Raw genomic sequence first — 64787 nt, forward strand, 5'->3', positions numbered from 1 at the left:
ATACCAACAAGAAGATGAAAGGTAGACCACACCCAAGAGGGAGTTGCAGGACAATTAGAGTGGAGTGAGGTGGTAGAGGCAAAGGCGATGGTGGGGAGCATGGCAGAAGAATCAATTGGGTGTCATGAAACATCAGATCAGATGGAAGGAGATGAACAAAAGCTTATGGGAACTGGCGAAAATCAGTTCAAATTTGATCTAATTTGTGATATCAATATCTACTATAGGTAGCCTGGAATCTTCGTAGAACAAGTAACCCATGCAATCTGGCAGAGAAACTCAAATGTTACATTGATCAAAATGTAATATTAGCTAATAGCAAAAGCAACAATTCTCTAACCAAGTTCTTAAGTTTCAAGGGTCAAAGAGAGAAAGCTAGGCAACTCACTGCATATATATATATATATATATAGAAATATATATATATATAGAAAGAGACAGAGAGGGCATCAGAAAGGAACAGAGCGACAGGGCGTTCAATCGTGGTATGAGAGATTGACGAGAGATACACCAGACTTAGGATATTGATACTTCTGGCTGCCACATGATTCAGCCCATTACATAGGCGGTGGAACCCCATTAGTTAGGCCCCATTTGATGCATAGAGATTTGACTGTGCATAGGAACTCCATCACCCTTTGATGCATTGGAAAAAAACTATGCATGAAGTTAAAGTTTACCATTTTGTACGGTTTCAACCGATATCATAAAACTTGGAAAAATTTTCCATGAAAAAATCGTGAGAGCAGGGTAAAGTTACCCTAGAAAAAAGTCGGACCCCAGAGGTCCGGGGTCCGAATTTTTTCGACATATTAAGAAAATAATCGACGCATCGTTCCTCTTCGACCGCTCGCTTTCCCAACGGTGCTCTCCACCACTGCTGCCGCTCAATCTCCAGCCGGTGCTCTCCACCACCATCATCGTATCCCGAAGGTAAATGCCTCTCTTTCCCTCTCTCTCGCCTGTTAGTCGGCCATTGCAAAGGAAGGAGGCTGTTCCAGGAGGGGATGGGTCGGGGGAACTGTGATCCTAGGCAGCGATTATTTGGTGAGTTTTTTTTAACCTTCCTGAACCATTCATCCATCCACAGTTAATTGCAGTTTGGCGACTGAGGGTTTTAATCAAGGAGTCCCGATTCTCTCAAGCGCATCATCTAAGGTAATAGCATCTCTCTATTCTCTTGTCTTAATCGAGAGTCCCGATTTTCGTCATGTATCTATTGCATGTGTCTGGTTTGTTTCAACATGAATTTATGCTGCCTTTTGGAGATATGTTGCATTGATTAAGGATCGATTCACTGTCTATCAGATCTCCACAAAGAACGAATTCCTGTTTTCTTTTATATCTTAGTGAAGAAACCGACAATACCTCCTATGCTTCCTTCTCTATTGCCGTATTATCATATGATCTTTCATACTTTATCCTTCTCCTCTGTTTCATTATTAGTCTACACCTTATCTTTCAAGATACTTTAAGATGCTTGTAGTTGCAATAAGGAATTAAAGTTCATGAACCTCCCAGTGGGGCATTTTTAAGATGCTTGTAGTTGCAATAATAAGAACTCTCAATTTTATATAGAAGCTTTCTTCTTTGTTACAATGGTCCTTTGTTTGGTGAATTCCGACTTCATCCTCTATTTATAAGATCTTACACTCCCTTTTTATTTTACTGTGGTAAATACACTCTTCAGATATTCCAGCAATGAAAAGGGGTTGACAATAACTATACGATTTTTAAGAAAAGACAGCACTGTACTCTTGTTTTAAGGCTATTTTATATGTAAAAGGAAAGGATGGATTTGTTTTTGAAGAATTACTGTAAAAACTACATGTCAGCTGAACAAAGTTTTTTCTTTTTTGTATTCGAGCCATTGAATTGCCAATCCTCATCTTACAGCCCGAGATAAATACACCTCAATCTTTTAACTAACAGTTCCAACTTGATTGCTGAGGTTAAGTATGCTGACAAGGTCACCTAAGTCCCCATAAGATGAGAAAGGAGAAGAAGGAACCTAATGGGATGAATTTGCCTTAAAATTCACAGATCAGTGACGGTTTGCGACAGAAGTTAGTTAGTTAGAGATGGGTTCTCCAATTGCTTATTATGGAAGACCAATTTGAGAAAATCCAAAACTGAGAAATAGAGAGGATCAAGCAGAACAAGGTGAGAACTCTATTACATCTTAGTGAAGCTTGGCGCTATTGGAAGGCAAACATTCCTTGGAAGGTCAGTGAGATTTACTTGGTATTTTGTGGCTGATGAGAGTGCCTTTTTTTCTCGATTTCCTCACCATTCACGTACCCCTACTTTTCAGGTCCCTGGACTTCCAGTACCCGTTGAGAGATTCTTTGGTTTGTGAAGTCGAAGGCTGATTGGTGGACAAATGTTGCTCACTATAACTGTGAACTTATCAGAAGAGGTGCAAAACAGTTTGCAGCACACAACGGTAAAATAAACAATCTCTGCATAGACTATCCAGCTTTACAAAAATATTAACAAGATGTACATTAAGTAGCTTCTGGATTATATGGTTGTTATCGTGAAACAAATCAGATTTGGATAAAGAATTATTTCCACTAACTAAACAAGAGTGTGGATTAGGCGCAACCACCAAAAGCAGAACGGATTTTGAAACCCCCTTTCTTAGGCGGTGTTTGATTCCATAGAAAAGAGAAATCCGATGGTGAAGTTTCCTTGGAGGTACGGACCCTAATCAAACACCGGTGAAATTCTCTTAAAAAAAAATCACCAATTCAGCTCTTAAAATTCCATAATTTTAAAGAAAATAATGATTTACTGCCTTATCATGTTTAGCCCTTCGTACACAAAAAGATGTTCTCTTTGACCTTTTGTGTTGGGTTTCAAATGTCAAACACTTCCTTATTAGACCCTTCAACCATATGCTTCCAAAAGATGCTGGTATGGTACTTTATATATATATATATATATATATATATATATATATATATATATATATATATATAGAGAGAGAGAGAGAGAGAGAGAGAGGCATTGTTCATATATGCGCGCGATCAACTTGTCTTTTAATGTTTTCGTTCAGGCATGAATGAAAACATTAAAAGACAGATTGTTCTCTTCACCATTCAGTATGCTACAAAATGATTATCCTGTGGCTCGAAGTGTTGCATTTCTCTTTCAAGTCCTTTTGATTCCTATGGCACATGAATATTTTTCTGCACATGACAAGTAATCAAGCTGATTCTGTTCAACTTTTGATTCCTTTGAGCCTGCAGTACCCGTTAAATATCAAGTTAGATTCAGAAAAAGTATTTGTAGCGCGATTCTTAATCTAACCCACTATTAAATGTGTTCATGTGAATTATATGGATTTAAGGGTAGCTGAAAGCCATGCCATGAAGAGTATGTATTGCCAAGGATGCAAAAATGGAAGCAATTCATTTTTACTCATTATAAAAACACTATTAAAGTCTAAAAAATGTTTAACTTAATATGTTTTCCATTAACCTGTTCTTAAAACCATATCGGTAAGGGTAGATGACAAAAAAAAAGAACATTTTAAACTTCAAAATTAATTCGTTTTTTTTTTGTCTTCGACGTAGTAGTCTAATTTCTATCAATTTCTCTCTCTCTCTCAAAGATGGTGCTTATATGTGGAGGTGGAGTAGATGAATTCAGGAACCCATGAAACACCCATGAAACCGGATCCATGCCCCACAATAATAAAAAAGCTCAGTACGACGGCAAATTATTTCTTCTATATTTTTTTCCAAAAGTTTTTTTCATGGTAAATTTACCATGCAAAAATCTACCGAGCCATCAAATCGGGCCTTAGGTCCGACGTTTGAGAGACAGAGAGGAACAAAGGAATACGATCAAGTCTTCAATTGATGGACTCTATGCGTGATAACACTTTATGATAAAAAGTCGACCTCAGGGGTATGACATTTGTACTAATGCAACAATCATAAGGAGAGTGTCCGGTCCAAGGAATGGTATTATAGAAAAGATGTACCTCGAAAGAAGAAGAATATTGTTATATATATATATATATATATATATATATATATATATATATATAGAAGAGGTTATGGAAGAGTTTAAAAGTCTAAAATAGACATCACTTCATTAAAAAATTCAAAAGTAACTCCAACCCATCTTTTTTCCCTGTATATAATAAATAAGCCTTTTAAAAGGGTGAAGAAGAGGTTACTAAAAAGCTAAAAAGTTTAAAATAAACATTACTTAGTTAAAAAAATTGAAAATACCAAAAATCCCATCTTTTTTAGTATGATACTGCATACTTGTGCGTCCATAAGGATGTGCATGCAACTTGAATCTCATATAGGGCTTTGACCAACTTGCAGGTTGACGTGGCTAAGAAGAGGAACGAAGAAAAGAGGGCGGTGGAGAGGAGAAATCACACTTGGGCCACCATCATTGCCATGGAATTGCCTGTTGATCCTCAATCGATGTTGTGGATGAGATGTCACTCTAAAAATCTGGAATTGGATCTCGAATTGATGAACTAGACATTTGCTTATCCATCTATAGGAACAAGTTTTCTCAGAGACCTTAAACTTAATCTCATGCTTACGGGGGGCATTTGAGATCCTTTTGATGAAAAAGGCAGAAAATCAGAAGACAAGGAAAGTCAACGACTTTGGGATCAAATGAAAATTTCATCTTGGCAAAAATGATCTTGCCTATGATAATAAGTGATTTCTTTCTTATAAAAGGGAGTTGACTCTATCATTGTAATCATCTTCTTATCAATAAAACAAAAGTCTGAGTGCCCTCCGATCGTGGACGTAGGCTTATCTAAGCCGAACCACGTTAATTATCACTTCTTCCTTTCCTTGACCTTTCGTTTTCTTTATGGTATCAGAGCTTCAGGTGGCTATAACGATCAATTCCTAGCGGCATCATTTACTGAAACGACCCAGTCATGGACTTTGGCCTTATTACTGGTCCTCAACTTTAAGGTCCTGCTCCTGCAAGACAACTTCTGAGAAATTGAAACATCAGCAAAATATTCTTGTAGTAGACAAATGTTCTCTTTCTAGAAACAATTTGACCTATTATTTTAGAGTAAAGAGTATCGATGAAAACAATAAGTGTTCTCCATCCCTGAAAACCCTCTAAACAGTAACCCCTGTTGCAGGAAGATAACTATTTAAAAGGGCTTGAAGGAGCCCAATGGTGTGTTCAGGATACTGCAAAATTTTTTAGTACATTGAGATGTTAAAACTATGGCTTCTTTTTAGAAATAATTGCCAAAACAAAACATATTAAAACTCCAAGATCCGTATGAACATTTGGATGGGTTTCCTGGTAGAGGAGTTGTAGCACAAAGTAAACAAACTTGTAGTGCAAGGTTAAGCAGGCAATGTTTCCAGCTAAACATATCAGCACCCTCTCGGTGATTAGGAAGAAAGGTTTTTCAACCTAAAGCCTATGATATTTCACAGATCAATTTCAGTTGTCCACAGATATATTTGGGATACATTTAACATAGCATTTTCAATTTGTTCCTAAAATCATGATATGTATTTGTACTTTTCATACTTCCACTTATCTTTCTCTAAATGTTCAGAATCCACAAACTTTAGCCTGTCACCTTGTCAAGTAGCATTGGGGAGAAATTTGTAGGTAGAGGCAGGTGAAAGAGTCATAAATATTAAGATGTTAATACAACTTAGACCACTCTTCTCTCCATAAACACTCACAAATTCAAGTCGGTTTTCTGAATAAGTAGCAGAAATTGCAAGGATACTCACAGTGAACCCACAACGCAGAGGATTTTTCTCTTTTGTATCTTTGCAAGACAAACCCTAGTCCCACTATTGCCATCAGAAGGTGGAAGTACATCAAAAACAACTATATCCAAGAGTTTATCCTCAAAAGGAACTTCCAGAAAAGCCAGAAAACATGGTTTTAGAACTGCCCAAACCTGTAAAAAGCAAGTCATCAATTAGCGCAAATGCAACACAAAAGGTTAGGTAGCTTCAGATGCACAAGTTTATATCACATTCAAAAACACGTATAAATATACATCCATGTGTGTAACAGAAGCAGCAAAACAAACCTAAACAAGTAAAGTAAATCATAAATTGGCATTATAATCTTGAATTGAACGTAGGAGATGAAATTCTGCATGAAAACTTTTCAATCCATCCACCAACTACAGAAAGGCTTCATATGCAGACCCTACAGGACAAGATTTACTAAAACCAATTGATTTCCGATGATTTATTCAGCAGGCAAACCAAGTGTACAAGACTGAGTCCATGACTCGCCTCAGTTCCAATATGAGCTTATTGACTGCCATCAGCAACTAGGTTGCTGACATCATCAAGCAACAGGTTATTTGAGGCTTGGCTAGATAGATAAATTTCCTAGGAGTGCCCAGCTATTGATGAATGATGATGCTGAAAGGATAAGATGACGACTAGGTCTCACACACTCACACACAGAGGCAAATGAATTTCCACAAAACAGCTTAGTTTGTACCTTGTAGATTAATTATGAAATGCCTAGCCTGCCAGAAACTAGCTTCTTAGATAAACATATCAACATCAAAAGGCTTGATAAACATATCAACATCAAAAGGCACACAACTATAGGAAAAGAGAAAATCCACTACTAAGAAAAATATCATAAAGTTCAGTTGAGTTTAAGAACTCTTCATCAACTTTTTCTTTTCATGTCCTTAAAATCTAAAAATGATTTCCATTAAACAGTTCCATGCCTGCGGAACAAATCCGTTGAATCTGCTCTACAAATGAGGAGAAAGTCATTTTTATGAGTTCTTCTAGACCTGCAGAAGTACTAAGAACACTTACCCACGTATGTTTAACTGAGTGGAGAAGTTTTGGAGCTCACAATGAGAACAATCATGCACTTAAGTTCATTGAACTATATAAGCTTGTAGTTCAGCTCAAGCTTATTTATTTCAGGCATAAGTGGAAAATTTTTAGCCTCAAGAATATTTCTCCGTTCTTACATCAACTTAATTCCCAAACTCCCAGGAACAGCATAACATGATAAAGATGATCAGTCGTACGGCTCATACATGTGCCATATGAACATATGGAACAGAAAAGAGCCATTTTTCTTCTAGAAGCAGTATATTACAAGAAGGCAACTTGTGAAGGATCAGAAACTTGGAGCTAGTTAAAGAGAGTTTATAAAAAGTGCTCTAATTAGATCAAAGATTTATAGCAAGGATGAAAGTACCATCAAATCACAATTATTAGCACCAGGAGGAAAAAGAAGAACCCCTAAATTTGTACCTTTTGCCAATTATTATTGCAACAATCAAACAGAGGGCATAAACAACATCATCCTTCTGAATCTTAGGCAGATGTTTCACCATAATATAATCCTCCTTTAGCTTAGGCCCATACTCAGGAAGAAAAGACAATTTTGAGGCCTCCAGAAATCTGGAGACCTAAAATTCATAAATTCTATGGTTACTTTTTGCATAAGACAGAGAATAGAAGATGCAAGCCGGTCAAATTTATCAAAGCATATGGGTTAAAAAATCACATCTAAAAGTCAATATGAACTACAAAGGGTTATATGCAGAAGGTATTCAATTCAAACTCAATCAAAATGGGTAAAACAGGTTCCATATGGATTTGGAAACTAAAGAAAGTCGCATCCAAACATGATGAAAAAAGTAAAACAAGCGATTAAGCATGAATCTGGTTTTGCCCCTTAACCCAGATGAAAAAGTAAAAGGAAACCAGTTGATCTCATAAAATAAATTTTGTCACAGAAAAAAGAAATGGCTTACATACATGATGAAAAATGTAACATAACCACTCAGGCAAGAATTTGATGTTTGCAGCTTGCCCCCAGATCAAGAAGCACAAGGAAATCAGTGTTATCTTCTTCTCCTTGCTGAGATCCAGACTACAAAACAGGACAAAGATTTATCATTTACTCATGAAACAGTGCTTTATGCACTAACATAGAACAACTCAAACTTGCATACTTGTTCCATGCAGGATGAATACCCAAATAGTTGCACCAACTCATGTAGTTTTGAAGTGACTTTGTGAAGACCTTGTCAACAGCAGCCTCATCCAATTTCTGCACAAAGGGAGAAAATAACACTCTATGAGAACCACTTATGCGCTCCCAGAGGTACGCAAAAAGCACATGCTTTGTCCTTGCAGAGTAGTGTAACTGAAAGTTGAAAAACTAGTAATTATAAATCAACACCAAGTAAAAACTTCCAAAAAACTGCCATCTAACAAAAGAATTCATTGCCAAAAAAAAATACTTTAATCAGATATTAATTTCCATGGCAGGCACACAAATATTAGATGTTTCTAACACATTAACAAAAAGAGGCAAAAAGATACAACAAAGAGGGTGCACCTTTAAAAGAGCAAGAACCTGCAGTTGAAGACAAGATAATGCAAGAAAGAAACCACAAACAAGCAGAGAATTTTAATTGCGATAAGAACATGCGGCTGAATGTCTTAAATAAGACTTCTGCTAGAAATGAAAGCAAAGGCACACAAGATATGCATCAGTCAAACACTTATCAAGTGTGCTAATATCATGGTAAAGGCACCTAAGAACTATGTCACAAGGATTCGGCTACCAGGCCGCCACACCCGCACTGAAGTGGATGTGGGTGAGTCGATGGGTGCAGCCCGACATGGCACTAGACACAGTTAACGTGTGTCCAATGCAGTTTGCCGCACCTGTTGTAAAAGATGGCGTGTCGAAGACACACCCGACTCGGGTCAACAATGAGCCGAGTGCAGTCAGGACATGCGGAGGACAAATATGTCCTCTTTTAACGATTTTTTTTTAAACTTGAAAATCAAAACCTTTGTCGACCAAGGGTTTTATTCTCTCGTATTAGGGCTTCGTTGAAGCCCTTCAGATTCCCGACGGCCGACGAAGGCTACTGGTCCTGCGCTTGGTGAGAATCGCGTTTCCAATGCCCAACAAAGATTTCCGGTCAATCGTCTTCTTTCCAACATCCTCAAACTCGTCGGCGAACACTAGCTTACGGGCGCTCATTCCTCGTTGGTTGATTTTTTGATGCCTACCTTACTGGTCCAATCCCTCTATGCCACAGGGCTTCCTCGACATTCGCTTGGTTCAGGTAGGTGCATTCAACTCTCTCATCAACTGATGCCCTTCACACTATTTCTACCGGATTTCACGCCGACACCAACCTACTGGTTAGACGACGGGTTTCCCATCCCCACACCGCAACTAGACATTCCCAACATTCAATTGAAAATCCCCATGCTGATTTATCCATTTCCCCAATTATTGCCGATTCCCTTTTTTGAACATTCCAGTGACTCAACTGATTTCCGACGATTTTTTTGTTTTTCCGCTGTCATCAACTCATCCTATGCTATTCTATATTTTTTTTCTATCTTTCTATTTGTAGCATTTTTTATTTTTGTTCATAAGAATGTTTCCAACAGATTTTCCTTTTGTTGTGCCTTGCTGATTTTTTATTTTTGTTTCTATCTTTCTATTCTTTAATGTTGTTATTCCTTCTGATGATTTTGCTGATGATATTGATTTTAGTGAAAGAACTGAATGATTAGAATGATGAATAGATTAAGACAAGAATGATGATTTTTTTTTTTTTTGTAATTGTTGAATCTGTTGATGGAACAATCCTTAAAACTCTAATGATCTAATCCTTGTTGATTGGTAGTGGTTATTTGTTAATTTTTATTAAAATTTTTCTGATATATATATATATATGTCTCACATCGAAGGTTTTTTGGACCTTGCCGCATCCCGCACTCATGTGACATTGCCTAAGAAGCACCACGGGTAAGTGGTAATATACTAACATCACAAGTCAGCATTCAAAGCAAGTAGCTAAGATCACAATAAAGAGGCATGAGGTGCAAACGGCTGGATCTGGGTCAACAAAGTGTATAACCCTATGTCGCAACTCTGGTTCAAGCTCATGGATGCAGCATATGCATTGTGTCGACATGGGTGTTGTCCCATCTTGCGGCATTTGTGTGACAATGATAAAAACCTATCTTCTAATACCATTTAAATATTAGGAGACATTTAAGTGGTCAGTTTTGATTATTTCCAATGAAAGTGTGTATATTTTAGGTAGCATCTAGTTATTATTTTATTATGTTTATGCAATCCATGTTTGTGATTTTGTATGTTACATATCTAAGTTTGGAGCCAACCACTACCGGTTACATATGCATTTTACAACATTGATTAGAGAATATGGAACTGGTGAAGTACTAAAAAGATCAAGATGACATATCATGTTTGATAGGCACAAACTCCAAAACATACTAAACCAAGCTACCTTATAGTTTACACAAAATTTTTCATTTTCAGAAACCATGAAATCATTTATAGAAGTGTGGTCTGCGGAAGGGAAATGTGAAAAGGAGGGAAACCAAAATATATTATATAAATGCTTGGACAATAGTAAAGAACCTAAAGAAATGACAGTAAAAAATAAGCACTTCTCAGTTTACAGATTAGAAGTACAGAGCCACATAGCAATAGTTTTTCTCTTTTAGTTCGAGTTCCTACAAAACATTGCAGGCATTATGATTCAGACAAAATATTGGATCATTTTGCACTAACTGTATGTGTCTGAACACATTAACAAAAAAACATGGATATCATATGTTGCACACAAGATAGGCATGCATAGTGGCCCCAACAGCCATATTAATGAATTTCTTTTTCCAACACGTGGTGTGTTAGCAGACAATGAAACAATAAGTTGTCCACATAAACATTGTTAAATACTTGTTAAATACTTTTAGAAGTTGATTAGAGATATTAGGCAGCAAGCATGCATAGGTTGGACAGCTCCACTCAACGTCAACTATGCTGGAAAACGAGGCAAACTGAAACTAATCTTGACTCCAACGATGCTGCACAAAAGAAAATCTGAAACCAGTCTACACCACTTGACTTCAACGATGTTCCCCCTCCGTATGATTTCAATGCTGCCAATAAAACATACCTCTAAATGTGAAGATCCATGAGGCAGAACTGAACCAAGCAGATCAACACACCCTTGTCGACGGCCTGACCTTCTTCCACGACAACAACATACACAATGACATCAGATTTGATCAGCATAACCTTATCGATGGCCTGACCTTCTTCCACGGCAGCCAGATTCACAACGACATCAGATTTTTTTTTTTTTTTTTTTTGCAACTCAAAGTCTTCAATCAGCAACACCAGGGTGCTAATCACGTCTCTACATGTTAAACATGATTAGCCCCTTTTCACCAACCAATTTGATTGCTCCTTTTGCAATCAGCAGTGATTTCAGACGTGAAACCCTAGCTGACGGGAAAGATGAGAAAGGAGGAAGGGAGGGAAGGAGCGTGGAACCCTAAATCCCTAGGGCCGTCGCTCTGATACCATGTTCAGTATGGGAGGAAGAAAGGGACGAGAGAGAGAGAGAGAGAGAGAGAGAGAGAGAGAAAGGAAACATTCTAAATCTCATTCATGTAACCCTAACTCATATTAAAAGAGATTAGGGTATTAACAACTTTACAAAATTAGTCCACTAGAAATAAGAAAGCAATAAAGTGGACCCTTCCAACTTTCTAAACCTCTAATCAACTTCTAAAAGTATTTAACAAACATAAAAGATGGTCACTAAAAATATTTCTGTAAAACACATAAAAGATTACATTTTCAAGTGGATAATTAGCAACTCAAAATACCCTGATATCAACCACACAAGCAAAAGATGCACATAGCAAAGCTAATTACTGGAAAAGGAAAGAAATGATTGCCACCTACTGGTTCAATTTCTCCCAGAATTCCTAGACGACTTTGTGCATAAGCCAACAGGAGAATAACATGCTCACGTTGATTGCCCACATTGTCTTTCTGCATACAGGAAGCAGGAATTTTGCAAAAAGGAAGAGGAACAACAATCTCATAGATTAAGGAACATACAAACTAAATAGGGATACAATGAGATATCAACAGCAAAAGATAATAGAAAACCAGAGTTTTTGGAAAAGTTATTTTGCACCTTGGTAGCGGTCACTAAAAAAAATATTTTCAATAAGGTTATGAAACAACAAACTTAGCATGGGACACAGCCAAAAAGCTAATTTTCGGCAAGCCTTCCCAGGAATATAGATGCTTTAAAAAATTTAACTTGAAACATCTATATATATATATATATATATATATATATATATATATATATATATATATATAAGGAACAACAGATCTTGGTTAGACAAACCCATTAAAAAAATACAAATAATATCATTATATCTATGTACCATCAGGTCTTTTGAAAACAATATATTACTTCGTTGTAAATAACATTGAAGCCAATTTCCTATCGATGCTGTGATGTTGCAAAAAATGTCAGTCACATCTGCAGCCACACATTACCTAAGAGAAAAAATCTGGCAAAACTAAATCTTGTAAAGAAGGCTGAAATGTTTGTAACATAACCTCATCAAAGATGTACATAACCAGAGATGATAGAGTTCCAGATATGATAGAATTTCATCAGGACCAACCTGAAATCCAAATACATGCTGCAAAAGATCTAGTATGTCTGCAGTCCTTGTTGCTCGCACAGAGAAGGTATTAGGAAACTTTGGTAATCCACTGTGGTATCTAAGTGCCGAAATAGCAGCTTTAACCTGGCAATAGGTATAAAGAAGCCAATCAAAGATGTTCCCCAGACAAAATATTCAAGTTTCCACGATCTTTTACCTCAGGAAAAGAAACAATCATATTTGTTGAAGATGGAGAATCCAATGGCACAATGTTATAAGCAACTAGATCTTCTGACATTGCAGCATCTGATTTCATAACCCTTTTCAACTGGAGAAAAATGAATCTTTCGTTATAAAGGCCAAGAAAGCAAAGGGAAAAGAATAATTCAAACAGGAGCACGAGAAATGGAACATAATGGCTTTCAGATAAACAAAAACACAGACTGCACTTGATAATTAGAAAAGCAAAAGATCAGCATTTTGGAGTTCATTATTAACCAGTACTACCAATGAAAATTTAAAGAACCAACCTCTTCAGGAATTAACTTGTCTGCATCTTCTGGGGATACTTCCTTACTGAGCTGTTCAACAACCGCTCCAAGAACTTTCAATGTTGCCAAAACCCTCTTTCTTTTCAGGCTTCTGCGTTCTAACATGGATTAACAATAAAACAGTAAGTTAACATATATCGTGGGATGGGCAATCATATGATATGCAGATTTTAGTTATAAATAGAACCTCCGCAAAAACATAGCACAACATCTTGTATAAATTAAAGAAAAATCATTTAGCCATGTAGTGACAACAGCAGGCACAAGGACCCTAAAGACTACTAAACTAGTTTACAAGCTAAGGCCATCACTTTCACCAAAATATGGTAAAAGGACCTATAGCACTTTTTTACAATATTATCAAAAGAAAAAAATCATAAGCTCATTACATATAAAAGAAACAAAAACGAAGACAAAGTCATTTCAATATGTAATATATGAATTATATAGACATGTAAAAGTATTTTGATTCTATGGTAATAAATAACACCACGATAATGGTATGACATTTTTTACAATGTTGCAGTACGTGAACGTTATTATCAGATTGTTTTTAAAGTACCTAGGAAAATTTTTGAAATATCAAACCTTTTGGTCATTTTAACACTCTAAGCTATTCAAAAGACTAAGCTACTGAAATATTGTGAAGATGTCAACCCTATCCCAATCATAAAGAGCAACCGCCAAGAGTTGTGCAACTAAAAGCAGGCTCATGCACCAAACTAGGGACAGAGGCAGCCCATACTAAGAATAAAGAAGGAAATTTTGCATTTTTACTTGAATAACTTTTGCTGTCCTTATCCCATCTTCTTCTAGGTTAGTTGGGGCAAGGGAGATTTGAAATCCCTATCCTCTTCTGTTCTTCTACTTTTCCTGCTTACGTTTTTCCATTATTCTACTACTTCCTTCTCCTCCTATGTTTATTATTCTTCGTCCTTTTTCTTTTTTCTATTCTCTTTTCTCTTTTATTTGTATTAAAAGGGCTGACCAGTTTCCAGCAAATTCCGACCATGGCCTTTTTAGAAGTATGTCACCGTAGGCTATCAATCACTTTTGACCACACAGCCAAATGTTCAGGGTTGGACCCTCTTCTAAAATGTTAACAAGATAATGCAGGTAACAGAAAAATTCATGGGAAGAATCCTTTTCTTCGTTACATTTTCCAGATTTCCTCAACATTACCTAGATTTATGCCACATGGATGTGGCACTAGAAACAGGAAGCAACATCATTCTTGGGATTCAAAATGTAATTTGCATAGGCTATACAGTGTCGAGTCAAAAAGAAGAATCTGTCAAACAGCCCTAGGCATCATGAACTGCATATCTCGAAACAGCAGCATCTAAGAGTTTGAGACCGCCAGGTTTATGTATTTGTATTTGCATGTTCGCAGCTTTGGTGGTTACCATTATAACTAACAGGGAAAAAAGGCATCACTTTGCATTTCATAACAGAATGGAACAGACAGTCATGGAAGTTTCACAGTAGATATAGAAAGCAGAAGGTTGTGAACAATGTTAAGTTTGATTCATACTCGCCAAGGTTGCCGCTGAAAGCACCAGATTCTCTCAACCTCAATTCTTCCTCCTGTAACTCATCTATTTTGTGTTTTTCCCTGTATAGCTTGTAAAACTCCTGCAAACGGGCAATATCCTGGGTCCTATCTATGACTCTGCTTCTCGTTTGGCAAATTTTTGCTAGAAAAATAAAAATGGAGAGCTGTAAATTGATTTTGAAAACAGAACACACATCAGAGCTTTGGAAAAGTTCATCTCAAGGATAACTCGAGAGAGTAAAAAATAAAAGTTTGCTACTAAAAAAGGTGAAGAAAAAGAGATAAAGATTTATAAGCTACTTAAAAAATATAAATTAAAGGCTCAAAGTAGATGACATAAACATTAGCTTTAAATATGTTAGTCTAACTAAATGACTTAAAAGTCATAAACATTCATGTACCTTGACAACTGACAGGAGACCAGTTTTGAATTGCAAGACACCCCTTCCTTCACTATCAGGATCCAAGTTCCGCGCCAACGAATATGCATGTTCACATACTGCATAACAATTCCACAGCTCGTATGTTAGATATTTGACAACACAAAGTAAGCAAAACAGTGACCTATTCTTGATTAATACCAGGCACCATGTGAGTCAAAGGAGAATTAAAGTTCACAGAGCTAATTATCTTCTCTCAATGTGTAAAAGGACAAGTACTCAAGCTAAGCAGCTATTGCCACGAAAAAAGTTTATCACTATCCTTTTACCGGTTTGATCACATTCGACAAAGTCTTACATTACAAAACCAAAGATATCATTAACAGCCTAACAGGTCTTCTTTGCATGATTTATTCAAGCAACTCTGCATACAAATCAATGAATTAGAAGAAGGAAAAACTGAGGTGCAGACATGGATACCAATGTCTGTAACGCCCGTCATATTGTTGGGCAAGTCGGGTCGGATCGGGACCCAGACCCGGACCCTAGCCCCACGCGAGGCGTTTGGGCAGAGTGGGTCGGGTCAGGGTCCAGACCCAGACCCTAGCCCCACGCGAGGGAGCCCGACGCCGTCTCTCCTCCCTCGCTTTCTCTTCTCCTTCGTTTTCCTCTTACCGTCTCCTCCTTACTGATAGAAATCTAGCACCAATATCTGTAACCAGAAAACATCACTCACGCAGGAAGATAGAGATAGAGAGAGAGAGAGAGAGAGAGAGAGAGAGAGAGGGAGAGAGAGAATGAAAACAAGAAGAAACTGAGGAGAAGAAGCCGTAGCCAAAATGGTTTGCACAGCCTCTATTTATAATCCCATTTCTAGAATTCTACGAGTCTCCAATCGTAGAATCCTAGGAGATTTCACAAGCTCCAAGGACATTAATTACATCATAGAAACCTAAGAGACTTCACATATTACAAGGATATTAACTACAACATAGAATCCTAGGAGACTCTTCACATGTTACAAGGACATTAAATATCTTAACACATTCTACAAGGAGGTGGAATCCTAAGAGACTCCTCTTCAACGTGCTGGTGAAGGATTTATATTTTAACACCCTCCCTCAAGTTGTGCATGGTTTTGCACCATGTACAACTTGCCTTTTAGAAACCAGAATCGTTCCTTTGTTAATCCTTTTGTAAATAAGTCTGCAACTTGTTCATCTGTACGAACATAAATAGGCTGAATCTCCTTGTCTTCCACCTTTTGTCTAACAAAGTGTTGATCAATCTCAATGTGCTTTGTTCGACCATGTTGTACGGGATTAAAGGCAATGTTAATAGCGCTTTGATTATCGCACATTAACATTGATGTTTTAATATTTTCTCCAATGTCTTCTAGCAAATGTCTAACCCATGTAACTTCAGCAGTACCTGCAGCCATGCATCTGTATTCAGCTTCAGTGCTGGATCTTGCTACTGCCTTTTGCTTTCGACAACTCCAAGACACAAGATTACGTCCAATGAAAATACAAAAACCAGAAATGGACTTTCTTTGATCGGGATCTCCAGCCCAATCTGCATCTGTGAATGTCATAAGTTGATGTCCAGTAGTTATATTTTCACTCTTACCATAAACTAAGCCATCTCCTACTGTCCCTTTAAGATATCTTAATATTCTTTTGACAGCATCCATGTGAGTATCTCTAGGTGCATGCATAAATTGAGATACTTGATTCACAGCATATATAATATCTGGTCTAGTAAATGTAAGATATTGAAGTGCCCCAACAATACTTCGATACTGCGTAGGATCTTCATATAACTCCCCATCTTGAGCACTTAGTCTTTGATTTAGAACACTAGGAGTTCCAACAGGCTTACAATCAGACATACCTGACTTTTTCAGCAGATCCAACGTGTATTTCTGTTGTGTCAATGTGAGGCGATTATTGTGCCTATCAATCTCCACTCCAAGAAAGAATCGTAAATCACCAAGCTCTTTCATTTTGAAGTTTTGCATCATCAAAACTTTAGCTTCTTCTATGTGTTTTTCTGAATTGCCTGTGATAACAATATCATCAACATATATAAGAAGTAAAGTAAATATGTTTTCCTTTCGATAAATGAAAAGAGAGTGATCTAGAGGACATCTCCGAAAACCACATTCTTGAATCTTGCAAGAGAAACTGTCAAACCACGAACGTGAGGCCTGTTTAAGTCCATAAATAGATTTTCTTAGTTTGCAAACCCATGCATGAGAGTCTCCTTTCGTGTATCCTGGAGGTTGTTCCATATATACTTCCTCCCTTAAATCACCATGAAGAAAAGCATTCTTCACGTCTATTTGATGTAGTCTCCATCCATATTCAACTGCCAATGATATAATCACGCGAATTGTTCCCATTTTGATCACAGGGCTGAATGTCTCATCATAATCTTCTCCATATTGTTGTGTAAACCCTTTTGCTACTAACCTTGCTTTGTGTCTTTCTATGCTGCCATCAGGTTTGTATTTAATTTTGTATACCCATTTGGAGCCCACTACGTTCTTTTCGTGTGGCCTCGGAACGATCTCCCATGTTCCACATTCATGCAAGGCATCCATTTCTTCTTTCATAGCCTTTCTCCAATGATGTGATTTTGATGCTTGATCAAATGAAGTAGGTTCTTCCTCCTTGCCAACTTTTGCCATGAATAACTAAAAATCAAGTGATAAAGAATCATAACTAACCCACCTGTGAATGGGATGACGAATGCGTTGGGATCTTCTAAGGTGGGGCATGTTGTCTTCTTCACTGTGAGCATCTCTGTCCCTTAGTCGTCGACTGTAGATAAGACCCGAATACCGATGTGCATTGTTGCTCTGTTCTTCATTATTGTTTTCGTGATGACTTGATGACTGTGTTGGATCTTCTTGATTTTCACTTTGAGCCATATCCGACGGTTGTATTGCTCTCTATGAATCTTCACTTTGAGGCACATCATTTTCTATAACAGGATCTGCATTGAATAACTGTGTATTGGTCCAGGGATCATAAGATTCAATGGTCATAGGCATTTCATTTATATTATCAAAACTATGTTCATAAAAAATGACATTTCTTGAAGTTTTGATACGTTTAGTTGTTAGATCATAGCATCGAAAACCTTTATATTCATCAGCATATCCAACGAATCTACATTGAATAGCTTTGTCTTGAAACTTGTTCCTCAAGGCAGCATCAACGTGAACATAGCATACACAACCAAAAACCTTCAAGTTCTTGTAATCAGGTTGTTTGCCTAAGAGTGTAAAATATGGCGATTTAGACATCAAGAGTGTCATAGGCAAACAATTTATTATGTATACAGCAGTATGGAAGGCTTCAGTCCACAAGGAAATGGGCACATTAGTATCATGCATCATGCTCATGGCGCTTTCAACTATATGTCGATGTTTCCGCTCAACTACACCATTTTGTTGTGGTGTGTAAGGGCAGGAAATTTGTCTAGTTATTCCTTTTTCACGTAGAAATTCAATGAAATCAAGCGAGGAATATTCTCCCCCTCCATCACATTGAAAATGCACCACATTGGATGAAAATTTAGTTTGAATCATGGCATAGAAGTTTCGAAATATGTGAGGTACTTCTGATTTGTGTTTCATGAAGTAAATCCAGGTGAAACGTGAGTAAGAGTCAATGAATAAGACATAATATCTTGACCCAGACATGGAATCAATAGGGGCTGGCCCCCATACATCAGAAAAAATAGTTTCAAAAGGTTTGGAAGCCCTTTGATTTATATTATGGAAAGGTAAAACATGACTCTTACAAAGTCCACAACTTGAACATTTTTTGACACTTGAAGTAAGAGGTAAACTTGATCTTGGAATGAAACTATCTGTGACAAGTTTTTCAATGAAATGTCGACCACAGTGTCCTAGCCGACTATGCCACAAATTAGACTCCAAAAATTGGTTAGAGCCTCTTACTTTTGATTGAAAATGGCAAGAACTTGGCACTGATGACGCATTATGAGAAAGAGAAAATGTCTTCAATCCTATATCAAAAGTGGATGAATCCTTGGGTAGACATTCCTTGAGGACGTACATATTCCCTTGACGCTCCCCTCTAGCGAACATTTTCTTCGTTTGGAGGTCCTTGACATAGACAGAAGAAGGTGTGAATTCAACAGAAGAGCTTGTATCATCAATGAGTTTAGAAATGGATATGATGTTCTTTTTGATATTGGGAGCAAGAACAACATTAGACAGTGATAGAGACGAGGATGACAATGGAATATGTGCATTTCCAATATGTGTAATAGGATGAGATTTTCCATCACCTGTTATAATGCAACTTCTACCGTAATGAGGGGATAAGTTAGTCAATTTACCTGCATTTCCTGTCACATGGGTAGCTGCACCTGAATCCAAGAACCATTCTCCCTGCTCATTTTGCTTTATAGTCATCTTTGAGAATGCGGTCATCAATAGCTGTTGCATATCTTCAGCGGTGGATTTAGAACTTTGTCCTCCTTGTTTATAATCATGTCTTACCCCTTTGTTTTTATTTTGAGGATTAAACCAACATTGTGCCTTCATGTGTCCTTTCTTGTTGCACTGAAAACAAATTGGTATTTTTCTTGAAGTATCCAAAGGAGACATACCTTGGTTATGTGGTGTTGGTAGAATGCCACGACCACCATGGTTGGAGTTCCCATGGCTCTTACCAAACTTTACATTCATGGCCAGCACATTTTGGGAGTTCCCTTGATCAGTCCTTTCAATGACTCTTTTCATATTCATTTCATGTTGGAGAAGTTTACCTTGTAGTTCGTTGAAGGAAGGCAGAACAGAAAGGACCTCAAGAGCTGTAATAAAAGCATGATAATCATGCCCAAGTCCATTCAAGGTTTGCTGCACCTTTTCCTTATCAGAAATGTTATTCCCTGAGGCAGCAAGTTGGTCTGCGACGGCCTTAATACGCCCCAAATAATCCATGATAGACGTTGAACCTTTGCTCAAATTCTGAAATTCTTTCTTTAAGTACATAATTCGAGCTTCTGATATTTGGGAAAAGGTATCAGCAAGGGTTTCCCATAATTCTTCTGCAGTACAATCATCAGAAACTGAAAGTAACACTTGTTGAGATAAAGTGGACAAAATATACGCAACCAGACTTTGATCACGTCTCATCCACATAGCATGTTCAGGATTGTTGTCTTCATGAACAGCAATAACTTCTCCTGCCTCATTTTTTATTTCCTGTAAGACGGATATTGGTGGAGCCTTTGTTGAACCATCGAGATGTCCAAAGAGGCCTTGACTTCTTATGAAAGGCATGATTTGCCTTTTCCAGATCAGATAATTCTCATGGTTGAGTTTTTCGGTAATAAGGTGAGGAAGAAAACTTGAGGACATGCTAGAATGCGAAAGGTTTTCCATGACAGCAGAAAGGAATGGTATATAGGTAGAAGATGAGAGGGAAAGAAGACACGATATAACAAGATGTGTCCTTGGGTAAGCAAGAAGAAAAAGGAACAAGAATTGCGCAAGAGAAAAGTAAATTCAGGATAGAGACAAGATGAGAAAAGAGTTCTAACCAGATCAGACCTGTTTGGGCATTTCGTTTGGTAGAGATAACGTAACCTGGCTCTGATACCATAATAGAAATCTAGCACCAATATCTGTAACCAGAAAACAGCACTCACGCAGGAAGATAGAGATAGAGAGAGAGAGAGAGAGAGAGAGAGAGAGGGAGAGAGAGAATGAAAACAAGAAGAAACTGAGGAGAAGAAGCCGTAGCCAAAATGGTTTGCACGGCCTCTATTTATAATCCCATTTCTAGAATTCTAAGAGTCTCCAATCGTAGAATCCTAGGAGATTTCACAAGCTCCAAGGACATTAATTACATCATAGAAACCTAAGAGACTTCACATATTACAAGGATATTAACTACAACATAGAATCCTAGGAGACTCTTCACATGTTACAAGGATATTAAATATCTTAACACATTCTACAAGGAGGTGGAATCCTAAGAGACTCCTCTTCAACGTGCTGGTGAAGGATTTATATTTTAACACTTACCCACGACCGGAACTCAGGGAAGAAGACGACGGCAGCGGCGACGGCGACGATGGCGGCGGCGAGGGCGACGGCGACGACGACGATGGCGGCACTTGAGGTGAACCCTGTCGTCCCCTGCCTCTTCCTCTCTTCTCTCTTCTTCTTCCCGTTCTCTTTTCCCTCCTCCCTCTCCCACTGTCTCACGTCTCCCCTCTCAACCGAATGACTCTCTCTGGCCGTCTCCCTCTTTTCTCTCGTGCCCTCTTCTTCACACGATCCCTCTCCTCACTCACTCTCACTCCCCCACCTGCTCTCTCTCTTCTCTCACCCCCACCACCGTTTTCCCCTTTTTTTTTGGTCTGAACCCCTCCTCTCTCTGTCTCCCCTTTTTGTCAGCGCCTCTCCCAGCCCACACGGTCCCTTCGTGAGCTCTCTCTCCCTATTTTCTATCTGATTTTCCCTTTTTCCCCAACTGAGCACTCGTTTTCACTAATGTTATCGCTGTTGATCGATTTTCAGCTTGGGGGAAGTGTTCTTTTTCCTCATAGCAGCGACTAGGGGTGTTGGTGGTGGAGACTGGGCACGTTTTTTTTGTTGGTTGGGAATCGTTTGGACACTTGAGGTGGCTGTCGGAGACGTTACAACAGTTCGGACTCTCGTTTTGGGGTGAGCAAGATCTAATCAAGCCCAAACTATTGAATATTATCGGTTAGAGCATGTATAATTACTGCTTGAGCATGCTAGAGTTTAGAATTGATGATTTGGGACACATGTTAGAGATTTTGTTTTTGGGGAAAGTAGGATTATGTTGGAGAAGCGTTGATTCATGGCTATAATGATCATTTGCGCATGATGAGTTAATTTTTGAAGCAATAGGGAAGCATGGTAAAATTTGAGATGTTGTGGGGAAGATTTAGAACCGTTGTTGCGAGCACGTGGCGCATGCTTTTGTGAATGAATGTATTTTGGCGTTATTTAGGGGGAATACGTATATTGGATGTATCTTTGGGGTAGACACTTTAACTATAGAAAGCATTTAAGAAGTATTAAGGATGGAGTGATTGAAGCATTGTGTTTTGACGTTGGTGGCATGCAACGGCAAGAGGTTGGGAAGTGGCCTATTGGAGAGCTTGTAGGTCGACACTACTCGTCGACACCCTCTTGAGGCGATGACACGCGCCTCAATGCTTTTGTTTTGTACTTGCTTGGAATGTGATGATAACTAGTAGAAATCTTATCTTTTGTTTATGTTTTCAGGTGCACCGGGCACGTCCCATCGACCTTGAGCTACCTGATTCGAAGTTCAAGGCATTTTGAAGAGTGTTGTGAGCGCGCCACAGGTATGGCGACATTCCAGGCAATGTTATCACTGCCGTATCGTAACGTATCATAAATGTATCGTAACGTATCGTAAAATTAATTTTTTAATTTGTAAAAAATATTAAAAATTTATAAAAAAATAGAAAAAAAATCAGAAAAATTCTAAAAAAATCCGAAAAAACTAGTAAAAAACAGAAAAATTCAAGAAAAATGTATTTAAAGGAACATTCATCATTCATGTATATGAAGTAAGACCTGTGAGCTATGCATATGAACAAGACATTCCAAAATAAGAAATCAAACATTCAAAAAAACAAAATAACATACTAAACAACCTAAGAGTATTCAATTACATCACAATTCATAAGTTCAGAAGTCAAAACTCAGAACATATTGACATAGTTTTCAAAACTCAAAACAAAAAGCATCGTCAATCGTCATTTGCATCATCATCTTCATTCTTCATCATCATCTTCACTTCCTTCATTAACTTCTTCTTCTATCCCCTCTGTTGCAAATGGAATGTCACCAACATTCCATTGCTCCCCCCCAGCCTCTCCTTCTTCAACAATCTCTGCTGCTCCTTCAACATTCAAAAAATCAAGATCGTCCTCATCAAGTATTGCAGCTGGTTCTTCTTCAACCCAAGAATCTAATATATCAAAATGGTCAATGAAGATAGGATCATATTGATTGTGATGCTTCCTCGTAGATGTTGTTTCTAGTTGCCTAACAAGAGAAAAAATTAACAAATTGTTAGAGATTAAAATATATATTAGAATTTGATATTCTTGTATAACAAAACAAATGTTTACCTTTGTCTCAACTTCATATTATAACGAACATAAACAAGGTCATTCAACCTTTTATGTTCCAGCCTATTCCTCTTCTTACTATGGATGTGCTGAAATACACTCCAATTTCTTTCACATCCAGTTGCACTACATGTTTGACTGAGGATTCTAATTGCAAGCTTCCTTAATTCTGGGCAATCAGGCCCAAACCTTTCCCACCACAAATCTAATAACAGATGGAAAGTAAAAATGTTGTCAGAAATAAATATATGAGAAGGTAGAATAAAAGCTAAACAACAAAAAGTATAAAGTTTCTTTTTCTAATACCTGGACGCATAGTTGTCCTGCATCGAACTGTTGTGTCTCTCGCCATGGTACCAGAAGCCGTATCATATTTGTTGATCGACATATGGATAGCGTCTTGTTCTTTACTATCACTTACTAATACATCAATGCAATCCAACATGCCATACTCGACCTCTCTGTCCTTCTTAAAAGTAGGAAGATATCTAATAGCAGGATTTAGGTAGTAGGCTGCTGCATGAAGTGGACGATGAAGTTGTCCAGACCACCTTTCATCTATAATCTTCCATATAGGCATGTACAACTTCTTTTTTCCCTTCATATTATCTCTAATGGCTTCCTTGGCTCTATCCATAGACTCGTATAAATATCCAATAGAAGGTCTATCTTCACTATCAACTAATCTGAGGACTTTCACTAGAGGTACACAAATCTTCAATAAGTACACACATGATTCCCAAAAGTCAACATCGAAGATAGTATCCACAACTGTCGTAGCCTTTCTTTTATAGGCATGTGGATATGCAGCCCAATCATCACTTGAAAACATCTGCCTGAGAGAAGATCTTTGCTTGACTATACCCTGCACAGTCAAAACATTTGTAGCAAACAGTGTTTGTGCAGGTCGAATCAATTCAGCCCCATTTGTGAATTTCCTCATCAAATTCAAGACATAAGCATGATTGTAAATAAACTTCGTGATTTCTTGGCATCTGTGAACTGTCAACTACATATCATCCCTTTCACCAAGATCCTGAAGCATAAGATTTACACAGTGAGCAGCACATGGACTCTAATAAAAATGTCCCATATCGTGCTGCTAACATTTCACCTGCAGCTTTATAATTTTGCTGCATTATCAGTGATAAATTGTACGACATTTTCAAGCCCAACTTCTTCTATAACTTTATCAAAAATCCCAAACAACACATCAGCAGTCTTCGGATTATCAGACAAATCAACAGATTTTAAGAACATAGTACCAAGAGGGCAATATACAAGGAAGTTTACCAATGTTCTGTTCTTGATGTCTGTCCACCCATCTGCCATTACACTGCATCCTGTAGCTTTCCAACTCAATTTTAGTTCATCACAATATGTCTTCACATCTCTAACTATATTGTTGAGAATTTTACCTCGCAATTTATGAAAAGAGGGCATTTTATACCCTCGCCCTACACTAGCAATCGCATCTGCTATAGGCTGATAATGATAAGAGTTTGCTGCATTGAAGGGAATGGATGCATCATAGAACCACCTTCCTATGGTTTCATCTGCTGCTTCAATAATATCCTTTGATTGCATGGCTATACGAATCTCAGGCTGAGCACCAGCAGCAGTATAATTGGGAAAAAAATTCTTGATCGAACCAGACATATTGCTCGACTTCATAGTAGGTACTCTACCACCACCAGTACGACCCTGACTTCTGCCACGTCCTCGTGAAACTGAACTTATACTTGCACCTCTTCTTTTTCTGGTTGCAGTTGCAGAAGAACCACCTCCATGCATGATGCCTTTCCCTTTAGTTGTTCCCAAACTGACACCAACATCTTCTTGTTCAAGTTGAACATCTTCACCTTCACTTTCTTCTCCTTCATGTGGGTCCCCATATCCTTCCTCCGCATCTTCCATGTCCTTTTCAATCCTACTTGCTTTCACTGCATTAAGAAGCTGCTGACACTGGTGCTCTTGGGAGCCATTGCAAGCAGCCACATTGTTGTGTGTACCAGCTATATGGTGTTTAAAGCGAGAAATCCCTCCTGATATGATTTGCTTACAATAATTGCACTTAACTCTTAATCTATCTTTGGGATTCACCCTTGTACACCACTGCCATGCAGGATCCGACATTATATCTTCACAAAACAAGTAAAAACATACAAATAAATGTAGGAAATAAGAGAAATGAACGATTCAACGGCAAAAATGAGTTATTTCTTACCTTCTTGGTGTTAAAAACCAAAAAACCCTCTTTCTCCAAGCTTCCCACCGTCCCAAGACTCCCCACAACGAGAAATGAAGCTTCTTCACCGGCAAATCTTGATGCAATGGAGAAAATCTCTCCCTCCCACGTCTCTCGCAGCGTTGAGAAACAAGAAGAGAGAGAGAGAGGAGCGTCGGTTTGAGAATAAGAAGCAAAAAGGGGCCCGACGGCCCCTTTTTTAATTTTACTCCCGTATCGTGCGATACGGGGGTGTATCGAACGTATCGTGTGATACGCCCACCGTATCGCACGATACGTGCGATACGCGAACGATACGTACGCGTATCGTATTTAATAGGTGTACCGTATCGAAAACGTTGATACGGACGATACGTATCGTACGATACGCGTCCGTATCGTACGATACAGATAACATTGATTTCAGGCAAATCCCTGCCTGGGCAAGGGTGTGAATGTGTGTTCCTAGGATCATGGGATCCTAGGATTTGTGATGTGAATTGATTGATTGTTCCATGAATGAATGTGTGTATGCATGTGCATGAATTGATATATGATATGAATTGTTTTGAAAGACTTATAGTAATTGTTTTGGAAGTGTTACGCATTTGCATGTGCATGCTAGAATTGATAACTGTTTAGGACAGATGAGGCGGGGTATCGAGTCGAGTGTCTCCTCGACCCCAATTGTGCATTAGAAGGCATCCTAGAATGATAACTGCATAGGACAGCTACGAGCCCACCACAGATTGAGACTACTCTTTGTGGTTTGGCTAAGTTTTCAAATATGTGATTGTTATAATGATGAATGTGAATGTTATGTTTATTGAATGCACATTGCCGCGGGCAATGATGCAAATGATTGCACAGAGGGTAGTTGTACCCATTTTGTTATGACGGCTAGCCAAAACTGTTGTTGTTATGTGTAATGCTTGTGTGAAGGCAATTGGAGGTGTGGGTTCACTAGTGAAGTGAATCAACCCCATGAGCTAGCCAGTTAAGTCTGTTTGTGCAAGTATAAGTATAAGAATGAAAGAATAAGAGATGAGAGGCCAGTGTGAAGTGACTATGCGTTTGGGAGTTGTCCCGCTTTCGCCACTGGTCTCGCCTGTTGGAGCGCAGGTGGTGTAAAGCCCCAGGGTTCTGTTGTGTGATGTGCTTGGAGCATAGGCTCCCGCCTTCCCAACCTGGGTGTCCTAGGGAAGGCTGAGTATCTCTCATTGGAATTCACACATCCATGGATGAGTGCTCTACCGCTGCAGCGGATAGATGGATCCATACTGTTCTGGGCCACCACGGGGGTTGTCTCTCGGCTGTAGGCCGCCGACGGTGTGCACGTGCCTGTGTTTGCACCCACAGGAACTGTAAATTCACTGATAGTATTGAAACTGAAATGTATGTGATGGAAATGTACAGGATTGATGTGCATGTGACTGTTGTGCTTATGAATGCAAGTGACATGTTTGAGGATGCCTTGCATGTGATTGAAATTATGTTATTGTAGCCATTGAGTGGCCTCTGCATGTCGTGTCCTGACACGACATAATGATAGATTGTTCTGATGTTTGATTGTATAATTGAGCCCTACCTAAGAGGGTTTGGACTTTTCCTGGCTTGTTGCCATACTGCGGAGGCTAAGCCTTCAGTTGTTTCTCTTTTCAGGTTTTGGCGGACCCGGGGCAGCAGGCTGAGCAGATGGCTACACTCACAACCTACTGGGGAGGTTTTGGGTTTGGTTTTTGTAGTGCCGGCGCGTCGGGTTTTGGTTTTACTGATGCCTTGTTTTTGATTAGGCATCGATGTTGTGATTTTGGGGCATTTTTTGTCAAATGTACAGTTGAACTGAAAGGCTATATAAAATGGAAAGCTTGCCCCATTGTTTTGAATTGCTTGGCTCATTTCTTTTTGAATTGATGTGTAGTCAGTAGTATGAAAAAAAAAAAATGTTTTGAGTGTCAAAAAGGTCAGGGTGTGACAAAATGACTTAAAAGTCATAAACATTCATGTACCTTGACAACTAACAGGAGACCAGTTTTGAATTGCAAGACACCCCTTCCTTCACTATCAAGATCCAAGTTCCGCGCCAACGAATATGCATGTTCACATACTGCATAACAATTCCACAGCTCGTATGTTAGATATTTGACAACACAAAGGAAGCAAAACAGTGACCTATTCTTGATTAATACCAGGCACCATGTGAGTCAAAGGAGAATTAAAGTTCACAGAGCTAATTATCTTCTCTCAATGTGTAAAAGGACAAGTACTCAAGCTAAGCAGCTATTGCCACGAAAAAAGTTTATCACTATCCTTTTACCGGTTTGTTCACATTCGACAAAGTCTTACATTACAAAACCAAAGATATCATTAACAGCCTAACAGGTCTTCTTTGCATGATTTATTCAAGCAACTCTGCATACAAATCAATGAATTAGAAGAAGGAAAAACTGAGGTGCAGACATGGATACCAATGTCTGTAACGCCCGTCATATTGTTGGGCAAGTTGGGTCGGATCGGGACCCAGACTCGGACCCAAGCTCCACCCGCATGTGAGCCCGACGCCCTCTCCTCCCTCGTCTTTCCCTCTTCTCCCGCGTCTTCCTCACAGACCCCTCCCCCTCTGTTGCCACTCGTACCAGCACAAGGAAGAAGAAGACGACGGAGGTGCTGGGCGACGAAGAGAAGACGGAGGTGGTGCCGGCAGCGGTGGTGACGACGGCGACTGAGGCGGCGGCACTTGGGTAAACTCTTTTTCTCTCTCTCGTGCTTTGTTTTCTGTTCTCCGCCACTCTCATGCTCCCTTGCCCTCTCTGCTGCACGTCCTCTCTTCCTCTCTCTCGCCACTCTCTTTCCCCTTTCTGCTAGCTCCCTCCCGCAGGGTCCCTCTCCTCACTCACCCTCACTCTCCCAAAGGCTCTCTCTCTTCTCTCACGTCCTCTCCCCCTCACTGCCCTTCTTCCCCATTTCTGCCCGAACCATCCTTCCCTCGCTCTCTCTTCTGTCCGCCCCTTTCTGTCAGTGCCTCCCCTTGCCTACACACTCCTTACGTGAGCTCTCTCCCCATTTTTTTTCTACGTTTTCTCCTTTTTCCCCAACCGAGCACTCTTTCTCATGGATTTCATCACTGTTTGTTAGGATTCCAGTTTGGGGAACGCGTTCTTCCCCTTGTATCAGCGTTTAGGTGGTGTTGGTGGTGGCAGCTTGGCACAATTTCTGCCATTTGGGGATCGATTGTACGCTTGAGGTGGCTGTCGGAGGCGTCACAGCAGTTTGGACACTTAGATTGGGGTGAGCAAGGCCTATTTGAGCTTAGATTATTGAATATTATCTATGAGAGCATGTATAATTATTGTTTGAGCATGTTAGAGTTTAGAATTGATGATTTGGGAGGCTTGTTAACGATTTTGTTTTTGGGGAAGTTTAGGATTATGATGGAGAAGTGTTGATTCATGCCTATAATGATCATTTAAACATGATGAGTTGATTTTCGAGGCAATAGGGAAGCATGGTAGAGATTGTGTTGTTGTGGGGAAGATTTAAAACTATCTTTGGGAGCACGTGGCACACGTTTTTTTTGTGAATGGGTGCACCTTGGAGTTAAATAGGGAAAGCATACGTAAGTTGGGAAGTGACCTATTGGAGAGTTTGTAGGTCGACACTACCCGTCGACACCCTCTTCAGGCGATGACACGTGCTTCAATGATGTTGTTTTGTATTTGTTTGAATTGTTTGGGTATCTAGTAGGAATCTTATATTTTGTTTATGTCTGCAGGAACACCGGGCACGTCCCGTCGACCTTGAGCTACCGGATTCGAGGCTTGAGGCATTTTGAAGAGTTTGTGAGCACGCCACAGGTATGACAGCATTCCAGGCAAATCCCTGCCTGGGGCAAATGTATGAATGTGTGTTCCTAGGGTCGTGGGATCCGAGGATTGTGATGCAATTGATTGATTGTTTAGTGAATGAATGTGTGTCTGCATGTAAATGTTTTGATGTATGATATGAATTGTTTTGGAAAGACTATGAGAAGTTTGTTTTGAAAATGTTACGCATTTGCATGTGCATGTTAGAATTGATAACTGTTTATGACAGATGAGGCGGGGTATCGAGTCGAGTGTCTCCTCGACCCCAATTGTGCATTAGAAAGCATCATAGAATGATAATTGCATAGGACAGCTACGAGCCAATCACATATCGAGACTACTCTCTGTGGTTTGGCTAAGTTTTTGAAGATGTGATTGATATGATGAATGATGTGAATGTTTTGTTCTGTTGCATACATATTGCTGCGGGCAATGATGCAAATAATGGAATTGGAGGGTAGTCGTACCCGTACTGTATGACGGCTAGCTATGACTGTTATTGTTATGTGTAGACCTCGTGTGGAGGCAATTGGAGATGTAGGTACACTCGTGAAGTGCACCAACCTCATGAGCTAGCCAGTCAGTTTGTGAATGTGTTAATCTAATGATAAGACTGAATGAATAAGAGATGAGAGGCCAGTGGGATGTGGCTATGTGTTTGGGAGACGTCCCGCTTTTGCCACTGGTCTCGCCTGTTCGGAGCGCAGGCGGTGCAAGGCCCCAGGGTTCTAATGTGTGTTGTGCTTGGAGCATTGGGCTCCCGCCTTCCCAACCTGGGTGTCCTAGGGAAGGCTGAGTATCTCTCCTTAGACTTCACACATCCATGGACGAGTGCTCTACCGCTGCAGCGGATGAAATGGATCCATATTGTTCTGGGCCACCACGGGGGTTGTCTCTCGGCGATAGGCCGCCCGCGGTGTGCACGTGCCTGTGTTGCACCCACATGAACTGTTAATACACTGAAGTTAATGAAAATGTACTGTATATGATTGATTGTACGTGATTGAAATGAATGTGATCGTTGTGCTTATAAATGCAAGTGAAATGTTTAAGCATGCCTTGCATGTGATTTGAAAGTTAGTTATTGTGGCCATTGAGTGGTTTTTACGTGTCGTGCCCTGATACGACATGATGATAGATGATTTTGATGTTTGTTCTTTTATTTGAGCCCTACCTAAGAGGGTTTGGTATTGTCCTGGCTTGTTGCCATACTGCGAAGGCTAAGCCTTCAGTTGTTTTCTTTTTCAGGTTGGTGGACCAGGGGCAGCAGGTTGAGCAGATGGCTTCACTCACGTCCTACTGGGGAGGTTTTGGGATGTGTCTTTTGTAGTGCCGGCGCGTCTTATTTTGGTTTTATTGATGTCTTGTGTTTTTTGTTAGGCATCAATTATACAGTTTGGGGCATTTTTGTCATACATAGATGTGATTTTGTATGAATTGAAATGATTACACAAATGAAAGTTCGCCCCATTGTTTTGAATGGCATGGCTCCTTCACTTTTGAACTGTTGAGTAGTCGCACCTCGATGCTTTATGTTTAGAAAAAAAAAATGTTTGAGTGTCAAAAGGTCGGGGTGTGACAATGTCAGTGTCCAACAAGTTTAAACCAATGAATTAGAAGAAACAAAAACTATGTTGTGTGGGCAGTGATAATCTGGTGCCAATGTCAGTGCTCAACAAGTTTAACATGCTCAACATGGCTGATCTTGGCAAAATAAATGCTCGGACATATCTATCAATACTTGTACAGCACCAGTCAATTGGACGCTTATTTTTTCTACAAAACTATATAAATGTATTCCCATGTCCAAAAACATAAAAAAAAACACTACAAAAACATATTTGGACATGTAAGATGTATTATATAGGACATAAACAAAAAAAAAAAAAAGAAAAAAGTGAGTCTGAGGCCTTTATAAGATCTTATCGACACATTCAAAGAATGTCATTGAGAAAAATAGAAACAAGGGATGTGTTAGGTACAGTATCAATAAGGCTTGTGTGGGGAGCCTGGCATGCATTTTTTAGTTTCAGTCTTCAGACTCTTGTGTGTATACTATCGGGTCCTTAGTTATGACCCAGCGAGTCTCTTAGCTTGTAATTGGGTCGGGTGACCAGTCCAATTATGGAATAGACCCAGCCCACGACACTCGTGTATATTGTAAGGGGGGTTAACCCTAAAATGTAATGAAGAATTTGAGTCATTAAGACAAAGCTGGGCTCTGTCTCTCATGTGGGCGAGTGCGAAACAGGAGTTAGCAAGAACGGTGCTAACAGGATGCTATCAAGCAATGCACCATTCCCAGCACCTTATGAGAAGAAGATGCTATTTCATGCCTCTTTTGTTTGTGGATATGGATCTCATTACAAAAGATCAAGTTACCCACCCAGTATATCGCTCCCAACCAACCCTGCCCATAGCACCAAGTCCATAATTTGGATATTACTTGACCGCAGTTCACATTCCACAGCATACTATTATACTTGTTAATGTGACATTAGAGCATATCATTATTGAAGTAAACTCCCAAAAGCCTTCTTCATGTTATCTTAATTCTCTATCTCTTCCTTCACTGTTAATGTGATGTTAGAGTATACCATTATTGAAGTAAACTCCAAAAAACTTCTTCATGTTATCCTAATTCCATCTCTCTTCCTACACTATCTTTCAGCCCTCTCCTTATTTTCCATTTGTATCTGTCAATATATTTTCTTCTTTTCCGCCCATTTATGTCCATCTTTCAATCAAGGTCCAAATTCCATGCATTTGACAGGTGTTCTACACAAGAATTGCATCTAATCAATCATAGAAACTATCTAAAAATAGAATCACTCTATGCATATAATATATATATATATATATATATATATATATATATAAAGTGAAGCTTCACAACATTGTATCTTATAACTCCAGTCTATAAGAAAAAGGTTATTCACCATACTGATTTCTGTCATAACTTGTTTCAACTTTCAATTAACCATCATCCTTCCCTAATGCTATTTTTTCCCAGGTTGATGTTTCATATTCGTCTAACTTATTCTAAGATGGAACAATGTTTATCTGTCCCTAGCCTATATTTACTACTTTGACTTTCCTTCACCAGTTTTTCTTCATCATGGTGTATTCTAGACAGCTAAGCTTATTCAATCCCTATTTCTATATTAGGTTTTCAAACAAGTCAGAATATGTGAATTTACCACCTACAAGAAGCAAACCATCTCAAACATTTTTAGTTACACATCGATGGAGCAGCAATAGCTCAGCTACTCCCCCCCAATACATCCAACACTAAGGAGTATTTCATTGTGAATGGTACTAATGATCTAAGTGACATCATAAATTGGCAAACTCACTGAATCCTAACTAGCGACCTGGCAAGTGGCAACACAGTCCAAGTAGGCAACCACCCACTTATAGTTTTGGATTGAACTGGTTACAACTAAAACCTGGCTAACACCGTGTAACTTGTTCAACTCATCCAAGCTATAAGTGTGTATTCAAACTGTTCAAATTGGGCTCATATGTTTACACCAAGTCTGGAATTTACTAATAAGAGACTAACCGTCTTCACTGAGAGGTTGATTCAGAACCATCAAGTTATATCAATTCTAATTAACTCCCAAACTGTGAAGAATAAAGTATTTCCTTATTGACCATTAGGTTTCTTTATCCTTAATTTGTGTTGTTGGACAGAGACATTTTGACAGGCTTTGACAAGTTTCAAGAGAGACATTCGGAGGGCATTAAACTCTGAATCTCCTCTGAATTAAGAGTGTGTTTGATTTATGAGACATTCTTCACTCATGTGAAAGCTGTATACATGATTCATATCAGGCCATCAAGCACGGGTGAAGTAGTCCCAGATAACTTCTCCTCACAACATGCTTTTCACTGTACCAAAAAAATCATAAAAGTCAGTCTTGATCCAGCTAAAGTTGTCCGAGTTGACTCATCAAGTCAAAAGTGCAGGCCCAAACAAGCTTTTGCCAAATCATTGGGTAGGCCAACTATGAGTGCAGGGACAACAATGTAGTAGCCTTTTGGAATTATTGAACCAATAATGGAATATATCATGGTTACATCATTTCAAACAGTTATGCTGAAACTAAATACCAAAATTTGGCTTTTGATTATTTCAAACTTCTTCACTAGTGATCAGAGGAACTTTACCTAGCTAAACAGTGAAGAGGAAACGTTTCAAGGGAGTTATGCTATCTGAAGGATCTGAATTATAAAAACCATCACAGCTTGGCCTGCAGCTCTGGATTGTCTTATAAGTAACATTCAACAAAACTTTCAAGGATCGGTGAGAACAGTAACATAATGTTTGGGATCCATCTTCAATGAGTGCTATTTCTGAAAGAATGTCCAAATTCAGCTTAAAGTTATCCACAAAGATAGACAAATAGAAAACTCTCAATATCGTTATCTTTTTTTATTGTAATTTTTCCATTACGTAACGCCAACAAGTCCACATCCACAGGCCCGTGACTAAGCACTTGCTAGCAGGCTAGAGCTTATAGTGCAAGATTAGGATCACAAATCATGCTAGCTTCATGCAAATAGTTACCATCCAATGAACCATTAGAGAACCCAGGTTTTTGGCCAAGAAGAATATAACTGAAAAACCCCAAACCCAATAAATACTTTATTCTTTCAAGCGCATTGGTAATCAGAAACAAATATAGAAAGTACGATGCATAAACTTCAGTGTCCGCGCTTATTGAAACTAAAAGTTGAAACTTGATGCATAAATTCAATAAGGCCAGTGTTTTCAACTTCTAGAAGATGCTCAAGCAGCATTCACCAAACAATCAGACTCTTGATAATTTTCAGAAACTAACATCAGGGCGTTTTATTTTCCTTATTGTACCCAATTATCTGTATGTAAATCAGGCCTGATCTTGAGAATACAAATGCTTCAAGAGATACACTCTTGAAGATCCCAACAACTTCAATAGGTAATACACAACCAAGCCTCAAACTTGAGGAGAAGATACCAAATCTATTAATCTCAAGAGAAGAATACACAAGAGAGGCCTAAAAGCCTTAACCAAACAAGGGACAACAGTCCCATATATATAGTACAATGAAAGGGAGAGAAGAAGGAGGAGTTGGCTGTTGGGCCAGCTCCAACGGCTAGAAATCTAGCCGTTGGAAGCTGGTCCAACAGCTAGTTCCCTTTTACAAAAAGGAAAAGGTAAAAATAGAAAAAGAAAAGAAATAAAAAATACATAAAAAAGAAAAGGAAGCAAATAAAATAAAATACATAACACCTATGCATACATAGATATTCATATATACAAATCATATATGAAACATATGTATACTTACATAATGTCTAATATTTAAATTCTAACACTCCCCCTCAAACTTACGGTGTGATCACCGAAAGTTTGCCAAGAAGAAACTGAAAACGTGCTGAAGCAAGTGCTTTGGTGAAGAAATCTCCAAGTTGATATTCGGAAGGGACAAAAGATATATCGATTGTTCGGCTAAGATATTCTTCTCTCACATAGTGACAATCCATTTCAATATGCTTCGTCCTTTCATGAAAAGTATGATTGCTAGCAATGTAGATGGCACTTTTATTGTCGCAGCAGAGCTTGGTTGCTTCATTTAAGTCAATTCCAATGTCCTTCAATAAGCTTTTTAACCACACAATCTCCATGGTGGTGGTGGCCATGGCACGATATTCTGCTTCAGTTGATGATAGAGAGACTTTATTTTGTTTTTTGCACCTCCACGAAATAAGAGAGTCACCTAGAAAAACACAAAAACCGGTGGTGGAATGTCTGTTATTAGGATCTCCACCCCAATCAGCATCAGTATAGGCAATCATATTCAAGTTTGATGAGGATGATAGAAAAAGTCCTTTACTGATTGTGTGTTTGACATATCGAACAATCCTCAATGCGGCTCCCATGTGTACAGAAGTGGGTCTTTGTTGAAACTGACTTATGACATGTACCGCATGTGATATGTCAGGCCTTGTGATGGATAGATATGTGAGAGCTCCAACCAATTGACGAAATGGAGTGGGATTTTCTAGAATTTCTCCATCATCAATCTTCATCTTTACTCCTAAGGCTTTAGGAGTGTCTACCACCTTGTCATCAGTGATACCTGATCTGCTTATAATGTCATTGGCAAACTTCATTTGTGAGAGTAAGTATCCTCTTCTACTATAAGCTAATTCAATACCAAGAAAATACGTTAGTTTACCCAAATCAGTCATTTCAAATTCATTCTTTAGAAAGTCTTTTACCTGCATAATTCTGTTGGCATCATTACCTGTAATAATCATATCATCTACATATAAAAGTAACACAATTATACCTATAGCAGTATTTTTAACAAACATAGCAGTGTCAGAATAACATGATTTAAAACCTTGTTTGAACATAACATTGCTAAACATGTCAAACCAAGCTTTTGGAGCTTGTTTCAAGCCATATAATGCCTTTCTAAGATAAAGAACTTTTCCTTGAGGTAAATCAAGCCCAGGAAGAGACACAATGTCCCAAGTTTTATTGTCTTCAAGGGCTCTAAGTTCATTGTTCATTGCTTCAATCCAATGTGGGTTAGTTTTGGCTTCAAGATAGGATGAAGGTTCAACATGAGAGTGAATAGCTAATAAGCAAGCTCTATGTTTTGGGGAAAAAGACTCATAGGAAACAAATTTTTGAGGTGGATGAGAATCTCTTTGAGATCTCCTAAGAGTAGGTTGAGACTCTTGGATGTTTTGTTGAGACCTTCTCTTATAAACTATAACTTCTCTTGGTGATCCATCACTTCTTGGTGAAGATCTATCAAAAGGAGTATTCTCAACCTCATTTTGAGCATCATTATGTGAAGAAGGCAAAACATCATCATCATTATCAACATCATCATCATTTATCCATAAAAAAGAATAGTCATCTTCATGCTTGGGTTTATTTTCATTAAAGTCATTTCTTCTTCTAAAAATATCACATTTCTTGAAACATACACCTTATCTTTTTCAATATCATAGCATCTATACCATTTTTGAGTTTCGGAATAGCCAATAAAGACACATTGAATAGCCCTAGATGAAAGTTTATCATTTTTGTCATTTAAAATGAAACATTTGCAACCAAAGACTTTGAATCTTTTATAAGTTGGCTCCAAGTTAAAAAGTTTTTGAAAAGGTGAAATATTTTCTAAAACTTTAGAGGGCATTCTATTAATCAAGTACATGGATGTTAAAATTGCTTCAGCCCAAAAATTTTTTAGAACATTTTTTGATATAAGAAGAGCTCTTGTTGTTTCAAGAATATGTCTATGTTTTCTTTCGGCGACTCCATTTTGTTGGGGGTTTTGGGGCAAGACTTTTGGTGTATAACTCCCTTTTCTTTTAGGAATTCTTCAAATTCATTGGAAATGAATTCTCCCCCGGAATCACTTCTAAAAATTTTAAGGTTTGCATCAAATTGAGTTTTGATCATGTTGTAAAAGTTTTTAAAATTCATAAAGACTTCCGATTTGCGTTTAAGAAAGTAAACCCAAGCATATCGAGAGTAATCATCCACAAAAATGACATAATAAAGCAAACCACCTTTAGACATAATAGGAGCGGGACCCCATACATCCGAATGCACTAATTCAAAAGGTGCTTTTGCAACAAAATTTCTATTTCCAAAAGGTAAAGCCTTAATTTTGGCTTTAATACAATCATCACAAGAGATCATTTCTTTACATTTCTCTTCCAAAAAAGGGATACAAGACATTTTTTCTAAACTTGAATGCCCAAGTCTTTGATGCCAAACTTGAATGTCACTCTTCTTGACTATATTGCAAGTAGGGTTGGAAAGATCCAAATAGTCAACATAGTAGAGATCATTTTTCCTAGAACCTTCCCCAATCGTCTTCTTGGAAAGATGGTCCTGTATCAAAAATTTATTTTGTGAGAAGACAATATCGCATCCATGATTTGTTATTTGAGAAACCGACAAGAGATTTAAGTTAAGTTTGAGAATAAATCTAACTTTTGGTATTTTAAAAACTTTTGAATTAAAATTTTGATCAATATTCCCAACACATTTGATTTCAAGAGGAGTTCCATCGGCGGTTTTAACAAATGGGCACGATTCTTCCTTAGTGCATTCGGTAAGCAAAGAATTACAAGGGGTCATATGAAATGAAGCTCCGGAATCAAGAATCCAAGAGTACTTACTTGATGATGTAGATGCCACGGTTGCTCCGGAGATTGGAGAAGTCCCTCATCCTTTGAAAAGCGGTTGAAGAGCATCAATAAGCTTTGGTTGGAGGGCACTTACAAGTTTGTCTAGGTCAAATCGATTGCTTTCTACATACATTGTCCCAGCCACACTTGTCTTTTTATCAAATCTCCTCAATTTAGGACATCTAAGTTTGGTATGTCCTTCTTCTTGACAATGGAAACATATAATCTTCTTGTTGCCATTATTGCTATGCTCATAGTTTCGATTAAAATGAGGAGGCCTATAAGTTCTCATATGAGCACCGGGTCTTGAGGTAGCAAGAACACTTTCACTCTTGTCTTTTGAAAAATTGAGTCTATTCTCCTCCATTTGAAGTTTCGCTATGGCTTCGTTCATAGATGGCACTTTATGCCTATGGAGCAAGGAAGTTTTGACTCCATCATATTCCGATCTAAGACCAAGAATGAATTTATAAAATTTCTCCCTTTGGATTTGTTTTTCTCTAACTCCAATGTCTCTTGGATCATACCATTCGGGTTCAAATAGAGCAAGTTCGTCCCATAATTGCTCCATTTCTCCAACATATTCTTTAATGGACTTGTCTCCTTGTTGGAGACTTGCAATCTTCATTTGAAGATTGCACATGTAGGCCACATCCTTCATAGTGTGGGTTTTCTTGAGGAATTCCCAAGCTTCATGAGCAAAATTATGTTTTGCTATTTGGCCCATGGTTGTAGTATCAACACAAGCAATAATCCAAGTGATAATCTTGTGGTGTCCTATCTTCCACTCTTCCCATTTTCTCTCATATTCATTCATAGCCTTGTCTTTTTCAACTCCATCTAGTTCTTGAGCTTTACCATCTATGGTCTTGGTGAGGACTAATTGAGGTTCACTTTTTGACCCATCAACGAGTCCCCATAGGCCTTTACTTCTAATAAAATGTTCCATAGTTTTTGCCCAAGAAACATAATTTGATGAAGTTAATTTGGGAAGAGGAGTAGAGGAAGTTCTTTCATCCATAATGTGTACCTTGTAAAAGAGACGTTGAGGTAGTGCTAGGATGAAAAACAGCCACACAAAAATGAAGCTTTCGACGCGTCAAAGACTGCCACAATCTTCACCACCAAGGGAGCTTTATCCCGTCACAAATATCACCAAAAGAGGCCAGCAGGAGGAAATGGATGCTCTTCTTTCTCGGGAGACTTGGGATTTGGTAGACCCCCCAACACGCTGTGATGTGGTTGGCTCACGATGGGTATTCACCATCAAGTATCATTCTGATGGGTCAGTTGAAAGGTTCAAGGCCCGTCTTGTCGCAAAAGGGTATACTCAGTCTTATGGTGTTGACTTCTTTGAGACCTTTTCGCCTTTGGCCCGGTTTGGCACTATTCGCTTAATTATATCTATTGCTGTCCAACGAGAGTGGCCTCTTTTTCAATTGGATGTAAAAAATGCCTTTCTGTATGGAGACCTTTCTGAAATCGTTTATATGCAGCAACCACCTGGTTTTGAGCGACAAGGGGAGTGTTCCAAGGTATGCAAGTTAAAGAAGGCTATTTATGGACTCAAACAGAGTCCCCCCGTGCATGGTTCCAAAAGCTTACTGAAGTGTTATCTAAGTGTGGATTTCGCCGATCCCAGCTTGATCACTCATTGTTTATCAAGCGAGGCTCAGCAAGACTTCTGATATTGATTGTCTACGTGGATGATATTGTTCTTACAGGGGAAAATGATCAAGAGATAGCTCAAACAAAAGAGTTTTTACAGCAACACTTTGCTACGAAAGACCTTGGACAACTTCGTTATTTCTTGGTATTGAGGTGGCTCGTAGTAATAAAAGAGTTGTAGTGTCTCAAAGGAAATATGTTCTTGATCTTCTACAGGAAACGGGACTATTGGGGGCTAAACCTGCCACACTTCCCATGAATCCTCGCATTCATATACATGATGATGACTCAGAGCCGTTTGACTCTAGATCTTACAGATCTCTGATAGGGAAACTGTTATATTTGACTGTCACTCGTCCCGACATTAGCTTTGCTGTGAATAAGTTGAGCCAATTCATGGAAAAACCCCGAAAAGTTCACTGGGATGCAGCTCTAATGATTGTAAGATACTTGAAATCAGCCCCGGGAAAGAGGCTACGGTTCAAGAAAGGAGAATGTGTTGACATCGAGGCGTATAGTGATGCTAGATGACAGGAAGTCTACTACCGGTTTTTGTGTCTTCGTGGGCAGTAATCTTATTTCCTGGAGGAGCAAGAAGCAGAATGTTGTGGCTCGTTCTAGTGCTGAGTCGGAATATAGGGCTATGGCTCAAACTACGGCTGAAATGTCGTGGGTTAGATCACTACTTGTAGAGTTGGGTGTCTCAGTGAATCTCCCAATGAAGATGTATTGTGACAACAAGGCAACTACATATATCGCTAACAATCATGTCTTCCATGAGAGGACTAAACACATTGAAGTGGATTGCCACTATATTCGGGACTTAGTTCAAGGAGGAATTGTTAGCACTATTCATGTCTCCTCAGAAGATCAGGCAGCAGATATTCTCACTAAAGCTCTTCCCATAGGCAATTTCCTGAGATGTTGTAACAAGCTGAGCATAATTGATATATATGCTCCAGCTTGAGGGGGAGTGTTAAAGATACAAAAAGAGGTTTTCTGAAATATTAGAAAGTTAGGGAGGATCTCTTTAAATGTTTTGTTATTTTTAGTGGACTTCTCTTGTAATTTTCCCTAACCCTAATCTCTTAATAGAGATTAGGGTCACGTAATGAACTTTAACTTTTTGCCGCCTCTCTCTCTCTCTCGCAACACTTCCAAAATAGTGTTTTAGATGCAAAAAAGACATTTTGGTCATCTAAATCTCCCCTATGTGGTTTATATATAGTTTGGCAAACCCAACCGAACATTAAGAATGAAGTGTGCTTAGTCCAAGCTGGTTATATCCACTGCCAAGTGCACAAAAAAATTAAACACCGAGAGGTACAATGACCATAATACCCTGATCACTAAAAAGGAGAGCCCCTTATAAGAACAATAAAAGGGTTGTAAAAAAATTAAAACTAAAAACAAAAAGATTTCTTTTTAAAAAATCACCAATATACCCCAACTCTCCCCTTCAAGGACGAGGGTGAGGGAATGACGCTGGTGGGATGGGTGCCTGATGAAGGGAGGCAGCTTAGAGCAGGATTTGTGAATGAAGAAGTTGCAGGGTATACATCCATAGAGCACTGGGTCTGGGTCCATGGTGGGCCCACACAGTGGGCTTCAAAGTGGGCTCGTTGGGATGGGACAAAGAAGTCCATGAGTTGGAGGGTATGGTAGACATACTAACCATATGAAGGTAATGTGACTACGATAATATTGTATACATGTATGTGTTCCATGGTTATGACTGTACTTAAACACAACAATATATATGTGGGTTTATGTACCTATATAATCTTGTATATGGACCATACTATTGTACTATACTGTTTATATACTATCCCTATTGTATATAATAACCCCTAATATAGTACCTATATTAGAATATACCTTACTATATTAAGCCTATTTTGATATTTGTGGCTATGATATATACTATATATGTTGTATAATAGCCACATACGAGAATTCCTAGGAATAGATGCTTATTTAGTTCCAATCATACTTGTCTCTTGTAGCAAATCAAGAACATATTTTCTTTGGAAAGAACTAAACCTTTTTTACTTCTTGCTACTTCTATCCCCAAGAAGTAACATAGACAGACAAGGTCATTAGTAACATAGTGTTTGGAGATACTTCGTAGTGTATTGTATTTCTTGTTCGCTGTCACCAGTTAAAATAATGTCATCCACATATATCACCATAACAGCCATATCTCTGTCTTTTTTATGAACAATAAATGATCTAAAGAAAATCTATGAACCACGAACTTGGACACAACATCACACAACTTCTGAAACCATGCTCTGGGACTCTGTTTCAAACCGTTTCAAACCATATAGTCTTCTTTAACAAACATACTTTGGTACACTCCCCATGTTTCTCAAAGCTTGGCGGTTGTTGCTATAAACTAGTTTAGATAAATCTCCATACAAAAAAGCATTTTTCACATGTATTGGTACATATTTCATCCATAATGAACTGCAACAGATATAATTAGTCATATAGTACCCAAACTTACCACAGGAGATAAAGTTTCAAAAAAGTCAATACCATACGTCTTTGTGTACCCTTTTGTTATCAACCGTACTTTGTACTACTCGACTATACCGTTGGAGTTATACTTGATAGTAAATACCCATTTCGAGCCGTCAATATCTGTCTCAAAAGGACTGTTCAACAAGATCCCAAGTGTGGCGAGATATTAGAATCCATCTCCTCCTTCATTGCTTGGTACCACTTAGAGTCCAAAAGAGCTTGTTCATGCGAGATTGGGACTGAAGCAGCTGGCAAGGCATCAATAAATGTGCACATATGATCTCTCAAATGAGATGTACTAAAAAAATTAGAAAGAAGATGAATTGTGCATTGTATGATCCCTTTACGTAGTGCAATAGGTAATTCGTCAGGATGAGAAGCATCAATGGAACACTCGGGCATGTCATGTAATTCAGAACTACGTACCTCTTGAGAGCAAGACGGTGCAGGGTCATTAGATGACAGATCTTTCTTGAATATATGAGAGAAGGGTCTTTAAACCGCAAAATGGAGGGATCGGGACAAGTGGAGGATGATATAAAAAGGAATGGACTCAAGTGGAATAGAAGGAACTGGAAATGGAACAGAATGGGGCATCTCAAACTGTAGATAGGAGGGCTTGCATGAAAGAATAGAAAAAACTCGAGAAAGGTTACATCGACACTGATAAACTCTCGATTAGATATAGGATCAAAGCATTGATACCCTTTGTGATTTCAAAAGTATCCCACAAATACACATTTAGTTGTTTGTGCAACTATTTTATCTCGATTAGGTCCAAGTCGATGTACAAAGCATGTGCATCCAAATATACGTGGAGGTAAAGAGAACAAGGCCCTGTTTGGGTAAAGAATTTGAATCGGCATCTCGTTGTCTATGGAAAATGATGACATTCTATTTATTAGGTAACATGTGTTTAAGATTGGATCTCCCCAAAAATTTGAAAGGCATATGAGAATGAATCATGATAATGTGGACTACATCCAACAAATGGCAGTGTTTTCTTTCAATTACGCCATTTTGTTAAGATGTAGAATTCAAGCAGAGAAGTAAATTTGAACTCGAGAGTATTGTTAGTGCGAACAACCTTGACACAATAATTAAATTGAGTTTTTATTTCCAATATGAAAGATTTCAAAATACAAAGAGCTTCAAATCTGCCTTTCATCAAAAAAACCAACGTGACTCGAGAGAAATCATCAACAATGGACAGATAATAACGAGATGACAACCGACTTGAAACCTGACTAGGTCCGCATACATCAACATGAACTAAATCAAATAGATTATGGCTAGACAGACTTTGACTCGATAAAAAAGAGGTACGACTATGCTTGCCCAGTTGACAAGCTTCACACTCGATAGAGGTTGTAGAAAAAATCTGAGGGCATAACTGCCGAAGTTTAGGACATGATTGATGACCAAGTCTGAAATGCCACGGGAACGCACTTGAAGGTGAATCAACTAAGAATGACGCCTCTTTAATGGATGTATCCAAGGAGTAGATTCCATCTCTCATGGCCTCCACCAATCTTCCTCCCACTCGATATGTCTTGAAATACACAAGTACTCGAGTCAAAAATAACTCGACAATTCATCTCTTTAGTTAGTTTGCTTATAGATAACAAATTCTTTGAGAATTTGTGAGTATATAGCACTTCATGAACATGTAAAGATAGAGATAGACAAATATCTCATGTCCTTCTACCAGAGATAGCCTTCAATCCGCTAATCGAACATGCCGTGAGGGATTAAATTTCTGCAAATTTGAAATACTAGCATCTCCACAAAAGTGTCTAGATGCTCCATAATCAATTATCCAACAACCATTGTAAGTAGGGAGTCCTACCTGCAGAATATGCTAAATTTGTGATAGCAGTGCAAGCTGATGAGGTAGAAGGTGTAGAATTTGATCGATGCTCCATAATTAAGTCAAGTTCAGCATGACTTAAATTGAGAGATGTAGCATCTACAGAAGCAACAGTAGGATTCACCTTAGGAACCATACTAATAGCCTATGTGTTTGGAGCTGAAATGGATGAAGATGTCACAGTCGTGGATAGAGATGTGTTAGACCCACTTTGTTCCAGCACCTATCCTCTAAGTGGTCAAGACAACCACGACATGTGCATTAGAGTCTTCCACATCCTCTTGGACCACGGCCTCTTCCTCTACCAAGGGAAGACTGTTGTGCACGTCGTCCTCATCCCAATGAGGCAAAGGCAGATGGCTGTGAGTTATTCGTAGATGGAGGAAGGGTAACACCCAATCTGCTTAGCCTGTTGAAGGCCTTATCAAGATCGAAAAAATCTAATCTTGTAAGCACTTGGGCCTTGATTGTAGAATAATTTGATGACAGTTAATTTAGAAATTTAACAACGATCATTTGCTCCATGTGAGACTTGAGACAATGCTTGCAAGGAGGTTTTAAGGAATTCATCTTTAAATAAGTATACTTCAGTTTCGTAAAGTATTCAGTTAAATCTATGTCACCTTGCTGCATTTGTAAATTCTTATTGAATTTGTAGAATTTTTTTGATGTTCTTGTCTTGAGACTCGAGAATACATCTGCCGGAGAGAATTCTACATAGCTTTAGTTGTATTATAGTAGCAGAGCCTTGCAGCAATTTGAGGTTCTGTGCTATTCATAAGCCAAACACTAATTATGTTGTTTTTTTCCTTCCACCATGCATACTTGCCGATTTTTTCTACTGGCTCATCTACTTCCAGTATATATTTCTCCTCGTGTCCAACAACTAATAGCATGAAGGTTCTAGCCCATACATTGTAGTTAGATCCATCGAGTTTGATAGTAGATCCAAAGGAAAATGGATTTGAGAAAGCTTTGTACTCTACACCAGCCTCAGTTTGCTGATTTCCAGATTCAATTGTATCATGTTATAGAGATTTATTAGCAGCCATGATAAAATCTCGAAGATAGAAGAATCTGGAAGTCCACAGCATACTGCAATCACGTCTGTAGACTCTGTACTACAGCAACACTACACCAATAATAAGTAATATTCTGTCCTGCAGTTCATTGTCTCTGCAACTCCATGACAGGCATACTACTACAGCAACACTACAATAAAAAGCAATATTCTGTCCTGCAACACGTTGTCTCTGCAACTTCGCGAGACGCACACAGTTGCACCAGAGATTATTTCAGATATATATTTTCAAGCATCAGCAACTGTCCACATATGCTTTGAAGTTCCACCACCGACCTTAATCAACATGAGTTAGGGTTTCTGATCACATTGATATATTTGTGATCAGTACCCTAACCCTTAACAGACAAATACTTTTTTTCAACCAAAAGAGAGATTATCAGCAACCAGGCATTGATGAAGAATAAGAAAACGAGGAAGACCCAGCAGTTTAAACAGTGTCAGTAGGATCCCAAGACTGTCCGCTCTGATACCATTTTGATCTTAATGTTACACCAATATACAAAGAAGATGAGATAGGAGATAGTTGCGAGAAGCTAGAGAGGAGAGAAAGAGAGAGAAGGGAGCTGTCTTACTCATGGCTCCTCCTCTTCCATTAAATTAAAAGGAACTAATTAGGGTTATGTCTAACCCCTTACATAAAGAGTCCAATAAATAATTAAAAATTCAAAGTACTACCTAATAATAAAGTTCTAAAATATAGAAAACCTCAAACCAGTACGTTCTCAATAGCCGTAAGGCCCGTAACTACTGGAAACAACTTCAAAAAATCAACATTTTCAGCCATGTTCAAACGCTAAACCCTCTATTGAAAATGCAAATATAGGTCTACCCTTAATCATAAATTCAGATATTACTGATGAGCAGTCAGATTGCTAGTTTAAGAAGCAAAAATTTAATTGTGGTCCTGTCATCATAAAACCCAACCTTAATATCAGAAATGCAGCCTTCTGCTTCTCTAAGATGGTTTTAAACATAAAGATACAAGAGACAGTAAAGAATATTAAAATATAAAATTTCCAATAAGTGTAACATTTTCCAAAAATGAAATAGCAAGTAGTGTCACTTACATAGAAGAAATAGAAGACAGCCATCTGTATGAATTTGACCACCACTAAAGGGAGAGAACAGGAGCTCAACGTGCACCCATGAAACATAAAGTCCTAAGAATAACAAGCACTGTTAGTGCAATAGGACGCCTCCAGGTTCTGTAATGAGCATAATTTCAGGAGCAGCATTGATACATTGATAGATAAGCACTGCACAGTGGCCCCTTATTTTCTTGATACATTGATTATCAGGTGCTACCGCTGAAGCAGGTTCAAGCACAGAAGAGGGAGAAAAAGGTTTGCTGGATGCAAATAATCTCTCAGACTACTCCTTATTTTCCTCTTATCTCTCCTTTTTCTCTACAAAGGCTTCGTATCATACACATGAAGCCACATTAATAGCTTAAACATCAATGCTAGAGCCATTGTTTATTGGATATATTGGTAGTTACCTTTGTAAACTAAATGGCACAACTGCCCTTCCAAATCTTTTTGCATTTGTTTCAAATTTATCATTCATGTGAAGTGCACTAATCAAAGTCTCAGAAGTTGTTGCATCAAGAGCATATCCATTTTGCATCATTTGATCCCATACTTTACATGCCATTTGGATCTTTGCTTCTCTTATAAGCCCACCAATTACTAATTTGTATGTCACCTCATCTGGATGGCATCCATTGCCTACCATCTCTTCATAAAGATCCATTGCTTTCCTGACCTTAAATTCCTTACAGAGCCCACCAATTAATGCATTATATGTTATAACATCAGGAGCAACACCGTTCGCTTTCATGTCATGAAAGATATTTGAAGCTCTATCGATGCGACCAGTCTTACATAGGTGATCAACCATGGTTGTGTACAAAATGACATCTGGAACCAACCCATGTCTCACCAGCTGCTCAAAGAGCTCCTCTGCCAAATCTAGAAACCCTTTCCTGAAAGAGCCATGTATCAAAGTGTTGTAAGTAACAATATCTGGTAATAGATCTTTTTCAACCATTTCCCTGAACAATTTGTAGGCCACACCTATTCTGTTGGCCTTGCAAAGTGCTCCAATAATGGTGTTACAAGAAACCATGTTACACAAACCAGCAGTTTGCATCTTCGTCACCATTGCATATGCCTGGTCCAGCTGATTTGCTCTGCATAGCCCTTTCAGAAGCTGATTGTAACTATAAGCATCAGGTTCTACCCCACTTTTTTTCATTCTTTTCACTAGCCTGCTAGCCTTGTCGAGCATCAGTTTATCACAGAAGTAGTTCAGAAGGATATTGTAAGTGACAGCATCAGGCTTGAGGCCATTCTGTCTCATGAACACTACCATGGCTGTAGCCTTGTCAACACTGCCAGCTCTGCAAAATCCACTGATCAATGCATTATAAATGGCGGCACTTACTTGTATTTTCTTCTTGGCCATTTTCATGACAGCATCATAAGCTAAATCTACTTTCTTGTGACTGCACAGGCTAAAAACCAACGTCCCGCATGCTACCACATCAACGGATGGAAATATTTCAATCATGTAGTTCCAAACTTCAGTCGCTTTCTGAAACCTCTTGACCTTGCAAAATCCATTTATAAGTGTTGTATATGTGACCATATCGGGTTCTCTTCCCCGCTCAGACATTTCATCCATTACCTTCAGAGCAAGATCCAACTTGTTCTCCTTACACAAGTAGTTCAAATATATGTTACATGCCCAACTATCTGGAACAATGCCAATTTTATACATGTCAAGAAGAAGATAGTGCACGAAATCAAGGTCGTTTTTCTGGCACAAACCAGAAATAAGTCTGGAGTAAGTAAAGGTACTCAAAGAGAAGCCTTCCTTCATCATTCGCAGGTAATACTTCTTAACCAAATCAAAATGGTTCTCCTTTATCAAGACACCAATGAATCGATTGTAATCAACAGCAAAAACCACACAATCAGATGCAACCATTTGGTCAAATGTCTGAATCGCTAGATGTACCTCCCCTAACTTCACATAGCCAGAGATGAGAAGTCTATATAGTGACCGGTGCATTAGGAACCTATTCTCCTGAATTCTCCAAAGCACATCAGCTAGCAGCTCAAGTTTCCTGTCCCTAAGCAGTATGGAGATAATTGATTTGTACGTGAAGTAGATGTGTTTGTAACCAAACTGCGACTCTGCCCACATGAAAAAGGAAAATGCCACATTGGAATCCATGTCAGCCTTTAGCACTTGATTAACAATATAAGTGTTCAACTGTATGCCCAACAATTTCAATTTTATCTCTGTCCCAGGACACCATTCCCGAGACTGGATGATCCGACAAATTCGAAGCACTGAAATCAGATAAGGCTCATCTTTTCTCCCAGAGTCGAAGAGATCAAGAAGCGGTCTTCTCCAATTCTGATTTTTGTAGGAAAATTTTGTTGGGTTGTGGCCATGAGCCATACCCATGACCCATAAAGAATGAGAGGGCCTGCTCATTTGTTATGAGGTCCTTTACAACTTTGGCAAATCAGTTACAAATAAAAACTGAAAAAATAGATTCCCACTAGCCTGCTAAACCTGAGCATACAGCGAATCCAAGGCAGCCATTTACTTAACCCAGCATTCACCTCTTATGACGGACGCCTATCAAGTTGATGCAAAGGGCTCCTTAAAGCAAACCCCGAAAATACCTGGACTCACTACTCCGTTTTTTGCTTTATCTTCCTCTTTCCTGTTTGCTTCTTGTTGTGTGTTGCTTTGTTACTAGTTTCAGGTTCACTCTGACAATGTTGATGCTGCTTTGAGATCCTGGGGGGAACCGTAAAGTTCCAACATTGGTATCCGAGTGTTGGTTGATGAACCTGAAAGAAACAAAACTACAAACTTGTAAGTTAATCAGAAACCCGTGAATCAAAAATGGTTATGTGAAGCCTGCTATTTGTGCGTATGCAGACTATACATCTCATTTACTTTGCTACGTTAATAAGTGTTGTAGAGACTTGGAGCCTCAAAAAAAGAGATTGATCGCCCAAGTGGCATATATGCATGACTCTGCTATTACAAGTGACTCTGTCATTGCCTTTGAGCAACATACGAGTATGCAGTTTTGACAGCTTAGATGTGCATCTCAATGTGCTAGTTATGTTAGATATCTTAGAGTACTAATCAAAGATGCATGCATAATCTCTATGTAAACTCAGCTATTACTACTGTTCTGTTTCAGGGTTTCAGCAGTGAAATATGAAGAAAAAAGAAACCCATATGATAGGATTACTGTCTGCTAACAATATGACTGATACCAAAATCTGCATGACCTAGTATAGTGCCTATAAGCCTCTGTATGAAGCACAGACTAAGCATGGAATTTTGACTTTGTATCTGCAATAAGACTATGACAGAAGAAACAGAATAATGGAGACAGTACAAAATGAGAAGAGAAGAAAAACATAAACACGTTGTTTTCTTTGGGGCCTCACACATTGTGTCGTTGTGCTTTGATAGGTTAAAGTAGCTGTGCATTGTACGCGTGTGCTTGAGAGGGTAAAAGCTATTTTTTAAGTTGCAAACAGTGTTGTACGTATCGTACGATACGGGGCCGTATCGTACGATACGTATCGTATCGTTTGCAAAATACGATACGATACACCCCCTGTATCGCAAATGGGGGTGTATCATACCTATATCGTACGATACGTGCGATACGGGCCCCCGTATCGTACGATACGTGTGATACGGGCCCCCGTATCGTACGATACGGTGCGATACGGCCCGTATCGTACAATACGGGCTGATTTCTAAAAAGGAGACTTGAACCCCATTTTTTCGAGTTTTTTTTATAAAAACCCACCCCTTCCTCATTTCTAATCTATAGATTGTACCGTTTTAGAGGGAAATCATTGATTTCCATTGTGAAATCATCGATTTCCATTGTGAAATCATCGATTGTCACCGTGAAATCATCTATTAAACCATGGATTTGTGCATGGGTGGCTGATTCCCATTGAGAGGAAATGGTTTTTTTTTAAACCATGAAGATAAAGATGAAAAAGAATGATATTGTTATGAATTTTGATGTCTATGAAGTATGAATGATGAACCGTGAACGTGTAAGTTTATAGCATTTAGCAAAATAATAAGTCTATCATTATATAAAAGACTAAACCATGTTTTCTATGAAGAATTTATTATTTTTAATTTTTTCTGATTTTTTATGAATTTTTTGATTTTTTTTAAATTTTTTCTGATTTATTATTATTTTTTTTTTAAAATTTACGATACGTTACAATACGGCGTATCTTAAAGCCCGACCGATACGCCTTACGATACGCTTTTTACAACATTGGTTGCAAAAACTAAACGCCTTTGGACATATTGGTATGCCCTGCCTTTTCCTGATGAGCATGTAAATTTGTCCGTTGGTGCTTTTACCTTTCCATCATTCTTTCCATCACTTGTGTATTTGATTAGTGAAATAAGAGAGGGGAATTCATTCCCAGAGAGTTTCTATGCCCTTTGTAACAGGAGGGTCTTCTGCTTGCATACACACAATTTTAAGAGGGAGATGGGGCAGTATTTAAAAAAAAAAAAAGGAAAAACAATGGGAGCAGACATCATGATTCATGACACCATTGATTGGGGGGCATTCAGCGGATAAACTGCTCCTGTATGCTAACAATTAAAGGAGAAAGGAAGGAAGCTAGAAAATTTGCTGTTTTGGTGTCTGAGACAGCTATCTTGAACCTATGGTCAATATAACCTCGTATCTTTGTGAAGCATCTACAAGGGGGAAAAAGGGACAAAAGAAGAAGAAGAAGAAGAAGAAGAAAGGGAGGAAGAAGAATACTCTCGAGCTGCATCTTTGATTAGTACTCCAAGATATCTAACATAACTAGCACATTGAGATGCACATCTAAGCTGTCAAAACTGCATACTCGTATGTTGCTCAAAGGCAATGACAAAGTCACTTGTAATAGCAGAGTCATGCATATATGCTACTTGGGCGATCAATCTCTTTTTTTGAGGCTCCAAGTCTCTACAACACTTACTAACGTAGCCAAAGTAAATGAGATGTATAGTCTGCATACGCACAAATAGCAGGACAGATCGGATTCGGATCGGATATACTTTTTACCATATCTGATTTTTCAGATATTTGGATAATCGGATTTGGATTTAGATTCGAATTCGGATGCAAAAAATTTTAAACTACATCCGAATCCGATCCGAATCCGATTTTTAAGTTATATTTGAATCCGATCCGAATCCGACTTTTAAGTTATATCTGAATCCGACTTTTAAGTTATATCCGAATCCGATCCAAATTCGACTTTTAATTTACATCTGAATCCGACTTTTAAGTTATATCTGAATCTGATTCGAATCCGACTTTTAAGTTATATCCGAATCTGATCCGAATCTGACTTTTAACTTGGATTTATGACTTTTAAGTCATATGTAAATATGACCCCAAATCAGACTTATGTACCCAAAAAAAATATAGTAAACACCAAATGAAGTACGAAACCCATTTTTCACATCACACTAGCTCAAACTTGTTTTAACTAAACGGGTCCCTTGCTTTCAGAAGTTTGAACAGCCAAATTTGATTCTCTTACATGCTAACGTATACAGTTTAATGACAAAAAAAGAACATCAAAATGACCAGCAAGTTTCTGAATTGGTTCGCCTACTGCCACAAGTTAAAAGAGTTCCTTGTACAACTTCCAGCTCCAACATCACAAATCATCAAATCTGGGAACCATCTTTCTGCTCACAGCAAGGAGTAATATAGAACATGTGAAATAGTTAAGAAATCGTTTGCATTGATGTTCTTCACACCAGACAACTCAGCGGAATGTCTTGTTTACTGTAGCACAAAGAAGTGAAAACTTTAAAATGAAAAGAGAAACCTGCATAAGATCATTAAAAGCATTTACCTATCATGTATCACGTGCAAGTATAGCAAAGGAAGATACAAACTGGATAACCGCCCCAAATCAAGACAGCAGCCAATAAAAGGCAAGCATACCTTTTATGAACCCTTGCAGCATCTCTTTCTGATTTTGTACTGTTCAATTGGTATCTGCATCTCAGAAAATAATGATACTTAACATATAGATATAGTGAAGGTCACAGAAAGAAAAACAACAGAGAAGGTAACTTTAGTCAAATACAATCGAACAAACCTACACGTGGAATTCAAACTATCAAGATGTAACCTGTGGCGCGTTCAACATCTAGTGAATTTTCACCAACCACATTTTCAGGATGTGTTTTCCTTCTCTGTATATTAGACCTGCCAAACGCCTCCTACAGCTTCTCTTCCCTTCATCAAATTCTTGAAGAACATGAAACCTAAGCAAAAGTTATCAAACATATTTAGTAAACTGATAATGGAAGCAAAATAGCATAAATAATACATCACACAAATGTACTGCCACTAGCAGAAAGGATATCACTCAAATAACAGAAGATTCACGTGCAAGTGGGTCTAGAAATGATAAACATCTCAGGATATACCAACATTTCAAGAAAGATTGAGAAACAGCAAGAACGTTGAAATTTAAATTTGAAGTTAACAAGTGAAAAACTGAAGCTTTTCAATCAAATTTATGTGTACTAATTGATATTGAAAAACTTCCAACGGGACTAATAAAGCACAACTAAAGACCAAATGAAAAGAGGACCAAAAAGGGGAGTATAGCTTCCAATAACTTGAAAAACTTTTATGATAGAGACCATTTAGGTGATCGGTCAAATTCAAGATGAAACGAGGCAAAGCAAGTTGACCATTTAAACTAGACATGATTAACAATAAAATGATGCAAAAGCATCTCAAGGAATAGCAGCCAAAATTCCCTTTCAGTTACCTGAGGATTTTAATCAACCTCCACCTTCTGTAAATGCCAGAAGCAGGTGAATTAGAGCGACCACCAACCTCTACTCAGCGAGCCACTGCAAACCAAACCGAACTATAAATTATTCCACAACCATATAATAAGCAAGCAAACGACGTTATAACAGAGATGGATCCCAAACCTCTACAGCAAAGCAATGAAAACAGGGGTTGTTAGTATTTGTAGCCATGAAACTGAACCCTAAATTCTCTCCGCCTAAATGTGAGTCAGAATAAACTTCCGTCAAGCAATTGGCTCCACTACTGATTAAAAAAAAAATGTTATCATTTTTCACCCATCCTCACATCCCCACTACGAAAACAAGAACATGAAACAACCTTCATGTTTATGGGAAAGTAAAGAGCGACACCAATGACCAACCTCTTGTTGGGTCCCTAGCTTCAATGTTCCACCTGATGAAGAGACGTTGCAGTCTAACGGTTGACTTCTATGACTCTTTCGCGTGCTGCAGTCAGGGGAAACCCTTACGTTTTTAGGAGCGGCAACGGTGGTGATGGCGGACCGGCTGTGCGGCGACTGTGGTGATGGCGAACCGGCAGTGAGGCGAGTGACAGTGCGGCGAGAGTGAGTGGCTGTACTCGCACAGACAGGCAGAGCCGCAGCCCCACAGCTCTCTCATTTCAAATGGAAAGAAGAAGAGTGAAGACCGAAGGCAAACAGAAGACCTTTTACCTTAAACCGGTGAACCGGTTTATCCGATTCACCTAAGTTATATAACGAATCGAGCCGAATTTAAACGAGTGGTGTTACTGGTGTTTTCAACTCGTTTATAAATGAGTCGATCTCGACCGGAGCTTTTTCGAGTGAGTTTGAGTCGAGCCTGAGTTGGCTCAACTCGTCTTAAGAGAGAGAGCGGCGGTGAGTTGGTGTGACTGCAAATGGTAGAGAGGAGAGAGAGAGAGAGAGAGAAGTCGAAATTAAAAAGTTAAAAATGGAAACATAACAGTAATAACCTAAATGGGCAAATCGTTAAATATTTCCATTATATATATATATATATATATATATATGCATTTCAACCAATCAAGTTTTTTTTATCGAATTTGACTATAAGTTGTTTTATATTTTGAACTTTTTAGATTTTCATATTTTCTTTTTATAAACAAATATTTATTTACATGCCCATAATTTGTCATATAAATCGTTAAATATTTACATCATATACTTATATTTTGAACTGATCGTTTATCAATTTTTTCAATAAGTTGTTCATACTCATAATTTGTCAATTTTAATTTTTATGTTTTCAAATTGTTTAAAAAAGTGTTATATTATTTTCACATACATTCTTTGATAAATTCTCATCTTTTAAATACTTGTCTAAAACAACTATGTATATTAAGGAACGAATTCCTGTTTTCTTTTATATCTTAGTGAAGAACCCGACAATACCTCCTATTCTTCCTTCTCTATTGCCGTATTATCATATGATCTTTCATACTTGATCCTTCTCCTCTGTTTCATTATTAGTCTACACCGTATCTTTCAAGATACTTTAAGATGCTTGTAGTTGCAATAAGGAATTAAAGTTCATGAACCTCCCAGTGGGGCATTTTTAAGATGCTTGTAGTTGCAATAATAAGAACTCTCAATTTTATATAGCAGTTTTCTTCTTTGTTACAATGGTCCTTTGTTTGGTGAATTCCGACTTCATCCTCTATTTATAAGATCTTACACTCCCTTTTTATTTTACTGCGGTAAATACACTCTTCAGATATTCCAGCAATGAAAAGGGGTTGACAATAACTATACGATTTTTAAGAAAAGACAGCATTGTACTCTTGTTTTAAGGCTATTTTATATGTAAAAGGAAAGGATGGATATGTTTTTGAAGAATTACTGTAAAAACTACATGTCAGCTGAACAAAGTTTTTTCTTTTTTGTATTCGAGCCATTGAATTGCCAATCCTCATCTTACAGCCCTAGATAAATACACCTCAATCTTTTAACTAACAGTTCCAACTTGATTGCTGAGGTTAAGTATGCTGACAAGGTCACCTAAGTCCCCATAAGATGAGAAAGGAGAAGAAGGAACCTAATGGGATGAATTTGCCTTAAAATTCACAGATCAGTGACGGTTTGCGACAGAAGTTAGTTAGTTAGAGATGGGTTCTCCAATTGCTCATTATGGAAGACCAACTTGAGAAAATCCAAAACTGAGAAATAGAGAGGATCAAGCAGAACAAGGTGAGAACTCTATTACATCTTAGTGAAGCTTGGCGCTATTGGAAGGCAAACATTCCTTGGAAGGTCCGTGAGATTTACTTGGTATTTTGTGGCTGATGAGAGTGCCTTTTTTTCTCGATTTCCTCACCATTCACGTACCCCTACTTTTCAGGTCCCTGGACTTCCAGTACCCGTTGAGAACATGATTCTTTGGTTTGTGAAGTCGAAGGCTGATTGATGGACAAATGTTGCTCACTATAACTGTGAACTTATCAGAAGAGGTAAATAAAACAGTTTGCAGCACACAACGGTAAAATAAACAATCTCTGCATAGACTATCCAGCTTTACAAAAATATTAACAAGATGTACATTAAGTAGCTTCTGGATTATATGGTTGTTATCGTGAAACAAATCAGATTTGGATAAAGAATTATTTCCACTAACTAAACAAGAGTGTGGATTAGGTGCAACCACCAAAAGCAGAACGGATTTTGAAACCCCCTTTCTTAGGCGGTGTTTGATTCCATAGAAAAGAGAAATCGGGTGGTGAAGTTTCCTTGGAGGTACGGACCCTAATCAAACACCGGTGAAATTCTCTTAAAAAAAATCACCAATTCAGCTCTTAAAATTCCATAATTTTAAAGAAAATAATGATTTACTGCCTTATCATGTTTAGCCCTTCGTACACAAAAAGATGTTCTCTTTGACCTTTTGTGTTGGGTTTGAAATGTCAAACACTTCCTTATTAGACCCTTCAACCATATGCTTCCAAAAGATGCTGGTATGGTACTTTATATATATATATATATATATATAGAGAGAGAGAGAGAGAGGCATTGTTCATAATATGCGCGCGATCAACTTGTCTTTTTAAAGTTTTCGTTCAGGCATGAATGAAAACATTAAAAGACAGATTGTTCTCTTCACCATTCAGTATGCTACAAAATGATTATCCTGTGGCTCGAAGTGTTCAATTTCTCTTTCAAGTCCTTTTGATTCCTATGACACATGAATATTTTTCTGCACATGACAAGTAATCAAGCTGATTCTGTTCAACTTTTGATTCCTTTGAGCCTGCAGTACCCGTTAAGTATCAAGTTAGATTCAGAAAAAGTATTTGTAGTGCGATTCTTAATCTAACCCACTATTAAATGTGTTCATGTGAATTATATGGATTTAAGGGTAGCTGAAAGCCATGCCATGAAGAGTATGTATTGCCAAGGATGCAAAAATGGAAGCCATTCATTTTTACTCATTATAAAAACACTATTAAAGTCTAAAAAATGATTAACTTAATATGTTTTCCATTAACCTATTCTTAAAACCATATCGGTAAGGGTAGATGACAAAAAAAAAGAACATTTTAAACATCAAAATTAATTCGTTTTTTTTTTGTCTTCGACGTAGTAGTCTAATTACTATCAATTTCTCTCTCTCTCTCTCTCAAAGATGGTGCTTATATGTGGAGGTGGAGTAGATGAATTCAGGAACCCATGAAACCGGATCCATGCCCCACAATAATAAAAAAGCCCAGTACGACGGCAAATTATTTCTTCTATATTTTTTTCCAAAAGTTTTTTTGATGGTAAATTTACCATGCAAAAATCTACCGAGCCATCAAATCGGGCCTTAGGTCCGACGTTTGAGAGACAAAGAGGAACAAAGGAATACGATCAAGTCTTCCATTGTTGGACTCTATGCAAGTCTTCAATTGTTGGACTCTATGCGTGATAAGACTTTATGGTAAAAAGTCGACCTCCAGGGGTATGACATTTGTACTAATGCATCAATCATAAGGAGAGTGTCCGGTCCAAGGAATTGTATTATAGAAAAGATGTACCTCCAAAGAAGAAGAATATTGTTATATATATATATATATAGAAGAGATTATGAAAGAGTTAAAAAGTCTAAAATAGACATCACTTCATTAAAAAATTCAAAAGTAACTCCAACTCATCTTTTTTCCCTGTATATAATAAATAAGCCTTTTAAAAGGGTGAAGAAGAGGTTACTAAAAAGCTAAAAAGTTTAAAATAAACATTACTTAGTTAAAAAAATTGAAAATACCAAAAATCCCATCTTTTTTCGTATGGTAAGAGGAACGAAGAAAAGAGGGCGGTGGAGAGGAGAAATCACACTTGGGCCACCATCATTGTCATGAAATTGCCTGTTGATCCTCAATCGATGTTGTGGATGAGATGTCACTCTAAAAATCTGGAATTGGATCTCCAATTGATGAACTAGCCATTGCTTATCCATCTATAGGAACAAGTTTTCTCAAAGACCTTAAACTTAATCTCATGCTTAGGGGGGGCATTTGAGATCCTTTTGATGATGTATGTGGAGCACTATATATCTACGTGATCCAATATATTGCATGCCTAAGGTCTAAGGTCTGGTTTGTATAGGCGAAGAGTGAAAACTGAAAGGTGTTAACAAAACTGGTAAGGACAATAAGGATGGCAAATTCGTTGTATAGAAAATCAACAATAAAAAATGCATAAAGATGTCAAGCTGGTATCAGAAGATTGTGATCAAATGAAAAAGACAGAAAATCAGAAGACAAGGAAAGTCAACGACTTTGGGATCAAATGAAGATTTCATCTATATGATAATACGTGATTTCTTTCCTATAAAAGGTAGTTGACTATCATTGTAATCATCTTCTTCTTATCAATAAAACAAAAGTCTGAGTGCCCTCCGATCGTGGACGTAGGCTTATCTAATCCGAACCACGTTAATTATCACTTCTTCCTTTCCTTGACCTTTCGTTTTCTTTATGGTATCAGAGCTTCAGGCGGCTATAGCGATCAATTCCTATTGCTGAAACTGAGCAAGAACAGAGGAAGAATAGAGAAAGTTATGTCTGCCTGTTCACAGTAAGGTCCTGCTCCTGCAAGACAACTTTTGAGAAATTGAAACATCAGCAAAATATTCTTGTACTAGACAAATGTTCTCTTTCTAGAAACAATTTGACCTATTATTTTAGAGTAAGAGTATCGATGAAAACAATAAGTGTTCTCCATCCCTGAAAACCCTCTAAACAGCAACCCCTGTTGCAGGAAGATAACTATTTGAAAGGGCTTGAAGGAGCCCAATGGTGTGTTCAGTAGCAAAAATTTTTAGTACATTGAGATGTTAAAACTATGGCTTCTTTTTAGAAATAATTACCAATACAAAACATATTAAAACTCCAAGATCCGTATGAACATTTGGATGGGTTTCCTGGTAGAGGAGTTGTAGCACAAAGTAAACAAACTTGTAGTTAAATATCATCGTTCATATCAGCACCCTCTCGGTGATTAGGAAGAAAGGGTTTTCAACCTGAAGCCTATGATATTTCACAGATCAATTTCAGTTGTCCACAGATATATTTGGGATACATTTAACATAGCATTTTCAATTTGTTCCTAAAATCATGATATGTATTTGTATTTTTCATACTTCCACTTATCTTTCTCTAAATGTTCAGAAACCACAAACTTTAGCCTGTCACCTTGTCAAGTAGCACTGGGGAGAAACTTGTAGGTAGAGGCAGGTGAAAGAGTCATAAATATATTAAGATGTTAATACAACTTAGACCACTCTTCTCTCCATAAACACTCACAAATTCAAGTCGGTTTTCTTAATAAGTAGCAGAAATTGCAAGGATACTCACAGTGAACCCACAACGCAGAGGATTTTTCTCCTTTGTATCTTTTGCAAGACAAACCCTAGTCCCACTATTGCCATCAGAAGGTGGAAGTACATCAAAAACAACTATATCCAAAAGTTTATCCTCAAAAGGATCTTCCAGAAAAGCCAGAAAACATGGTTTTAGAACTGCCCAAACCTGTAAAAAGCAAGTCATCAGTTAGCGCAAATGCAACACAAAAGGTTAGGTAGCTTCAGATGCACAAGTTTATATCACATTCAAAAACACGTATAAATATACATCCATGTGTGTAACAGAAGCAGCAAAACAAACCTAAACAAGTAAAGTAAATCATAAATTGGCATTATGATCTCGAATTGAACGTAGGAGATGAAATTATGCATGAAAACTTTTCAATCCATCCACCAACTACAGAAAGGCTTCATATGCAGATCCTACAGGACAAGGTTTACTAAAACCAACTGATTTCCTATGATTTATTTAGCAGGCAAACCAAGTGTACAAGACTGAGTCCATGACTCGCCTCAGTTCCAATATGAGCGTATTGACTGCCATCAGCAACTAGGTTGCTGACATCATCAAGCAACAGGTTATTTGAGGCTTGGCTAGATAGATAAATTTCCTAGGAGTGCCCAGCTGTTGATGAATGATGATGTTGAAAGGATAAGTTGACGACTAGGTCTCACACACTCACACACAGAGGCAAATGAATTTCCATAAAACAGATAAGTTTGTACCTCGTAGATTAACTATGAAATGCCTAGCCTGCCAGAAACTAGCTTCTTAGATAAATATATCAACATCAAAAGGCACACGACTATAGGAAAAGAGAAAATCCACTACTAAGAAAAATATCATAAAGTTCAGTTGATTTTAAGAACTCTTCATCAACTTTTTCTTTTCATGTCCTTAAAATCTAAAAATGATTTCCATTAAACAGTTCCATGCCTGCGGAACAAATCCATTGAATCTGCTCTACAAATGAGGAAAAAGTCATTTGTATGAGTTCTTCTAGACCTGCAGTAGTACTAAGGACACTTACCCATGTATGTTTAACTGAGTGGAGAAGTTTTGGAGCTCACAATGAGAACAATCATGCACTTAAGTTCATTGAACTATATAAGCTTGTAGTTCAGCTCAAACTTATTTATTTAAGGCATAAGTGGAAAATTTTTAGCCTCAAGAATATTTCTCCGTTCTTACATCAACTTGATTCCCAAACTCCCAGGAACAGCATAACATGATAAAGATGATCAGTCGTGCGGCTCATACATGTGCCATATGAACATATGGAACAGAAAAGAAGCCATTTTTTGTTCTAGAAGCAGTATAATACAAGAAGGCAACTTGTGGAGGACCAGAAACTTGGAGCTAGTTAAAGAGAGTTTATAAAAAGTGCTCTAATTGGATCAAGGATTTATAGCAAGGATGAAAGTACCGTCAAATTACAATTATTAGCACCAGGAGAAAAAAGAAGAACCCCTAAATCTGTACTTTTTGCCAATTATTATTGCAACAATCAAACAGAGGGCATAACCAACATCATCCTTCTGAATCTTAGGCAGATGTTTCACCATAATATAATCCTCCTTTAGCTTAGGCCCATACTCAGGAAGAAAAGACAATTTGGAGGCCTCCAGAAATCTGGAGACCTAAAATTCATAAATTCTATGGTTACTTTTTGCATAAGACAGAGAATAGAAGATGCAAGCTGGTCAAATTTATCAAAGCATATGGGTTAGAAAATCACATCTAAAAGTCAATATGAACTACAAAGGATTATATGCAGAAGGCATTCAATTCAAACTCAATCAAAATGGGTAAAACAGGTTCCATATGGATTTGGAAACTAAATTAACATATGGTTAAATAAAACCCTCATGTCTGCATTCCAAGGCATTAGAGCTAACTCTGTGAATCAATAATAGTTCATTATATCTAGTAATATTAAATAATCATTAGCTGAGCTGCTGAGCAAATGCTGAACTGGCTTTGTCCAGAATGAAACCTAACCAGCAAAGGGCACTGATAGAACTAGTCTGACACATGTTTCATGGGTTAAGTTATTTGTGTGCTCCTGTTGGAAAAGGGGCACTTTATGATTCAGCAGAAACACTCCAGAAGTCTACGCTTGGTGGCATACATTATCACAACAGGCAGTGTTTCAATGGATCAATATAGACATGCATGTATGCAAACAGACACACGGACAAAAAAATAATGCCCCCTACCCAAATGGCACCCACTCTCCCACCTCCCAACATGCATGTTCTTGAGTTGTGTGTGTGTGCACAAGAGAGAAAGAGGGAGAGAGAGAGTTAATGGGGGAGAAGTCCTTATACGCTTGCTTTGGAGATGGAAACAAATGTGGCATAACGCTATTTGATGATTAGTGCTGACAGACTTCAGGAACAAAGTAATGAATCATTAAAAGCATTGCTAGGCATACAAGAAATGAAGTGACAACTGCCATCCAATGTTTTCACATTATCTTATAATAGTTTAAGGCTTTTAGTCAGCCCACACACTTTGTCTCCCGACTGCTGCAGCACATATGCAATACAATCCTGAGAGGATTTCTCATCCTTGCCATTAGAGGGAGGGATTCACAAATACATAAACAATACAGTATGCCTGCTCGATGTTACAAGGCTATTTCACAAATGAGTCAAAGAACCTTCAGCAACTACAGTCGACAATGCTTGAAGATATCACACAACATTTACTCCAAAAGAGTTTTAAGGAATTAAATCCTAGAAAGACAATGGTAATATTGGGTAATTTAAGTCAAGGAAAATAAGCCAAAGCTAAAGATTCAAAATATTGTAATATGTGACCAACTATAATATACACTTATAACAAGCACTATAAAGGAACAAAAATAATAACAACTTCATGGATGCACGAATGTGGAAGTAAATTTAGCTAGAAGATTCAAGTGAGTGAGCAGCCTAATGATGCATGTCATTTTTGTCTGCAAGGAATGGGAGAGTGGTTGTTACTTTCAAAAAAATCAAGCATGCCTCCCTAGAGTTCACTATATCCATGTTCCCCATCAAATGATTTAGGTATCCCTACATTGCAACCTTTGCTCTATCTGACATAGACCGTTGTCATCCTAGTGCTGGTTTAATCATTGGCAAAGCTGCACGTGAAGGAACACTCCTGTTCCAAAAAATATGACCACCTAAATTTTCACAAAATACTTTTGAGTTCACATGTTTTCTAGTTTATATACACTACATATGACATCCTCATTGAACAAAAAGCCGGAATTGGTGTGAACATATTTCAATGTATATGTTATAGACTATGCAAGAGAGTATAAAAGAGAGCAGAGAGAGGGAAAATGCAACATAGAGGATGGACATTATTGTCCAGTATTGGAGCATGCAAGAGGCAGCAAGCAAATGTAAGGGAACTCTAGAAAAAAATCTCCCAAAAGTTCAAGTTGTCAACAAAATGAAAATTGCTATGCAGACAGAAGAAGACTATGAAACAAAATTCCCATATTTTCGGGTGGTTAGAGAAAACATATACTTTTATACAAAAAATCATACAAATTCAACATGCTTGTGGAATGATTTTGCTTGGTATTTGTATATAACATTCTATTGATTGTCAAGAGAAAATATGTACATTGAACAAACCAGACTTTGTATTGAACAATAGAATCTTAGAAGTTAGAACAGTACAGAGAACTGATTGCATAATAATTTCATTTTGGATCGTTGGTTTCAGGGAACACATGTTCCTATTTACATAGTTTTCTTCGTGTGGTAGTGCTGCAGCAACATAATCAGCTTCATCTCTTCATCTTGTGCAACTACAATTTGCTTGCCTATACCCAGTTTTGAAGGCATTCTTTCACCTTACATGTGAAACATAAACAAATATGACTTAGAATTGATAACTTTTCAAAAGTAGGCTACACATTATTTACTGGACATGTATACAACAATCTGTTTACTAAGCATGCAACAAACAAAGTTTGCTATGGATACCTAACTGACAAAATAATACATGCTTCATGATGAACATGGTAAAATATACTCCAGAAAACTTATCAGAAAAATAAATCAGCTAATAAAAAAAATAATGCAGAAAACATATCATGCAAAAATGTAACAAATTCACCAGTTCTTGTTTCTCATGAAATTCCTTGATGATTGCACTCTTTTTCAAAGCACAATGGAGAAAGAAAACCTGTGAAAACTTTGTTCAAAATATACATTTTCTTTTGTGCAGGGCTAGTCTGTGATCATGGCAGCATCTTCCTCGTCGACCGTCAATACTGACCAAACTAAAATTGGGGCTTATAGAACTAAGAATGTTCCGGTTCAGGTCACTACTATTCGACTTACCATCAAGTACAAACCAGATGGAAGTATTGAAAGATACAAAGCTTTTCTTGTGTCCAAGGGGTTTAGTCAAAAATATGAGATTGATTACTTGGAGACTTTTGCTCCAGTTGCGAAAATGAAGACAGTCAGAGTTGTTATGCCCCCTAGCAGTGATGAAGGAGTGGAGGATGTATCAACTCAATGTTAAAAATGATTTCCTCAATGGTGATCTCGAACAAGAAGTGTATATGCATATGCCCCCAGGATATGAAGAACCAGAGAAATGTTGTAAGCTGAAAAAGGCCTTATATGGCCTCAAGCAGTCGTCCAGAGCATGGTTCGAACGACTCAGACGAGTGATGCAACATCATGGGTACAATCAAGGGAATGGGGACCACACTCTTTTTGTGAAGAAAAAAGAGGGAAGGGTCACTCTTTTACTTGTCTATGTGGATGACATGATTGTCACAAGAGATGATGATGATAAGATCATCAAGTTAAAAGTGTTACTGGCTGCTGAATTTGATCTCAAGGATCTTGGCAAACTGAAGTATTTTCTTGGTGTTGAGATTGCTAGATCTAGTACTGGCCTTGTGCTAAACCAAAGGAAATACACATTAGATCTGTTGAAGGAGACTGGTAAACTGGGGTGTAGACCCACTTCTACCCCACTTGATACTGGACACAAGTTGAACCTTAGAGATGGAGAGCTGCTCTATGAGGAAGCTAAGGGAAGATATCAACCTTTGGTTGGAAAGTTGATTTATCTTACCCTCACGAGACCAGATATCACTTTTGCGGTGAATGTACTGAGTCAATTCATGCATGCACCTACTGATGCACACCTGAATGCTGTGGACAGAATATTGTGTTATTTGAAGAGAAATCCTGGTAAGAGACTCTTGTATGTGAAACAAAAGACTGTAGAGATCGATGAGTATTCCGATGTAGACTTGGCAGGTTGTGCTGATACTAGACGGTCTACCATAGGGTACTGTGTCTACTTGGGAGGAAACCTTGCCATTTGGAGGAGCAAGAGACATGATGTGTGTTCTCGATTTAGTGTAGAGGCAAAATATAGAGCCATTGCTATGGGAGTGACAGAGTTACTATGGCTGAAAATATTGTTGACTGATATCGAAATATAGATTGACGGACCTATGAAGGTGTACTGTGACAACAAGTCTGCAATCAACTTAGCCAACAACCCTGTACTACACGACAAGACAAAGCATGTAGAGATTGATCGTCACTTCATTCATGAAAGGATTGATCCTAAAGAGTTAATCTTACCTTACATGAAGTCTGAAGACAAAACCACTGATGTTCTGACGAAAGCTCTATCTTCGACTTCGTTCGAGAGAAATGTATCCAATTTGGGCATGTTTGATATGTATGCCCAACTTGAGGGGGAGTGTTGAAGCATGTTAGATGGGTCTCGGGACCGGGTCTGGATCCATACCCGATCCATCTTGTAGCCCTTGTTTGGCCTTACTTAAAGATTGTAACCTTAATTTGAGTGTGTGAATGAAATCTTAAGAGAGAGAGAGTCTGGTCGCTAGTGGGCACCAGTTCCTCCTCATCCGTGGTTTTTTCGCTCGTGTTGAGGGTTTTTCCACGTTACATCGTATTCATTTTTCCTGTTTCTCGTGTTTCTACAACTACTTTCATAGGTACAATGATGCTTAAAAAGATCCAACCCTAACCGATCAATGCAACAAGAACCAAAGGAAGGATTCATTAAATAACTATGTCCCAGATACTGAATGAGCCGCGTGCCTGCTTGTACTGAAACTCGATGGCGTACGTGAGCAGCGCAGGCGTAATATCGCTCGCATCCGGCTGCGAGATAGAGAGGACAGTCGCCTTAGGCAATTCATCAAAGAACTACATTGGCTCCGGCCCCATCGAAATGAGCAACGAGATGAGGCAGCCAGGGGTGAATACTTCTTTTCTAAATCAAGTAATCCTAAGCAAGACTTCAAGCTTGGGTTCGAGCTTAGCAAAGCAAGAAGAAGAAGAATGACTTGCTGAAATTTGCAGTAGGGAAGAGAGAACTTCT

At 38.2% G+C, this 64787-nt stretch overlaps 4 protein-coding genes and 1 long non-coding RNA gene across 15 annotated transcripts; 1 reads left to right on the plus strand and 4 right to left on the minus strand.

The window, feature by feature from the left end:
• Nucleotides 1–649: 649 nt before the first annotated feature.
• Nucleotides 650–4822, plus strand: LOC126409924 (uncharacterized). 2 transcript variants are annotated; one of them, XR_007572829.1, is made up of 5 exons: nucleotides 650–933; nucleotides 1091–1158; nucleotides 1958–2226; nucleotides 2315–2446; nucleotides 4347–4822. It is a non-coding gene; the product is annotated as an uncharacterized LOC126409924 (long non-coding RNA). The 2 variants fall into 2 exon arrangements; XR_007572828.1 differs by having other exon boundaries at nucleotides 700–933; nucleotides 2044–2226.
• A 36-nt stretch (nucleotides 4823–4858) lies between these two features.
• Nucleotides 4859–15589, minus strand: LOC116251079 (callose synthase 9-like). The gene is made up of 11 exons (XM_050076839.1): nucleotides 15479–15589; nucleotides 15020–15117; nucleotides 14598–14698; nucleotides 13043–13154; nucleotides 12730–12840; nucleotides 12531–12656; nucleotides 11788–11877; nucleotides 7982–8079; nucleotides 7785–7899; nucleotides 5760–5932; nucleotides 4859–4987 (listed from the first exon to the last, which is right to left on the minus strand). The coding sequence occupies exons 1-11, from the start codon at nucleotides 15498–15500 to the stop codon at nucleotides 4960–4962; spliced, it is 1074 nt and encodes a 357-aa protein (XP_049932796.1). The 5' UTR covers nucleotides 15501–15589; the 3' UTR covers nucleotides 4859–4959.
• Nucleotides 15590–15969: 380 nt separating this feature from the next.
• On the minus strand, nucleotides 15970–17281 carry LOC126409923 (uncharacterized mitochondrial protein AtMg00810-like). Its single transcript, XM_050076840.1, has one exon. It carries the CDS (start codon nucleotides 17019–17021, stop codon nucleotides 16107–16109), a length of 915 nt encoding a protein of 304 aa, XP_049932797.1. The 5' UTR covers nucleotides 17022–17281; the 3' UTR covers nucleotides 15970–16106.
• A 5346-nt stretch (nucleotides 17282–22627) lies between these two features.
• Nucleotides 22628–24143, minus strand: LOC126409921 (uncharacterized). The gene is made up of 3 exons (XM_050076838.1): nucleotides 23492–24143; nucleotides 23186–23390; nucleotides 22628–23099 (listed from the first exon to the last, which is right to left on the minus strand). Exons 1-3 carry the CDS (start codon nucleotides 24126–24128, stop codon nucleotides 22826–22828), a joined length of 1116 nt encoding a protein of 371 aa, XP_049932795.1. The 5' UTR covers nucleotides 24129–24143; the 3' UTR covers nucleotides 22628–22825.
• Nucleotides 24144–34195: 10052 nt separating this feature from the next.
• Nucleotides 34196–53195, minus strand: LOC116251078 (pentatricopeptide repeat-containing protein At1g13040, mitochondrial-like). Of its 10 annotated transcripts, XM_050076829.1 has the most exons (7): nucleotides 52921–53195; nucleotides 52513–52597; nucleotides 51833–51997; nucleotides 51580–51725; nucleotides 45700–48504; nucleotides 35159–35409; nucleotides 34197–35041 (listed from the first exon to the last, which is right to left on the minus strand). In XM_050076829.1, exon 5 carries the CDS (start codon nucleotides 48137–48139, stop codon nucleotides 46127–46129), a length of 2013 nt encoding a protein of 670 aa, XP_049932786.1. In that variant the 5' UTR covers nucleotides 48140–48504; nucleotides 51580–51725; nucleotides 51833–51997; nucleotides 52513–52597; nucleotides 52921–53195; the 3' UTR covers nucleotides 34197–35041; nucleotides 35159–35409; nucleotides 45700–46126. The 10 variants fall into 10 exon arrangements, 4 of the variants coding, with proteins under 4 accessions (XP_049932785.1, XP_049932786.1, XP_049932787.1 ...); XM_050076828.1 differs by having other exon boundaries at nucleotides 34196–35409; XM_050076830.1 differs by lacking the exons at nucleotides 34197–35041; nucleotides 35159–35409 and adding an exon at nucleotides 35428–37185.
• Nucleotides 53196–64787: the final 11592 nt, after the last annotated feature.

The sequence above is a fragment of the Nymphaea colorata genome, chromosome 3, assembly GCF_008831285.2.
Source record: "Nymphaea colorata isolate Beijing-Zhang1983 chromosome 3, ASM883128v2, whole genome shotgun sequence".
NCBI lineage: Eukaryota > Viridiplantae > Streptophyta > Magnoliopsida > Nymphaeales > Nymphaeaceae > Nymphaea > Nymphaea colorata.

Excerpts from the sequence above, each read along its gene's own strand:
- LOC126409921 (XM_050076838.1), bottom strand. The coding sequence starts at position 24,128 with ATGAGGAAATTCACAAATGGGGCTGAATTGATTCGACCTGCACAAACA. Across the intron at positions 23,391-23,491 it reads CAGGACAACTATGCGTCCAG|ATTTGTGGTGGGAAAGGTTT; the intron begins GTATTAGAAAAA and ends ATCTGTTATTAG. Across the intron at positions 23,100-23,185 it reads AATATGAAGTTGAGACAAAG|GCAACTAGAAACAACATCTA; the intron begins GTAAACATTTGT and ends TTCTCTTGTTAG.
- LOC116251078 (XM_050076828.1), bottom strand. The coding sequence starts at position 48,139 with ATGAGCAGGCCCTCTCATTCTTTATGGGTCATGGGTATGGCTCATGGC.
- LOC126409923 (XM_050076840.1), bottom strand. The coding sequence starts at position 17,021 with ATGATGCAAAACTTCAAAATGAAAGAGCTTGGTGATTTACGATTCTTT.
- LOC116251079 (XM_050076839.1), bottom strand. The coding sequence starts at position 15,500 with ATGACGGGCGTTACAGACATTG. Across the intron at positions 11,878-12,530 it reads AGCATGTATTTGGATTTCAG|AAAGACAATGTGGGCAATCA; the intron begins GTTGGTCCTGAT and ends TCCTGTATGCAG. Across the intron at positions 4,988-5,759 it reads CTCTGCGTTGTGGGTTCACT|AAGTTGTCTTGCAGGAGCAG; the intron begins GTGAGTATCCTT and ends TCAATTTCTCAG.